This window comes from Sorghum bicolor, chromosome 9 (genome assembly GCF_000003195.3).
Source record: "Sorghum bicolor cultivar BTx623 chromosome 9, Sorghum_bicolor_NCBIv3, whole genome shotgun sequence".
Classification (NCBI taxonomy): domain Eukaryota; kingdom Viridiplantae; phylum Streptophyta; class Magnoliopsida; order Poales; family Poaceae; genus Sorghum; species Sorghum bicolor.
Genome location: NC_012878.2, coordinates 52144685 through 52213343, shown reverse-complemented (window position 1 = coordinate 52213343; position 68659 = coordinate 52144685). Strand labels below are relative to the sequence as shown.

At 43.6% G+C, this 68659-nt stretch overlaps 8 protein-coding genes across 15 annotated transcripts in view; 7 read left to right on the top strand and 1 right to left on the bottom strand.

Annotated features, from left to right (window-relative positions):
- On the top strand, positions 9096 to 11669 carry LOC8061781 (probable serine/threonine-protein kinase PBL25). Its single transcript, XM_002441185.2, has 5 exons — positions 9096 to 9738; positions 9840 to 10018; positions 10156 to 10345; positions 10443 to 10834; positions 11079 to 11669. The coding sequence occupies exons 1-5, from the start codon at positions 9552 to 9554 to the stop codon at positions 11415 to 11417; spliced, it is 1287 nt and encodes a 428-aa protein (XP_002441230.1). The 5' UTR covers positions 9096 to 9551; the 3' UTR covers positions 11418 to 11669.
- Positions 13265 to 16609, top strand: LOC110430370 (protein BUD31 homolog 2). Of its 3 annotated transcripts, XM_021448010.1 has the most exons (5): positions 13265 to 13508; positions 14017 to 14090; positions 15112 to 15217; positions 15300 to 15487; positions 16167 to 16609. In XM_021448010.1, the coding sequence occupies exons 3-5, from the start codon at positions 15124 to 15126 to the stop codon at positions 16320 to 16322; spliced, it is 438 nt and encodes a 145-aa protein (XP_021303685.1). In that variant the 5' UTR covers positions 13265 to 13508; positions 14017 to 14090; positions 15112 to 15123; the 3' UTR covers positions 16323 to 16609. The 3 variants fall into 3 exon arrangements, with proteins under 3 accessions (XP_021303685.1, XP_021303684.1, XP_021303686.1); XM_021448009.1 differs by lacking the exon at positions 14017 to 14090 and having other exon boundaries at positions 13266 to 13508; XM_021448011.1 differs by lacking the exons at positions 13265 to 13508; positions 14017 to 14090 and adding an exon at positions 14133 to 14861.
- LOC8061780 (SAC3 family protein A) lies at positions 17239 to 28185 on the top strand. 2 transcript variants are annotated; one of them, XM_002441184.2, is made up of 13 exons: positions 17239 to 18011; positions 18699 to 19526; positions 21035 to 21472; positions 21739 to 21837; positions 22757 to 22860; positions 23610 to 23778; positions 23925 to 24392; positions 24523 to 24663; positions 25095 to 25154; positions 26380 to 26510; positions 26639 to 26772; positions 26859 to 27088; positions 27454 to 28185. In XM_002441184.2, exons 1-13 carry the CDS (start codon positions 17958 to 17960, stop codon positions 27598 to 27600), a joined length of 3003 nt encoding a protein of 1000 aa, XP_002441229.1. In that variant the 5' UTR covers positions 17239 to 17957; the 3' UTR covers positions 27601 to 28185. The 2 variants fall into 2 exon arrangements, with proteins under 2 accessions (XP_002441229.1, XP_021302908.1); XM_021447233.1 differs by lacking the exon at positions 17239 to 18011 and having other exon boundaries at positions 18927 to 19068; positions 19161 to 19526.
- On the top strand, positions 28345 to 32464 carry LOC8072556 (DNA-directed RNA polymerases II, IV and V subunit 9A). Of its 3 annotated transcripts, none has more exons than XM_021447234.1 (6): positions 28345 to 28906; positions 29619 to 29697; positions 30867 to 30924; positions 31006 to 31081; positions 31541 to 31699; positions 32187 to 32451. In XM_021447234.1, exons 3-6 carry the CDS (start codon positions 30896 to 30898, stop codon positions 32265 to 32267), a joined length of 345 nt encoding a protein of 114 aa, XP_021302909.1. In that variant the 5' UTR covers positions 28345 to 28906; positions 29619 to 29697; positions 30867 to 30895; the 3' UTR covers positions 32268 to 32451. The 3 variants fall into 3 exon arrangements, with proteins under 3 accessions (XP_021302909.1, XP_021302910.1, XP_002441228.1); XM_021447235.1 differs by lacking the exon at positions 28345 to 28906 and adding an exon at positions 29201 to 29219 and having other exon boundaries at positions 32187 to 32464; XM_002441183.2 differs by lacking the exon at positions 28345 to 28906 and adding an exon at positions 29238 to 29256 and having other exon boundaries at positions 32187 to 32464.
- Positions 33462 to 35281, bottom strand: LOC8061779 (protein GPR107). Its single transcript, XM_002439883.2, has one exon. It carries the CDS (start codon positions 35113 to 35115, stop codon positions 33733 to 33735), a length of 1383 nt encoding a protein of 460 aa, XP_002439928.1. The 5' UTR covers positions 35116 to 35281; the 3' UTR covers positions 33462 to 33732.
- On the top strand, positions 41022 to 47334 carry LOC8061778 (phosphatidate phosphatase PAH1). Of its 3 annotated transcripts, none has more exons than XR_002447502.1 (12): positions 41022 to 41314; positions 41702 to 43632; positions 43719 to 44302; positions 44377 to 44450; positions 44937 to 45021; positions 45116 to 45202; positions 45373 to 45445; positions 45646 to 45689; positions 45832 to 45960; positions 46059 to 46157; positions 46508 to 46828; positions 46920 to 47334. XR_002447502.1 is itself a non-coding variant. In XM_002441182.2 (11 exons), the coding sequence occupies exons 2-11, from the start codon at positions 41775 to 41777 to the stop codon at positions 46562 to 46564; spliced, it is 3090 nt and encodes a 1029-aa protein (XP_002441227.1). In that variant the 5' UTR covers positions 41022 to 41314; positions 41702 to 41774; the 3' UTR covers positions 46565 to 47334. The 3 variants fall into 3 exon arrangements, 1 of the variants encoding a protein (XP_002441227.1); XR_002447501.1 differs by having other exon boundaries at positions 46909 to 47334; XM_002441182.2 differs by having other exon boundaries at positions 46508 to 47334.
- On the top strand, positions 54766 to 56807 carry LOC8061777 (probable membrane-associated kinase regulator 4). Its single transcript, XM_002441181.2, has 2 exons — positions 54766 to 54926; positions 55010 to 56807. Exons 1-2 carry the CDS (start codon positions 54858 to 54860, stop codon positions 56237 to 56239), a joined length of 1299 nt encoding a protein of 432 aa, XP_002441226.2. The 5' UTR covers positions 54766 to 54857; the 3' UTR covers positions 56240 to 56807.
- Positions 68254 to 68659, top strand: part of LOC8061776 — a 1359-nt gene continuing 953 nt past the window's right edge. Inside the window, exons 1-2 of the mRNA XM_002441180.2 lie at positions 68254 to 68433; positions 68522 to 68627. Coding sequence (XP_002441225.1) covers positions 68395 to 68433; positions 68522 to 68627 — 145 coding nt within the window. The 5' untranslated portion in view covers positions 68254 to 68394. The remainder of the gene's footprint in view (positions 68434 to 68521; positions 68628 to 68659) is intronic.

Genomic DNA, 68659 nt, shown 5'->3' with positions numbered 1-68659 from the left:
GGCAGAACACAGGAGCACGCGCAATCATCACCGAGCTATCAAGATGGGACGGCTCGAGGCCATGCCGTACGGAAGCCTCGAGTAGGTCAGCGCTCCATGCGGCTATCGATCCCTACTCTAACATCTATGCGTGTACCCTGTGACTCTCCTTGGAGCTATAAAAGGAGGGACTCAGGAATAGAAGAGGGGAACATCACAACACAAACACACACACACGTAGTAGAGCGGCACATTTCATTCCACGCTTGTATTCGCCCCTGTACAAGCACTTAGGTGCAAGATAATACAAACTCTCTCCCCCCGCTGGACGTAGGGCCTTCTCTTGCCCGAACCAGGATAAATCTCTGTGTTTTCTTGCATCACCATCCGGAAAGGGGAGCACGCATACAAATTTACTCGTTGGTGTGACCCCCCGGGGGAAAAACACCGACACATGGGAGTACTAGAATTGATCCACACAGACATCTGTGGACCTTTTCCAGTGACATCTGTGGATGGTTTTGATTCCTTCATCACATTCACAGATGACTACTCTCGTTTTGGATACATCTATCCAATCAAAGAACGCTCAGAAGCTTTAGACAAATTTAAGATATTCAAGGCTGAGGTTGAAAACCAACTAGACAGAAAAATCAAAGTAGTAAGATCTGACCGTGGGGGGGAGTACTACGGTCGACATACCCCTTATGGACAAGTTCCTGGACCTTTTGCAAGGTTCTTACAGGAAAATGGCATAGTAGCCCAGTATTCAATGCCAGGGGACCCACAGCAGAATGGAGTAGCAGAAAGGCGTAACCGTACTCTAATGGATATGGTGCGCAGCATGATGAGCTATTCCACTCTGCCACTGAGTTTGTGGATGGAGGCCTTAAAAACCGCCATTCATATTCTCAACAGAGTTCCAAGCAAGTCAGTACTTAAAACCCCGTATGAGTTGTGGACCGGCAGGAAACCCTCAGTCAACCATCTGCGTGTCTGGGGGAGCCCCGCTGAAGCAAAAGTGTTTAACCCAAACATAGGAAAGCTAGACCCCAAAACAGTAAGTTGTCATTTCATTGGCTATCCAGAAAAGTCGAAAGGTTATCGTTTCTACTGCCCTGGTAGACATACCAAGTTTGTGGAAACGAGACACGCTAGTTTTCTAGAAGATCAGATGATCAGGGGGAGCAAGGCAGCGCGAGAAATTAACCTTGAAGAGAAGCGGGTGTTCGTGCCCATTCCCATGGTGCAAGAACCCTACTTTACGCTGCCTGTTGTTGTTGGATCTACACCAGTAGTGACAACACCTGCTGCCTTTTCGCCTATGGCCAATTTGGAACCTGTCCCTCAGGAGCCGAATGAACCCATAGTCGAAGAACAACAGCCCCAACAAGAGCAACCTCAAGAAGAAATGCCAGTAGCAGAAACTTCTGGCAGACCTCAAAGAGCAAGAAAGTCTCCTATTCCAGATGACTATATAGTCTATGAATGCGAAGAAGTTCAGATGGAGGATGAACCCACTTCATTTGAAGAAGCCATGAGGAGCACCGAAGCATCTAAGTGGCAAGAAGCCATGGAAGATGAATTAAAGTCTATGAGTACCAATAAAGTTTGGGACCTAGAGAACATTCCTGAAGGAGCCAAAACAGTAGGCTGCAAATGGGTCTACAAGGTGAAACGTGACTCCAAAGGGAACATAGAAAGGTACAAAGCAAGACTGGTAGCCAAGGGTTTTACTCAGCGAGAAGGGATAGATTATAATGAAACATTCTCTCCCGTCTCGAGCAAGGACTCTTTTAGAATCATAATGGCCCTAGTGGCACATTTTGATCTAGAATTGCATCAAATGGATGTGAAGACAGCTTTCCTCAATGGGGATCTAGAAGAAAGAGTATACATGGCACAACCGAAAGGTTTTGTTGTGACAGGCAAAGAAAGAATGGGCTGTCGCCTGAAGAAATCCATTTATGGATTAAAGCAAGCATCCAGGCAGTGGTATTTAAAGTTTGATAAGACAATCAGAAAGTTTGGGTTTAAAGAGAACGTTGAGGACAATTGCGTATATGCAAAGTTTAAGAATGGGAAATACATTTTCCTAGTACTGTATGTAGATGATATTCTACTAGCCAGTAGTGATGTCACTCTACTGCAGGAAACCAAGAGATTTTTGTCCTCAAATTTTGATATGAAAGATTTAGGTGAAGCTTCTTTTGTCTTGGGCATAAAGATTCACCGAGATAGAAGTCGAGGGGTATTGGGATTGTCCCAAGAGGCATATATAGAGAAAATATTGAAGAAATTCAATATGCATAAGTGTAGACCTTCACCTGCTCCTATTGTAAAAGGTGACAAGTATGGGGAACATCAATGTCCCAAGAGCAAGTTCGAGCGCGATCGCATGCAAGCCGTTCCATACGCTTCAGCTGTCGGAAGCTTACAGTATGCTCAAGTGTGCACACGCCCAGACCTGGCTTTTGTGACCGGGTTACTTGGTAGATATCAAAGTAATCCAGGTATGGAACACTGGAATCTAGTAAAGAAAGTCTTAAGGTACTTGCAAGGCACGAAAGGGCTCATGTTAACCTATAGAAGATCCGATGACCTGCAAATAGTAGGGTATTCAGATTCTGATTACGCGGGAGATGATAGAAAGTCTACCTCAGGGTATATATTCACTCTCGCGCAAGGAGCCATATCATGGAAGAGCTCAAAACAAACAATAGTCACTGCATCGTCCACAATGTATGCTGAGTTTATTGCTTGTTATGAGGCATCAGGACAGGTGAATTGGCTTAAGAAATTTATACCCAGTTTAAAGGTGGTCGACAGCATCGATAAACCACTAAAGTTGTATTGTGACAACGAGCCAGCAGTGTTGTATGCTCACAACAATAAGTCAAGCAATGCAGCCAAGCACATTGACATAAAATATTATGTTGTCAAGGATAAAATCCGGGATCACGTCATAAGTCTTGAACATATAAGCACAGAAAAGATGCTAGCGGATCCGCTTACAAAAGGCTTACCGCCCAATGTGTTCAGAGAACATGTAGCCGGCATGGGTTTAAGGGAAAGCCTGTGATTCCTGGATAGTAAGGGGCCCAAGGCGAGAATTCATCTTCAAACAGAAAAGTGTTTGTGGCTGTCTAATCTAGCAGTGATAACTGTTAGGATGAAGCATGCTCAATACACTGATTTGTGATGGGGTGAGTTAACGAAGCGAGAAAGCACAGTTGAGATCAAGGGGGAGAATGTTAGGTTGATCTCAGGCCCAGCCCAACGGCTGAGGCCTTCTCCCTCTGGATCGCGCCCTGATCGGGGGCGCCCAACCGATCTATGGTTGGTGGGCCCCCGACGCGCTGCGCCACATATAAATAGGAGTAGGGGGCTACAGGCACACGTAACGAAGTTCGTCGTGCGCCGCCAAACCCTGCTTACAACCCTAGGTTGCCGATCGACAGTGCGCAGTGGCGTCGGGAAGCACCACCGCGCCGTCACCCTTCCACTCCTACCCCGCCGTCGTCGGCCAGTGCAGGTGGAGGCCCGAAGGACGACGGGATCTACTCCGTCATCGCCTGAACGCCCTCGTCATGGATCCCACTGGATCTGCATCCGCCGCCAACGACGGTCGAAACCCTACACTCTATATCTACCTGTTTCTATTTCCTATGTAATAGATATGTAATGGATCTAGTATACCTTTTTACATTACTGCCTATGTTTCTTATGTGTCCCGAATCCTTGTTCTCTATTGCTAGTAGATCCTCTAGATCTATCACATGCATGTGCCGTAAAATTCGATGTGACGGAGAATCTTGAAAAATTTTGCGAACTAAACAAGGCCTCACCGTCGGTACTGCTGTCAGGTGTCAGTTGATGCACAGCACCTTGCCGCCCTTGTGATGTTGCTGTCGGCTGTCAGGTGATGCACCACGCCTAGCCGTTGTCAGGTGTGTTGATGCTGCTGGTGGCCGGCAGTTTCTGTTTTGTTCCTGACGCGGATGCACTGATTTTGCTGCCTATTTATGAATGCGGATGCTCCTTGTTTTCTGTTTCTGAATGCAAATCAAAATTTTCATAAGACAATAAACATTGTGGACATTTATTCTACTAGAAACTGAATGAAATATAAATCTAGATAATATGCAGGTTCTTTAAGTTGGGAACAGTAGGTCGTGGGCCTATTTTTTAAAAGTTTACTAAGTTAAAATAACAAACTATTGGAGAGAGTCCGTTTTTTCACTTGCCATATATTTTAGGGAGTTGACAAATCACAATATTTGCTAAGTGAATTTTAGCAAACTGTTGGAGCCATATTAACCAATTATCCAATCTATAATCATATAATGAGCAAATTTTGAACAAGTTGTACGTATGTAACAATGCAATTCTCGATGAGGGTTGTAACTCAATATTAAACTCTGGCTACATATAGATATTATTATCAAATCTAAAATTACAGTGTGCCTTACAATGGGTGAAATGTTTCTAGCAAAATATGATTTTTGAATATAAATTTAATAGGATATTATCATATTATTGTCAATACTAATTGATATTTTTGTGCTTGTCAAAATAATTTGTAAACTTTAAATTTTATGGAAATAATAAAACATAAATAGATATATGTAATATTTATATGGTTTTTTTTCTCCCATTGTAATGCACAGGTATATTTCCTAGTATAAACTTGTATTAGTCCACAAACTTAGGGGAAGATAGCCCCCCGCGACATTTGCATGAAAAAGGAACTTCTCGTACCTAGGCTAAGAAGCACGCCAAAAACTACTTATCTTGGATGTGCCACCAAGCGTCTAGGACACATGATTACGACCATGTATATCTTACTAAAAGTGTTCAAAATGATTCCACATAAACTTATACGATCAACAATAGTATTTGTTTTAACTTTTTAAGGATTTATTGGAGAGAACTTCTAGAGCAACTTTCATGTTGAATCAAGAAATAACTCAACCATATAATTTTTGTACTAAAAAGTGATTCTATGCTGATTCTGTAAAGTGATTTTATAAAATAAATAGGGATTGAGAGCTGACAAAAGTAGATTCTCCTCATCATTTCAGATGTACTTCATAGAGACACGTTTTTAGTTAGAGAATTACTTCCCAAAGAAAAATCAGATCTCTGAGAACCTAAAACAAAAGCTCAGCTAAACAGAGCATAGTCACCTTTCGCATTTGGTCCAGAAACTGAATGAACCAAAATAAAATTACAGTATCAGAGTGGGACACTATCGGCGATCAAAAATAGAAAAAGAAAAAGGGCCCAGAAGTTGTGCATTGGGCCGGCCCTTATACTACTCATCAGAGATTAGGGCTTCTAGAACCAGCCGGCTCGCTACTATAAAAACGTGCTACGCCTCTCTTCGATTCGGTAACCCTAGCTCCACTGCTCAATCACAGCCGCCGCCGCCACGGATGACGCAGATGGATCCTTCGTCAACCTCTCTCAGTTCGTAGCTGTCGTAGTGCTTTATTAAGTTTCGAATTTCGATTTTGATTTCGATTTGTTTTTCCGTCGCCTCTTCTTTCGGCTTCAAGAGAACGATCCACTCTTGGCGGCCTTGTTCTGGGGGCGCAGAACGAACCTCGCGCCGCGGGGGCTCAGCTTACGTTCCCGGCCGCCGCGTCATCGGCGCCGGGATCCGCAGCCCTGCGGCGCACACAGAGTGCACCGAGGCACACCGAGCAATCTGCCGGCGGTCTCCCTGCCCATTTGATTCTTGTTTCCCATTGCGCCCCGCAGCCGCACACCGTGCCGATGCACGTCACTCGCATCGTTGCTGCGAAGCTGTTGATAGTCGCCGCTTTGCTTTGAAGCCCTGCAGTGCAGAGTGGATTGGCGAGCTTGTGCACTGTGCAGCCCGTGCGATGTAAAAATTAGATTTTCCGTCGCCTCGAATCTTTAGTCACATGCATGGATTATTAAATATAGATGAAAATAAAAACTAATTGCACAGTTTATTTGTAATTTGTGAGATGAATCTGTTGAGTCTAGTTATTCTGTGATTGGATAATTTGTTAAATAAAAATGAAAGTGCTATAGAAGCCAAATTTTTGCCAAGGCCAAAGAAGAGTTCGTGCTGACCGACGTCGTTGTGCTGTGCAGCACCACAAGACACTAGCGACTGCCTATGAACTAACCAAATTATTGAACAAATGATTGAACGTACAAACAGCATATTGCTGATTTGTGGTTTGATTGACCAACGATTTTTTTATATATAAAAAAGCTAGCATAAGACTTTGTTTAGTTCACCCAAAAATTAAAAAATCTTTAAGATCCCTGTCACATCGAATTTTGTGGCACATGATTGAAGCATTAAATATATATAAAAACAAAATTTAATTGTATAGTTTGTTTGTAAATTATGAGACGAATCTTTTAAAAGCTACTTTATGATTGGATAATGTTTATCAAATAAAAACGAAAGTGTTATATAGTGTTCTGAACCAAAAACTTGTGGGAACTAAACAAGCCTAAGATCATGGCAAAAAATGCAAAACATGAACTTATATGAAAATAAATAAATCATAAATAAATTGTTAAAAGGACAAGGACATGTTTGGATGTGTTAAGTATCTCTAATAGTTTTTTAAATAATTGTTAAATCAATGAGTCTTTTAAGTGATTAAAAAAAGTTGGAAGTGATTAAAAAGGTTAGCACATTTGTTGGGTTTTTGCTAAAGGTTTTATTTTGCCTCTAAATTATAGGGCAATTTTGCATCAAACTATTTTCAAATCACCCTAACTGTTTTTATACATTTTTGTTGTATATATGCATTGAGAACTCTACCTCTACTAATTTTTCTCCACATCCTTTGACTTTTGGTGTGATTGGGTCAATTTTATCAAGTACAGATAGATTAGGAGTTGAGAGTTGAGACATATATTTTAGAAGTTAGACTGAGAGTTGTTGGAAAAGTACTTCCTCCATCCCAAATTGTAAGTCATTCCAAAAATCTTGGAGAGTCAAACTTTTCTAAGTTTGAACAAATTTATATGATAAAATTATTATTATTATTATTATGATACCAACTAAGTATCATTAGATTCTTCCTTAATTATATTTTTATAATATACTTACTTTATGTTACAAATCTTAGTATTTCTCTCTATAATTTTAGTCAAACGTGAAAATGCTTTGACTCTCCAAGGTTCTTGGAATGACTTACAATTTGGAATGGAGGGAGTAGTTTAGTAGTTTTTAATCTTGTCAAAAAAATCAAGTTTGGGAGTGACTTTTGGAAACTCTTAGATCTAGTTACTAGTTTGACTTAAAAATCAGTTCAAATTAGTTAGCGTTTGCTAACTAGTTCACTAACAACTATCTAGAGGTTTAGATAACAAAATAGTCTACTTACTAGTTACTAGCCCCTATTTTGATGGATTAAGACTAATTTTAGCAAACCTTTTTTAGCTAGCAAATAATTAATCATTTATATGAAAGTGGCTCTAAAATGACAAGACGATGAGCGCATAGGGAAGAACACACCAACAAACATGCACGAAGACACTAAAGACTCCAATGACGAAGCAAGAGGAGATTGAAGAGGGTGCATGAATACACTAAAGACTCTAGTGACGAAGCAAGAGAAGATCGAAGGGGGGCACTTGCATTGTCGGCGGAAGGTAGCTACTATTCTTAACTGATTTATTCCTGTTTTATGGATGTTACCAAGGCATTATATCTTAGAAATATATTTCTAAAAGCCTAATACTTTGGAGCTTCCTTCACAACAAAAAGTTGTAAGAACTATCTCACTCACAGGATATAGGACATGCTAAGCGATAGCACATTAGTGAAATCCCCTAAGACACTTCGCAAGCTCAACATGAGATCAATGAAAACTTCTTAAGATATTGTTTTTCTTATTTTTTTTTACATTATAGATGACCCATTTTATAAAGACCAGCAACGACTTAAATGCAAGATGTTCATTCCCTTCTATCTCTGGGCCATTCTGTATACAATGTGCATCTTTAATACTTGTGTAAGTATACGATTTACTGAAAGAGCATATTAGGTCCGTAGTTCCAGTGGGCCATGAGCCCATGACCTCTTAATTGTATTCCCACCGGAATAGAATTTGACATCTATTCCATATAAAGATGATGGCAATTTCTACCCGAAACCCGAAACCCGATGGGTAAAAACCCTATTAGGGCAAGGGTATGGCTAAATTTTTTACCCAGCGGGTAAAGCGGGTAAGGGTACGAGACTGTATTGCCAATACCCTTTAACCCATGGGTAAATTAAACCCGACATAATTTTATGAATCATAGGTCAAAATTACCACCACACAGCCCAAGCCTAGTAAAAATATATATAATGCAACACTAGGTTTTCACCTCCCCATCCCACTTCCTCCCTCCCCTCCTGCGCTCCCCCCTTGCGGTGCCGCATCTCACGCAGTCACGCACTTGGGAGTCTGGTATATTGACACATGTAATACAAACATTCTTAGATCTATGGGTAAGGATAACCCATGGGTACCCGTTACCCGCATGGGTAAGGGTATGGGGAAAGAACTCTTACCCGCATTTGGATATAGGTAAATTAGTGGGTAGAATATTTGCTCGTGGGTAAGGGTAGGTAGCCATAACCCGGTGGGTAATTACCCATTGCCATCTTTTCCATAGATACAACCGAGATGGTTATGGGCACTTGGGCAAGAACTACCATAGCAGCTCATTTGCAAATCGACAAAGATCCAACAAGCAGAGGTTCGCTCCAACCATTTTCCGTGCCTGTGTGCTTCTTGTGTACCTCCCGACTTTGCAGGGGATTTCACGAGCAAGCTAGAACGAATCCATTCAGCAATCAGTACACTCTCGAGTCACTCACACGGAGTATGTTCTAGCAGCAGAGCCAGACACGGCCGGCGAAGCGTCCCGGCTGGCAAAAACAAAGCATGCAACGGCAACCGGCAGGCGCGAACGATGCGCTGTCGTGCGGACGTGCCTCCGTTCCCGGCTCGCTTCAGGTACCTACAAGCCATGCGTGGTCTGCACGTTCCCAACCCCTCGTTTTGGAGCGCTCCGGCCTCGGTCCACTCCACCCGCCAAACTTAGCCTCCCTCTCCTCCCGCCTCCCCTCCATCGGTGTCCTCCCCCGATCCCCCTCTCTCTGGGAAGGCCCTTGGATCCCTCGATCTCCAAGGCCTTCCTTCCTTCCATTGCCATCGCCATCGACCGTCTCCCCGTGGTGGCCCCGTGCCCCTCTCCGGTCGGTCGCCTGAGCAAGCCAACCACTAGTCGGCCGGTCACGGTCCCCTGCTCCGCGCCAGCCGGCCGGTCGGGTTTCATCTGGTGCGCGGCCACGGCGAGCCCGGGCATGGCGTTCCACGAAGTGGAGACGCCGCGACGGTGCTGAGACGCCGGCGCATGGTCGGCGCGCAGTGACGGCGGCCGGCGGCTCGGTCCGTGCGCGCGTGCGTGCCCTGCGTTCTTGCCCTCGTCGAGTCGTCGCTCGCTCGCGCCCCACGCCGCCGCCCGGTCGGCGCCCCCGCAAGGTCGCAGCCACGGGGAGGCGCGGAGGGAAAAGGAAGATGAGCTGCTTTCCGTGCTTCGGCGGCGGAAAGGGCGAGAATGACGACGCCGACGCGGACAGCCCCGGCGACGCGGGGGCCCCGGCATCCAACATGACGCCACCCGCGACGGTGCAGGCGCCCGCCGCGTACTCCCCGGCTCCCGCGGCCGCTCCAGCAGCCGCGGCGTCGGCCAAGCCCGGTGGCGGTGAGCAGTGACAGCGCGCCCTCTGCTTTGCTTCCATCGGTTTCTTGATCTGTCGCAGACTCTAAAAACGATCTTGATTTTCGCTCAATCAATCAACGCAGCGAACCAAGCGCCCGAAGCTTCTTCCGCCGACGACTCGTCGCTGCGGCAAGCCATCACGGGGCAGGCATTCGCGTTCCGCGAGCTCGCCGCGGCCACAGACCATTTCACGCCGTACAACCTCGTCGGAGAAGGCGGCTTCTTCCGGGTGTACAAGGGCAAGCTGGAGAAGAGCGGCCAGGTACGTACGTACGTTCGTGAACTGCCACGCGCTCACACGTGTCCATCCATCCATGCGTGCATATCTTTCTGAAAATAAAATGGGTGACGATCATGATCATGCATGGCGCGCCGCGCCTCTGCTTTGCTTCGCTCCAGACCGTGGCCATCAAGCAGCTGGACAAGCATGGGTTCCAGGACAACAACGCGTTCCTGACCGGGGTCGCCAAGCTCAGCCAGCTCCACCACGAGAACCTCGTCGATCTCATTGGCTACTGCGCCGACGGTGACCAGCGGCTGCTGGTGTACGAGTCCGTGCCCGCCGGCACCTTAGAAGACCACCTGTTCGGTACGTGCACACCACGCACGCGCGCCTCAATCACTGGCTCCGGCCGATCGATCCTGCAGAATTTGTTAGCTGAAGCTGCTAACTTAACTTGCACCAGATCTGCCGGAGGACAAGAAGCCGATGGACTGGTGCACGAGGATGAAGGTGGCGCACGGCGCGGCGCAGGGGCTGGAGTACCTGCACGACACAGCGAGCCCGCCGGTGGTGTACGGGGAATTCAAGGCCTCGCACATACTCCTCGACGAGAACTTCACGCCCAAGCTCTCCGACTTCGGGCTCGCGGAGCTCGGCAAGGCGGGAGGCAGCATGCCGGTGGCGTCGCCCATGATGGGCTCCTTCGGCTGCTGCGCGCCGGAGTACGACCGGACCGGGCAGGGCACCATGAAGTCCGACGTCTACAGCTTCGGGGTGGTGCTGGTGCAGCTCATCTCCGGGAGGAGGGCCGTCGACACCAGCAAGCCGGTGGACGAGCAGAATGTGGTCACCTGGGTAAGTATCAAGCCACGAACTTCTGATTTCTGATTTCTGAAGATGCGCTAGAAGATAGCAATCACTGAAACACTGACTCTCCAAGCGTTTCAATTTACTGACATTTTTCAGCCTTTTTTTGTATGATATGATATGATTGCATTCACCTCATAATAACGTTGGTTTCTGAACTTAATTAGTTTGGCCGCATTTACCATGACCTTATTAAACATGGCAATGGCATCTGCACGACACATTTTTTCAGGCCATGCCAATGTTCAAGGACCAGAAGAGATACCATGAGCTGGTTGATCCACTCATAAAGAAGGAATACGCTGCCAAAGCGTTGAACCAGGTGGTCGCCATGGCTGCGATGTGCTTGCAGGAAGAGGACTCCGTGCGACCACTGATGGCCGACGTCGTCATGACGCTGGGCTTCCTCACGGCGATGCCGCCGGATCCACCGGCCCCTGCTGCTCCACCTGCCGCCGCCGCCGCCGACCCAGACCCGAAGAAAGACAAAGAATCGGATCATTCAGACGACTCGTCGTCTTCTTCGGAGGACGAAGAGGACGATGAGGAGGAGGAAGCCGAGGAGCAATGATAAGGGCATGCAGGTGTGTGTTCGAATGTGGAAGGCCACACAGATGATGCAGTAGCTTCGTGCACTTTGCATGTAAGGAGCTAAAATATGTGGACGGTGGACCGTGGATTATCAATCCTTGGGGCTACTTGGTGGCTGTGGCAGTGTAAATTGGGGGTGTTTATAAGTGAGTAATGTTTTTGTTGTGATGACGAAACATCGAAAATGTGAGCTTACGAGTTATACATACTGATGGGTTACACATTTTGGCAACTTCAGTTTGTTTTTCGTATGGTTATTATATTACATGCATACAAAAATCATGGCTTACAGAGTCCATTTTGTATGGATTTAATAACCCAACCATAATTCTCGTGGTTTTACAACTTCGGTGTATGAAGGTCCAAACAAAATTGTGCATTTTTCTCAAAGAATAAGAATTATACATGGCCAAGGGGAACAGAGTTAGTCAAAATCCATAACAATTATACATGGCCAAGGGGAACAGAGTTAGTCAAAATCTCAAAGAATAAGAATCATAAATAGCAATAATATTTCTTATAAACTTAGTCAAAATCAATGGAGTTTGACTCGGTCTAAGTTAGTAGTATTATTATGGAACGCTAATTCAATCCTTGGTGCTTGTGAATATTGTAATCATTTGATACACAAACAAAAGAAACAATTAACTTTTATATTGACAAAAATCAAATAAACTTGGCCCAAACAACATGGCTAACCTACCTTGGCCTTTCGAGTTCACACAAATTACCAGCAGATACCATGGTGTCTAAAGCTGGACGAAAAATTCGAAACTCGTTGCTAATTTGACTCAGCTCAACTTGGCTTGTTATTATAACGAGCTAAGTCGAGCCAAAATTTTAGCTCGTTAACTATAATGAACCAACTCAAGTTAGCTCGCAATCCAACCGAGCTACACATTTTAGGAAAAAAGTTATCATAGTTTATATTAGTTTTGTATTACTTCATGTCTTACACTTTACAATGGTTGATATGTTAGCTCATATGAATATTTTGTTCAATTTAAGATTATCGGATATATTATTTTGTATTATTACTATTTTTATGCTTTAGATAAATATAAATATTATATTTTATGTATTTTTTATATTTGGCTCGTAAGCTTAACGAGTCATCTCAAGCTCGTAAAGAGCCAAACCGAGCTGACTTTCTAGCTTGTTAAGATAATAAGCCGAGTCGAGTTAGCTTGTTATTCTAATGAGCCTGAACCAGCCGAGCCAAGTCGAACGGCTTATTATCCAGCCTTAATTGTGTCAAGTAGCCATGGGCATATTACCCATTATCCAATATACCTAAACCTGAACTAACTGAACTCATACACAAACTACCTGAACACGATTTACTCAATTACTGGCTTGTTCGCTTGAGGTTGTCATCCAAATCTGTGAGTTAGTCTTGTTCGTTTGGCTGATAAACTATGACAGAAAGTATTGTTGATTGATTTGTTGTAAAAAAAGTACTGTTCAATATCTTACCGTTTTGGATGATAAGCTCAAGCGAACAAGCTAATCGGATTACAGTTTTAAATATTGATTCTGGATACCTGAAATTACTAGTGAAATTAAACATATTAAACGCATGTTAAACCCTGCGTTCTCCCCTGGCTACGTCACCCTGAAATCCCACATTCAGCCACGTCGTCCCAAATTACCTTGTGGACAGCAGCTAGCCACGTCGCCAGAATCACCCGATATCCAAATTACCCGATATTTCTAGAGCCCATGAGAACATCAACCTTCAAGCCCACTACGCGTACGCGGCCCAGCAACAGCCACAGGCCCACAGCCAACTCCACTCCAGTACGACGCAGTACTCCACGTCTCCCCCCACCCCCGACTCCCCGAGACCGAGACCGAAACCGAGCGTGCCCGCATGCGGCCGAGCAGAAGCGGTCCCCAAATCCCCAATCCCCCCGAACCCTAACGACCACTGAGTCACCACCGTTGCCCCGTGCCGCCGCGCGGCAGAGCCTCGACGCCCCGACGCGAACCATAGCGACTGCCGAGTCGCTGCCCCGCGCGGCCGAGCTCCGACGCCCCAACGCCGACGACGCGAGAGGCCCGACACAGGGTAAGTCGATTATGCTTTTCCCAACAGAAGGATACATCGATTATTATCATGCTTCTAGTTAGTTGGCTCTGCTTATCATTTGCAAAATTGATTTCGTCATATGAATGGATTGATGCAAAACTGATCAATTATGGCGCTGTTTAATCAACTATGCAACTATTTAAAAATCATAAATGCTTTCAAGACTTGATTGTTAATTTGGTAGCAACTAACAAGTGAATCCTACATAATTGGGAAAGATCAGCTCTCGGCCCCAATAATAAGCCCTTTAAAGTTAAAGGACACCTTAGCTATCTATGACCAAAATGGTTAGGAGTTTGCTATGAAGTAAGCTGTACCATAATTTAATATTGCATTTTACATTGTAGGCACGGTCAGTGATGGAGTAGTAGTCCTTGGGCAAACTAAGCTAACCCTAGAATTGGAAAAAAAAATCAGAATGCTTACTTTTTGTCTTATGCAAATGGGTCACATAAGGGACAAACGGGGTATTTTCCCTATGTTGCAGGCTGAGGATCAGGACTTCACAGAGTGGTAGAAGAAGCTCAGGCAAGCGGCTGTTGCTTGCTGGGCCAAGCACAGGTTGTTTTCATCAAAAAGGGCCCTTTTTAGAGAGATTTAGTTTTGCCTACTATTTTTTAGTTTTTAAAGGGGTTCTTTTTAGGCCAGTCATAGGTTACCACGGACCTAAATAACTACCAACTTGACAAAATGACAGCAAGTTTTTACCCCACAATGTCTTATCATCAGTTCTGAAACTACACAAACTTCTACCAGACTCTTAGCCAAATTATAGCACCCCAGGGCGTATCCTGAGTACGCAAAATGAAAGCATGAGACCACAATGATCCTTGTACACATAGCACATAGGCTTTTCCACCTAACCTATCAGAAAACACTTGACCAAAGCCTCAATCAAAATCTTCATCCCCCCCCTTCTCCTCCTCCTCCTCCATGTGAAACAGAACTACAGAAGGCCCGAGACATCTTCAACTGCAACGGCACTGTCCCAGTATCTTCCCTCTTGGTGCGAATGGAAGTACTGTGCCAGTCATTTCTACTCCATATTCCTGCATCACCCGGTCCTCACCCAATTTTAGACCTGCTCAGTGATGCTAAAATGAAGAAGCCGGACACACAATGTCAGTTGGTGATCTTATTGCTTGCAACGCACATTGTTTGTGGTTTCTATAAAGCCTGGCAGATTGCTGCGAGACCAACGAAATGAAACTGTTTATTATTTGGCTATAAGTTTATATCCAAGATCAAAATTGGTTGAAAGAATTGGGGTGACAAAGGGCCCCAATCACATACAATATGCAGTTATATTTGAAGCATACTTCGCCATTGGAGGTACACATTGTCTTCTACTATATTATGGAAAAGTAGTTCATGCAGTCTATGGCACTCAAAACACCCAATTGTCCACCTCTATTTGGTTGTCATGATACTCTATTCTATGTAATATGCTAAAAGAACATTTTGTGAGAGTTAGCATTGCTGCTTTGGAGGTGCTTCTGTATGAAATAGTAGGGGCATATAACATCCTACTTTAATAATAATAAGTGCTACATATGCTTCTTATCATTTTTGTATCCCTCAGATTTGAGACAACATGCCTAAGATAAAGACAAGCCGTGTGAAATATCCTGAAGGTTGGGAGCTTATTGAGCCAACTCTTCGGGATCTGGAGGCCAAAATGAGGGAAGGTATAAACTTAAGTTGCATTGTATGCAAGTTTTTAATACATATTCTCTCTGATAGGAATAATAATGTGATTTTCTCTTGCAGCTGAAAATGATCCACATGATGGGAAGAGGAAATGTGAAGCTCTTTGGCCAATCTTCCGTATTTCTCATCAAAAGAGTCGCTACATATATGATCTTTACTATCGAAGGAAGGAAATATCAAAAGAGTTATATGAGTTTTGCTTAGACCAAGGTTATGCAGATCGCAATCTGATTGCAAAGTGGAAAAAGGTTGGTGAGCATCCTGTATAGAACTAAACTACCAATGCTTTGTTTTGATGCTTTTGCAGAATTTTCTGGAATGCTACTCTCCCGCATATATATTGCCATTGAACTTTGATGGTGTAACTATTCTAGTTTTCTTAGAACTTATCTAGGCCATATCTTCATCACGTGAACAAGTAAAAACATAGCAAGTATAATCTTTTTGTCTGGATGCATCCTTTTTGCCGACTATCATTACTTAAAGAAGAGCCATGTAGAACACAATTCAATGCTTCTTCATACAATTTTCATGTTTTTGTAAGTACTGTCGCTTCATCATGAAAGAGTAAACTTGTGAGTGGTTTGCTTTGCCAAACCCTTCCTTGTAGAAATTGAAAGGTACTTTATGGCTTGACCCATGCAATTGTGGGTGTACTTTTGTGTGTGTCTGAGTTTTTCATGTGGAAATTTCGAATGGTACTATCTTTTTATTGATTCACTGATTAGGGCATGCTCAGATACCTTTCCTTCCTCTCAGTATTACTATACTTTTGCTCCATACCCTGAACCACACTATCTTTATATGTATAGCTGCTGTCAATCTACTGTGTCTCGGCTCGGGTTCTTTCACTGTGACTATATTTGGATTCTATTACTCAATTCTCCGGATCGCTACTAACGATTTTTCTCTCGAGTCCTTTTGCAGCCAGGTTATGAGCGCCTCTGCTGCCTTCGCTGCATACAGACACGAGACCACAACTTCGCAACCACTTGCGTCTGCAGAGTGCCCAAGCACCTCAGGGAGGAAAAGGTGATAGAATGTGTCCACTGCGGATGCAGGGGCTGTGCCAGCGGTGATTAAAGTTGCTATCCTGTGGTTGTGGGATAACCTCAAAACTGTTCGAAATGTGCCATTGTATTTGAGCCGGTATGCTGTGAACAAGCACCGTATAATCAGGTGGCGAGCGGTGATTACAGTTTCCCATCTCGTGGCTGCAAAATAATGTCGGACTAATTGCTCGAGGTGGCTCGTTGTATTGATGATGATATCTGTTGGGGACAGCACTGTATAATCAGTTGATTTCAACCTGTGTGTGCAATGTATTGCAAAATGCCAAAATCAAAGTTAAATTCAAGTGATTACCTCCAGTGTACTGTTTACAAGGTGACTATATAGTGACAACATTTTTGTCACATCGACTGCTAGTATGGCCATTATTTGCGATTAGTGACAAATGATATGCCTCATCATGGGTAGGGCTGAACAAAATGTTTGATTGCTTATTTCAAAGTTGCTTTGATTGTACTCGTTTGATTTTCAAAGTCAAACTAGTTAATTTTGAATGAAATTTAATCTTGACTTGGCGTCTTCAGTTTGGTTTTGAGTTGAGGTTTTAAACAATCAATCAAGGAGACTAAATAAGGCTTTGTTTAGTTACACCTAAAATCTAAAAACTTTTTAAGATTTCTATCACATCGAATCTTGCGGTAAATATTAAATATAGATAAAAATAACTAATTACATAATTTTTTGTAATTTGTGAGATGAATCTTTTGAGTCTATTTAGTTTATGGTTGGACAATAATTATTAAATACAAACGAAAGTGTCATAGTATCCAAATCTAAAAAGCTTTTAGATCTAAACAATTCCTAACTCTATCTATAAAAAAAAGGAGACTAGAATATCCAACTGATCTTATAAACAACATATATGAGGCTGGATTGATTTCGTAGAAAACTGAAAAAAGTTCAGTTATTTTCTGTCAGCACCGCCATACTTGGTTCCCCCTGGTCGGGTTCCGCAGCCTCTCTTTCTATCCCTCGTCCTCACGGTGGTTCCCAACCCAGCCGCGCCTTTCTTAACCGGCGACGTCCTTCCCAATCTCACCCAGGCCACCGTATTCGCCGGCTGGCTCCACCCATCTCGCCTGAGAATTGAGGCGGCTGCCAGTCGCAAACCTCGGCACCTCCTGATCCCTTTCCCCTAAAGCTCACACTCCGCGTCGTCGGCGTCGCCGCTCTCCTCTCCATCCCGCTGCCCCCTCTCGACGAACTACGAAGCCATCCCCGCCTCCGACACATCCCCCAGCCGTTTCCCTCCCTTCCGGCCTTCCTACTTTCTCCACGCTCCGCAACTGTCATCCTCGGCTCCGACGCGGGCGCCGCAGGCCGTTGACGACACCTCGAACCCAACCCGCAACGCGCCCGAAAGGGGCAGCAGGGACTCCTTTTCCGTTTCCTTCGCACATCTCCTCTCTTTCCGCGGAGGGAAAACTTTTTTCAGTCAATCATATATATATAATTATAAATAAAATCGACGGACGGCTTTACGCACGCGATTCGCCGTTCAGCCCCGAATTTTTCCCCTCTGCTTCTGGTTTGTCTGACGCATCTGATCCATTCCCCCTCCTCGACGCGGATCGAATCGCGAGCGTGCGGCGTCGGCAGCGGCGGCTGTGGTGGTTGACCGGTGGTTAGGGTTGGAGCTCCAGGAGGATGGCGAGCCACGGCGCCGGGGCGGCCGCTGGATCTGACGCCCCGCACGCTGAGGTATTGATGTGACTCGACACATGTTTGTGTGTTTTTTTGGTTATTGTTATTATAGTTTAGCTTATAGTTTTGGTTCCAGTTAATCTCCACAGATTATGATGGGTTGGCTTTTGCTGTGGATACCGTCTAATCAGGAGTTGCTAAGCGCTTGATATGTGCTAATTATTTGGTCACGGAGAAAATATTTTGCTTTGCTTCCAGTTAATCTCCACAGATTATGATGGGTTGGCTTTTGTTGTGGATACTGTCTAATTATGAGTTGCTAAGCGCTTGTTACGTGCTAATTATTTGGTCAGGGAGAAAATCTTTTGCCTTATTGATCATACAATTTACTGTGCCATGTTCTTTGGGAGGAGGGGGGGGGGGCTATGTTTAGGCATGCGTTATGTTTATGTTTATAAACTATACTGATTAATTAAATAATTAAAGAGTTGTATTTGTGCCATTTTTACTTCTCTGATGTGTTATTCTGTCAGTATTTGACAGTCATGTGTGCCTTGCTATGCTTCGGTTACTTGTTTGAAGTGTCATGTAGCGTGGAATCTTATGGAAGTCTAGTCATATCATTGTTTTAATGATGATTTTTCACTGGTCGTAATTTGACTACTGTTAGCCCTCTCTGAAACGGCCATTTAAATTAGAGAGTATATATACACTGTGAATGACCACTTTATTTGGTAATGGCAGGTCATCAGTATGGGACAGACAAATCCATCTCCTTATCCTCCTCTATCTTCCAGTCATCATTCATGGTCCTCTGCGGCTGGGTCAGCAACGGTTTCATGGAACAATACAGTGGAAAAACTTAGCCAAGATACGGTTTACTATGATCCACAAAGGGATGTATCGGTCTCAGGAGGGAATCAAAATGTAGGAAGTAGTGCGCCTCATGTTGCCCAGTCGAGTATGGGGATAACAGATGCAGCTCATTCTCATGTGCCCTACTCTAGTTCAGCCCAACATGTCTATAACCCTGTAGAATATGCCAACTATTATTATAGCTACCCACAAGCGACAAATGATTCTTCTGTCCAGCAAGGAGCAAACCAACATCCAGGTGCAGCTTATCAGCCTCTTACTTCATTTCAAAATTCAGGGTCTTACATTGATCCTACAAGTAACACATATTACAATGCTGGGGGTCATCAGACTGTGCCAGGATATGGAAGCAGCAGCTACTATTATCAGAACAACACATGGAATGATGGAAGCTCAGGGAATAATTTTGCTCAATCATACCAGAACTACTCATCATCTGATACAAGTGCACAGCAAAGTTCTACTTCAGTGCCTGCCAATTCTTTACCGTATCAGCAGCAGTATAACCAGTGGCCATACTATTACAATCAATCTGTGCCAAGTGCTTCTAGCAATCTAGTTGCTGGGAACAGTACTGCAGATAACTTAGCTGTTAACACCCCTTCTGGCTATTCCTATCCTAGTAGCCAGCCACCTCCACCAGGAACAACATCATGGAAAAGTAATTCAGTTGCTTCTGCTGCACCTCCTATGCAGGTATTGTACCTCCCTTTTCACTATAAACTTGCTACTTCATGATATTCTGGAGCAATGATTTCTCAGAAATTTTGGGTTGCTTGGATCTGTTTGCTGTTTCAATTCTCTTTTTCAATTCAAGACTATGCAGGAGAACTGTGCATCTAAGAAGAGTTTTTTTTTTGGGGGGGGGAGGGGGGGGGGGGTCATTGAACTCATTTTCTGCCATCCATTTTTGACACCTTTTTTTTTTGGTAATTGTAACTCTACCATTAGGTCTTTGTTTCTGTTTGCCATTTTGTTTTGTTGGATTGGACTATTAAGTTATACCAAGTTTGACTGAATGAAACCTTACCAAATATCGATCACTACAAGTGGTAAACCTCCACAAGTGACAAATGATCTATATATCATTGCTATTCATACCCATTGACTTCTATTTTGTGAGTTGGAAATATCCTTTGTGATGCTGAAAATAACAAGTGTACAAAATGAGCAAGCATATGAAAAGAGCTGTAAAAATAAAATGTGACAAAAATGGATGACAGAATCAAAATCGTGTCAGGCCATCAGCTTAAGACAAACCAAATTACCCTGAAGAAGAATCCGGAACAAAAAAAACTGATTGTGATGGCTATTTGAATTTAGTCAAGTGATATTTTGATAATACTTGATATTTTGATAATCAGATAGTGGCTGTTGGTTATTAAAAAAGCATTACTTGTTCAGTACGTCACTGATACGACTTCCACTTTGTTCGCTTACAACTTTGTTTTTTTCTGCAAACTCATTACATTCAGGTGTAAGCGCTTTAAATGGTAAACTCGGGTGCAAGGTTTTTCGTTGCTAAGTAATGAAATTCGAGTTCGCTCGTTATTGAAAAAATAACACCACTTATTGTTTAGTATAGGAAATCTTTTAATTCTTGAATGCTGCAACATACTTGCACATAAATAAAGATGAATATTAGTTGAAGTGGAAGAATGCTTAAAACATAAATAAGATGCATGTTATCTTGTGTTGAGGCAGTAGGCTTAATGTCAAGCTGGCATATGAACTTTTCTTTTTCCTAAGAACTTACGAGTCCAGTGATGGAACTTTAGATAAGATCATTGAGGGGCTAAACTAAAAAAATCTTTTTACTATTTTTGTTTGCATTCAATAGCTAGAATCAAAATTTTCTTATATTATTTGTAGTAAGGTAGGATATGATTACGCCTTGGCTTGGCCTCTAAGAAGTGCTGCCCTTGGCCATGGCCCATTCTTTTCACCAAAAGAGATCAAATGATCTTCTGAAGTCTTCGAGTAGTCAGTACATGTACCTATTGCTCAGAGTTCATGGCTTAGGTGCATTTATCAAGTTTACTTCTTTTCGTTCTGTTTTTTACATCAATATTATGCATTTTTTGAAGCATAGACTCTAGCTTCCATTTCATATGATGATATGTGACAATTCTTATGTGCTTTGTAGCATTTTATTTGCATTGATTCATTAGAAGAACAATCATCTAAATTTCACCACTCTCCAGGTTCCAGGACATCAAAATCAATATGCCAACCAGGCAGAAGGCCATTATAACCAGGGACCAGGTGTCCAATGGTCTCAAAACCATTATGCCTATCAGACACAGCCATACCCTCAGAAGACTAATTCCAATCATCCACAACTAGGCAACCCTGAAGATCAACAGAAGACTGTAGATTCTAACGGTCCAAGCACAAATCTTTCATCGAACCATGTTTCTGAAAATTTTAAACCAAACTTGCAGGGTTCCGTGACAATGGACAATTCCAGCGAAAGCAAAATACAGGTTCCTATAAATCCTCGAATTGCCCCAGGTTTCTCTATGGTGATGCCAAAGAATGAGAAGAAAAATTCTGGACTTGATTTATCAAAGAAACCTGCCTATGTTAGTGTCTCCATGCCGACGAATGATGCTAAAGCAACTCAAGATGGTCCTGATGCTGTAATATTCTGCTCTCTTCTTTACATAGGAATTGACACTACATAAAGTAATGGGATTCAAGAAATGCTGGAATTACATTTTGGCTGACTATCATTCTGATTTGCATGATTAAATTTGTAGTGTCTGTAGGAGTAAATCACTTACTTCTTTGGAAAGTAGTGATAAAAAATTGAAGCTGTGCTTATGTTTATAACTAAACATTCTAGACAAAGAAGATGTGTCGGTACTTGCATATTAACCATGCATTTTTCACGTCTCCTGTTTAGAGATCGATACCATTTTCACTCCGTAACTATGCTACGAGGAACCTCAATCGTTGCAAGAATGATGCCCAGAGGGCAGCCTGCCGAAGCATAATGGAGGAGGTAAATCTTTACTTTCATTCTTTATTTTTTGCCTTTATTAGTTCCATCTCCTTGACGAAAAGGACACCAGTGGTACCTTTGTTTTTAGTCGTGGATGCCCTAGTCCTCTGACATCTTTTGGTATAATGGGGTTAACACTTAACAGGACAGGGTTGTTTCACCTGTAATAATAGTTGAATCACTCACTCAAACTCCACTTGATCTCTTGCACACCTCCTGGAGAGTACTAGCGCATACTCTCATGAGATGGAACTACAAAAAAACTGATATTGTAGGAAAAAAAATAGAAGTAGTTTTGCAATGTACCCATGCTACTCATGTCCTTTTCTGATATGTATATCTCATACTGCTTTAGGACTTCTTAAATACAAATATAATGACCCACTATCTCCTGTTGTGCATATGCTATACACAACCACATCTCACAACAAGGAGACCACTACGAATGCATCCAAACTTATGCATCTTTCCTACACGATCTCTACTAATTCTAGCACTACATGCATGATCCGTGGATTTCTCGATTTGACACAAGACTCTAGCCAACTAACCACTACTGCATGCATGCATATGAGCCAAACTCCTGCACATGACAATGATCATGCACCGCATGCATGACGTCATGATACTTGTGCTGTTATGTCCACAAACTTTAAATGTGTACAGACTTTAAACCAAATTCGTCAATATTAGCTTCCAACATCAGTGACTATGGATGCTACCATTCCAAGGTAAAATAAGACTGATTTCAAATTTCTAGTCAGAGTGTCAGACTTGCTATAATAATGGGTACAATGCATATGCTGCTGCTTCATTGTTTCTTAGTTCAATTTTCCCTGCTACATAGTTTTTGATTTGTTTAATTGATAAAGAGACTCTGTAATCTCAGTTGCTTTCTTATTTTTTTCTTTAATTTCAGATAACAAAAAAGGCTTTTGCTGAGGGAACCCTTCTTACTAAGAACTGGGACACTGAACCTTTATTTCCTTTGCCTGAAAGTGTTGTGGGCATGACTGGAACAAGGTGCGTACACTGCTTTTCAACTTTCCTCCCCCAACACAAACTAAGTATCTTGATTGTTTAGACCTTAAACACATTGATTGATGCAACTTTGTTGCCTGTTGTTTAACACTTTAGTACACAGTGGCACAGCTAGCACTAGTGTAATTTACTCCCTCTATTCTGATATGCTTGTCCATGACCTTGGAGAAAACGTTTCACAATATTTGCCCATTGAGAATATTAACAGTGTAGTTATTGCGGTATTTCCACTCTGTAAATTATATGGCACCCAGGATGGCGTGCGGTGATCATCCAGGGTCCAGGCCATTAACCTGTAACTTCAAGATTCATTCTAACCACCAGCCTAAGATAATATAGTAATGTTCTTTGTAATAATAACTATCATCATGGACTCGTTTCTCTGTAATAACTGTCAGCCGGCATATGACCTTAATATGCATCATGGACTTCGACACTTTAAGACATTTCTAGGCCTGATACTTCTGTTAATGTGATCCAATCAATTTTCATAATTTAACCCCTTTTTGTTACTATAAGCGTGATACAACAGAGAAGCTAAAAGAGACTGTTACATACTCTGGTAAAGGGACAACAGTTCCTCAAAAAGTGGCTATCCATCAAATTTAATTCCTATTTTAAAGCACTTGCCCTGAATCCATGTTGTTCCTTGCATTTTCTTTACTTTGATTTATCAGATATGGAGCAGTCCTGATAATTTCTTGTTTTCTCTCATCATGTTTCCTATGCAGCATTGTAAACAATTTAAGTCCCTTCTCGTCAGTATCTACACCAAGGAAACGTGTTAAAAGTAGATGGGAGCCTGTTGTGGATGAAAATGTTACCAATAAGGTGGAACAAATAGCAAAAGGATTGATTAGCAGTAATGTCCACAGTACTTTGGACCCTAAAAATAGAATGGTAAGCATTAATCTGTTGCTCATACTGGTGGAATGGATTTTCATGTCATTGTTTCTAAGTTTCCACAATGAAATGCTTTTATCACTAGATTTGGTATTCCAAACTTGTTTTTTTGCTCTTCGTAATATTAGCCAAATCCTTTGCAGGGTAGCAGTTGGGATCATGGAAAGTTTCTCCAGTCTCGTGAAGCACCTTCTTCAAGTAAAGTGAATCAGAGGCCTGCCAAGAAGCAAAAAATGGGTAGTAATTTGAGTCAAATACAGAATGGAAGTGCTTCAAGTGACAGCGAGAAGGAACATGATCTAACCAAATATTATGCCAGTGCAACTGCACTAGCAAACTCGCCTGAGGAAAAGAAGCGTAGGGAACATAGATCCAAGCGTTTTGAAAAGAGTAAAGATTCGTCATTAAAATCAAGAAATGCTTCTGCAAATAGTGATGCTATGGCTAATTTGCGTTTAAGAAGGGCAATTTCATCTCTTCGTACTAGAACCTATGAAGAAGGCACTTTGGCTGTTGAGGATATGGATTGGGATGCACTGACAATCAAAGGAACATGTCAAGAAATTGAGAAACAATATCTACGACTTACAGGAGCGCCTGAGCCTGCCAAAGTAACAACACTCATCAATTGTCTTACTCTACTCTAGATTCAAAGGGTCACTGACTGTGACCCATTAAGTTGATCGCTTCTGCTTAATCATTTTACTGTTTGCTTGACTCCTCTGAGTATTTTGTTTGCAGATAAGGCCAGAAGATGTCCTGGAGAAGGCCCTTGCAATGGTTGAAACATCACAAAAGAATTATCTTTACAAGTGTGATCAGCTAAAATCTATCCGCCAAGATCTTACAGTTCAGAGAATCCAGAATGAACTGACTGTAAAGGTAGTTTTTCAACTCTACATGGCATCCTGCACTCCATACCCTACCATTTAGTAGAGCAATGAACACTGTCTATTTTACTTATTACTTTCAATAAATTAAGACATTACTCTCTGTTTCCAAACAGAGTTCACATCTCGCTTTTTGAGGAGTCAACTAATCCCAAAAATCTTATTAAAAAAAACTAGTTCCAAATTTGACCAAATATATACAAAAAATTACGATATTTATGTACCGAATAACTGTCATTAAATTGATCATATAATATATTATTTTCTATAAATCTAGTCGAACTTGAATTTGATAGACTCCTCAAAAAGCAAGATGTGCATTCTTTCTGGGGCAGGGGGAGTACACTTGATAATATTCATGCACTCGAGCATTAGTTCAGTATTCTGCTAGGATTTTATAACAATTAGATATCTTATTTTCAGGTTTATGAAACCCATGCCCGATTAGCTATGCAAGCTGGCGATTTACCTGAATTTAACCAGGTAATGATTTCTTTCTATTTGATTAGCATTTTGAAATATTTGTGCAAATGAACTAGAATGTTGATCATACTACCCATTGTACCCGCTCAATCCCAAAATAGTTTATAAGGAAAATTGTGTTATGGCCCCTATCCAGCGGTCTAATTGTGATTTTGCCCTTGTTTTTTTTAACTTTGTGATTTTGCCCTGGCTATTTTGAAATAAATCCTCCGTTTGCCCCTGGTTTGGATGTCCATCAAATGGGGCATGGAGAAAATGAATTAAAGAAGTACAAAATCTGTAAAAACATAGTGGGGAAAGACCAAATTGCCCCTTATGCTTATCTTCAGCCTCTTCATCTGAACAAGAGGAAACACACACACGGCCTCTCTCGTGGGTGACGACTGAGCGGGGGCGCATCAGGAGGCGGGGTCCAACGGCGGCGGTGGCAGAAGCTCGCGGTGCGCGGACCGTGGTGCTCGGTGTGTGGCGTGCAGCGGAATCGCGCAGCGCGCGGGGCTGTGGTGGGGCGCGGCGCCTGGCGCATGGGCTACGGTGTTCGGAGCTCGCGGGGAGGCGGCATGCGTGTCGTATGCAGCTCGTGGGGAGGCGGCAGCTGCATCTCCACGTCTCCAATCACCTGTCTCGCGTGGAGGAGGAGGCGGGTCGTAACCATTCTCTTCCCTTCCTGCTGTGTGCAAAACAGAGGACCCAAATTTCTTACCTAAGTCATTATATAGGGACCCAAACCCCTAACCTAAGCTATTGCTAAGATGCTACCAAGGTGTTGCCAAAATTTGAACATTTTTTTTGAATATTGGATCTGATTTGAAATAACTGCAAATTGCGCCAAATATATTTGACCATTTTTGTCAAAATGCAATATAAATGTCTTATTCCAAATCAAGGGTAAATCACAAATAGCCACAAAAACCAGGGGCAAAATCACATAGACATTTTTACAAGTTAACACAGTTAGGGGAGGATGACGGAATAGGGGCAAAGTGATGCTTCGTTTTGAAAACACGGGCAAAATCTTTGGCATGGCAAATTTTGGAAGCTAACTAAGCAGGTCCTGAATTTCTGATCGCTGGTACTGCTACTGAATCAGGAAAGCTGAATGCCAATAAAAATTGTTGCTCATAAAACTTGCAGTTGCAAAATACAACCCCGAAGGCTAGAAATCTACACTGGTGCTTCATGATTGTCATAGTTCTAACTATTTCTGCATCAATAACTATTGCAGTGCCAGTCACAACTGAAGAGGCTATATGCACAAGGAATCAAGGGTTGCTATTTTGAATTTTCTGCTTACAATTTGCTGTGTGTCATGCTACACTCTAATAATAAACGAGACTTGCTGTCGTCAATGGCAAGGTATTGTGTTGTAAATACTAGATTATCGAATCCCAACTTAGTCATTAACTGGATTGTAATTGATATCTTGTTTTTTATTTCAGCCTATCAAAAGAAGTGGATTGTAATTGATTTTTTTTTTATTTCAGCTTATCAAAAGAAGCCAGACAAGATGCAGCAGTTAAGCATGCCCTTGCAGTTCATTCTTCTGTTTTATCTGGCAATTATGTTCTATTTTTCAAGCTATACAAGAAGGCGCCCAATTTGAACTCATGCCTCATGGGTAAAGAGCAATATACTAGCTTAAAATGTACTGTACTTTTTCTTCTTGGAAGAGGTTTCTGATGTTGTAACCATTCTCATTAACAGATCTATATGTGGAGCGGATGCGCTTTGAAGCTATGAAATGCATGTCTAGGTCATATCGCCCAACTGTACCTGTGGGATATATTGCACAGATTTTGGGGTTCTTGAGAACAGACACTGAAGGCTGTGCAACCAATGAGGATGATGGATTAGAAGAATGCGAAAAATGGTTGAAAGCGCATGGGACAGTTCTTTCAGAAGATAACAGTGGGGAATTGCAGATAGATATGAAGGTATCAACCCTCTCTATTTTTTTTGTGCTATTTAAGTACAGTCAAATCTCATCTAGCTATCTAAAGACGATGGGAGGGTGCTAACGGTTTGGTGAATTTCCCGTTAGGCTAAATAGACCTGTGTTTCCTGAGAAAACACTACACAGCTCTAGTAAGAAGACTTTATTGATCTTGATTATGCAAAGATGCACCCTCTGATTGTTGGATTCCTGTTCTCTGACTCCTCACAAGAAATATTTAACAGTAGTGATCCGAGTGTTTTGCTGAAAGTGCTACTAGCTATAACATGTCCTCATCCATTCAATCTAGTTGCCTTCTATAGATTTAACGTGCAAGTTTATTTTTCTTTGTATATTTCTGCACAGGCTTCGTCTTCTACACTTTACATGCCAGAGCCAGAGGACGCGGTTGCACATGGTGATGCATCACTTGCTGTTGATGACTTTTTGGCACGGACTGACGGACATGCTAAAAGGTGCAGCAGCAATGGACCAGCGGTGGATACTCCATAGTAGTATTGGTGCTGCTGTGGCGGTCATGCTGAGGTGTGGACGCACTGCACTTGCTGCTGTGGCAGTCGTGCTGAGGTGTGGACGCACTGCGCATCTCCCGTAGAAATTACAACAGGGGCATGGAATGGAGCTGCCCAACGAAGCTCGCGGAGCTAGAGAGTCGGAACAACTGAACAAGGATGCGGTCATCTGGTTCTGGCATTTGCTCTAACTGACCTTCCTTGTGGCCATCGGGTTATGGCATTTACTCAAATTGATCCAGTCATCCAGAGTTGCACCGTGATGACCTTCGTTGAGAAGGCAGATAAGAAAGCAGCATTACCCGTACCGGAGCAAGTTTTTGTGCCGTGGTGGTGTTGTATCATTGGTTTACTCACCCGGTCACCCCTAACTTGGTGTTAAGTGTAGAAATATTATGAAAAGCAACGACAACTTCGAAGCATACGTGAAGATTGTAATTTTTTTGTCGCACATAAATTTGTTTTTTCTATCCTATAGAAACATGTATGCTAATACGCTTATAATCTGTCGAGCCAAACTGTATACTGATATTCTGATACTAAATATTTCATACATACTGTGATAGACTGAAATGACTTGTTATACATTCTGATTTTGCCTGCCAGAGTGCCGAATAGGTCAATGTCAGGTACTGCCTGCCAGGTGGGCCATGCCAGGCTAGGGCACCAGCTGCAGATGAGGACAAGTGAAGGGAATCAACCAAATATCAATCAACAGAATACCTTACTAGTACTAGTTGGGTTGCTAACAGTCCAAGTCTTGTGTTTTTTCTAGTAAGAAAGATAAAACTGGCCAATGTTAGCAGGCCGGAGATGGAAGCCGGACCGGGTAGCGAGCTGGAGGGACGGATGAGGGAGGCGCGGGCGGACAGAGATCGACAAGCCGCGATGATTTTTCCCGCTGCTCCTTCGGTTCCGCATCCGCTTCGGCGTTCATGTGTATGGAATAGCGGGGAGGAGAAGCAGTGCCGAGAAGCGCGCCGTTTGGGGCCGTGGGCTCGATTTTTTTTGTTTCGCCAGAATCTGTCAAGAATCCGTTCCAAAAATGTTGGCTGTTGGCACGGTGTGAACTGCACGCCGCACGTCCCCCGCCTGGCCAAATCTTGCTGCGGCCGGGACGCGCGCGGGAGGCGGGACCGGGACGGGACTACCTCCGCAAACGCACACACAGTCACGGAGGTCGTCAGCACCCAACACCACCCCCACGCAGTCCCGACTCCGGTTCCGCCGCCACCGACCACCGCTGCCGCTGGTTACGAGCGCCGCCACTGCTTGCGCCAATCCAGGTACGCTGCCTCCATCTCCTCCTCCTCCTCCCCCTTTTCCTCATCCCGTTTCCCCTGCAAAATGCAAAGTTTGTCTCGTCATTGCCTCCCCATATCCCCATCTCCCCCTGTCCTCCTGATCCATTCCCTTGTCGCTAGGATTTTGAGTCTTCTAGCTTGACTATGCGCGATTCGTTGGAGGCCTCACCAGTTGCATGAAGTTGCATCTCTCCACCCTCGTCCCCTTCCCCTCCACCGACTGCTAGCCTACTCAAATCCATTAGAGATGGTTTTGTGAGTTCTTGATATGTTCTTGTGTGCGTTGTGCTCCAAGGTGAACAAAACTCACTTCGGAATCTGATGCCTTCAAGGTGTAGAAAACTGAATTGCTAGCACTAGAATCTCTCTGTGCATCCAAGTGCTCTTTTTTGTTCATATATGTACTTGCTTGATGATCCTCTGGTATTTAGTACTTTACTGTTATTTGTTCCTTGGATATTAGTCTTAACAAACCACCCAACAATGATGATTTGCTCATTTGACAAAGGAAAATACTGTGTGGTAACAGCTACTTTCCTTTATTAGTTCTGTGAATGTGTCATTTTCCACCTGCAGTAATCCAAATGCTGTCCACTATAATGTTTTTGTGTATGTATCATTTATCTTATTTCACCTAGCTATCCGTGATCTTTATTATTTTTTTAGCTTATTTGTGTTTCTAAATTCACTTCAGATAATAGGTGTGAAGTCTTATCCAGGTTCAGCGAGATCAGATTGCATTTCCAGCAGAAACAAGTAGTTACTTTCATATTGTAAGTGTTGAGCATTGTATTTTTCTAATTAAATCTTTTGGCAAGTTGTAATTGTATGAACATGATGTGTATGCACTTATGCCGTTCAAATAAACCCCGACATATGACCTGTATGCAGTTTGATCCAGGCAGCATGTATGTGCATTTTGTCGTATAAACTATTTGAATTATTAGCGCAGGCACGCAGCTCTAAGCTATTCGTTCGTCGAAGAAAATAAGGTCTTGTTTAGTTGTGAACTTTTTTTGGATTTCGCTACTGTAGCACTTTCGTTTGTATTTGGCAAATATTGTTCGATTATGTGCTCAAAAGATTCGTCTTGCGATTTACAGGTAAACTGTGCAATTAGTTATTTTTTCATCTACATTTAGTGCTCCATGCATATGCCGCAAGATTCGATGTGACAAGGAATCTTGAAAACTTTTTGGATTTTGGTGGGAACTAAACAAGGCCTAAATACAGTAATAAAACATCGCAGCAACACTGCAGTGTTTCTTGCCATGGAACCATTCCATGTCAATCCAAGTCATCCCAAATAATTAACTTCAGCGGTGGTTTAAACCCTCACGGTGGAAGGGGACTGGATGGGAGGGAGGGATTAACACAATCCTCCTCTGGGTCATTTCTCCTCTAGAATGTAAACCCCACATGCCAAACGAAGCCTTAAGTTTTTTTCTCTCTCTAGCTGATTGTAATGTTGATGCAAGGGGGTTGGGTCGATCCTTTTTTTTTCCTATAAATAACAGCAGCTGTGGAACATTATTATCTGCTTGGTACTGATGGGTGCGGTAACCAGCAACCTGAAGTCTGCTGGATTATCGACACATGGATGTTAAGCATAAATGTACAAATCAGAACTTTAGCAGGTCATAGGACAAAACTTTGCCCCTGTTGATGCCATCAGGTTAATAAATTTCTCTGTATCTATCAGATACCACAGCTAAGAAAATTCACAAATTTACCATTTTGTTTCTCGGTTGTAGGTAGAGCTTATATTTTTCTTACTTATGCTCACATCTCCCAGTTGCACTTTGAAATTGCAATGTGATTTGTAATTCACTGTATCAAGAATAGTCAGATGGTAATTCACTACGGAGATGCATGATAAATTTAGCTGTGTTCCGTTTCGACCATTGGACAATCTGATGAAATCTCTCTGGTTTCCATTCAGGGCTTGAAGAAGACACTACTGCTGCAACCATGAGCACCATGAAGTTTTGCCGTGAGTGGTATGCACCCTTCTACATTGATCATCTTCCTCTCTCTTGCATTAGATTGATCATACAGTTACTTGATGGATGGACGTGCAGCAACAACATCCTGTACCCCAAGGAGGAGAGAGACAGGCGCACCCTATTCTTCGCATGTCGCAACTGTGAGCACCAGGTACAACTCATCAACCTCTATCCTTGTTCCACCAACAAATCCAATCCAATGTTCCTGCTATACCCCTCATGAGTGCGTCACTACAAGAATGGTGTTTGGGCACAGCACTTGGATGATGGGGCTCGGATGAGGACTAAAATGTTTATAGGATGGGGGTTGTTCCCTTTTTTTCCCCAAATTTTAAGATTTTGGTAGGGTCATGCCAATGATATGTGTGCCCTTCATTTCCATCTTTGGCTAGTTAATTTCCTCATTTATTTCATGTATGCATAGCAAAGTTAAACATAATTGTAACAGGAAAATGATTATCCTGTTCCTGTCCACACCAAAAATACTACACTTGTCCTACAGTGTTTGTTGTGTCTGTGTTTAATGAATGGTGAATTGAGTAATTTGCCATCCCTCAAACACCCTTTCTTCTGCTTACAAGTTAACAGAACTATTCCTGGTCCGATTCAGGAGGTCTCTGACAATAACTGCGTCTATCGGAACGAGGTGCACCACACTGCTGGGGAGCGAACGCAGGTCTTGCAGGATGTAGCTTCTGACCCCACTCTTCCCAGAACCAAGACTGTTCGCTGTAGTGCTTGTGGGCATGGAGAGGCTGTTTTCTTCCAGGTTTTTTTTTCTTGTTTTGCCTTGTCGCATTTTCATGGGTTGCATTTTCATGTTATATTGTTATGCAATCTAAATGACTTGTTAAACAACATAGTTCGCCAAAATTCTGCACCTTGTCAATGTTAACTTTGGATGTTGCATCCCCTTTTTTTGGCAGTATGTATCCTATCCTATATATGTTGAGGCCTGCATCTATATCCCTGACATGAACATGTCCTAATTGACAAGTCAGGAGTCAGTTCCCAAGAAAATGTGGCCTTGTATTATTGTTTTGTGCCAGAATAAGAGTCCTCTTTTGTGGAGTAATACTACTAAATGCCATTAGAGGCGTAGCGCAAATCACTTTGCATGTCTCTTTCTGTATTCTTCAAAATTACCACATCTGCAGTTAAGCAATATTTATATTTCAATAGTTGCAATTGATGGCACTGATCCTACTTATGTTTTGAGACAATCTTAATCCCAATGCTGTTTTTATCATTTGCAGGCCACAGCAAGAGGGGAGGAGGGGATGACCCTGTTCTTTGTGTGCTGCAGCCCAGATTGTGGTAATCGGTGGAGGGAATGATGCGATGAAATTTTGGCTCTAATAGTTCCATCATAACTTGAAACTGAACTTGTTTTGTGATTTTCTTGGAACTATGTATTTCAACGTCGTGTTTTATGTTAGGAATAATGAGAGAATGTTTTTCCAATATTTTCCTTGTTCTATATGTGATATGTCATATGTAGCTCCACTACATAGTCGCATATGCTTGCTGTGTATATTGTGCTTGTACTTTAGGCCACTGCATAGCTGCGATTTGACCCTGGGTCTTCAGACAAGGTTGTTGCACGCCTGTGCCAGCGAAGATTCTATTCTGACATATTTTTAACATGGTAGCAACTTGGACATGGGGAGCACGTCTCGCACGAACAAGAGCGAGGAGCCTCAGTACTTTCTCCTTTGCATTCGTTGCTTTTGATTAGCCCCGCTCATCGACGAGATCCTGCCTTGATTCTACACTTCATTTTTTTCGAGAGTTTTCTTGTTTGCAGTAGTAGTTGTTAGTGGCTTGAAACTGAATCATCCAACCTGTGTTGTCAATCAGCAACCAGCAGTGCCAAAAGAAAAGCTGGACAGTGACGCAATACCAATGCAAAGCAAAATGTGCCCCAGCCATTCCACATGCTCAGCTAGTCAGCTAGTTTTCCTGCCTCAATCATGCCAGTGTGTGTACGGAGTATATGTGACCATAGTTTACCATGAGACAATGCTAGTATCTGACCAAGACTCTACACGCATGTAGAGGTATGCAACAAAGGTCTTGTTTAGTTCACTCCGAAATCCAAAAAGTTTTCAAGATTTTCCGTCACATCGAATTTTGTGGCACATGCATGAAGCATTAAATATAGACGAAAACAAAAACTAATTACACAGTTTATCTGTAAATCGCGAGACGAATCTTTTGATCCTAGTTAGTTCATGATTGGACAATATTTGTCAAATAAAAATAAAATGCTACAGTAACGAAATCCGAAATTTTTTTGAACTAAACAAGGCCAAAGCATTGCAGGAATTCAAAAGATATAGGACAAGGTAGGCAGGAAAGTAGAACAAGTCAAATGTGCCAAAGTGACGAAGACGGCTCACCACAAAATATGTAGCGCACTTCAAACTTCTAGAGCCCCGTTCGCTTGAACTTATCAGCACTGCTTTTTAGCTATGAAAACAAGCTTTTTTTTTCCCCAGCCAGACGAACAGTTAAATGTGCTCATAAACTTTGTGCCGAAACAGGAGTAGTTGCTGCTGATTGCATTGCAAGCAAGAAAACTTCTTGAACATGGTGGTATAAGTTAAGTAATCTGTGTTTCATCAGTAAAATACTAGTAAAAATCTGAAATCTACAAGAAGAACAAAACGATCTCACATCCCATCGGTACATACAAAGCCGTGTCCGGCCGGGCATTTGAAGTATGATCAAGATCACAGGGAGTGAAGATCAAACGAACGTGGCATGGAGACTCTCGTATGAATCACTCGCTGCATCTCCTCATAGCTCGAATTCCTCTTCTCGGAGCACCATCTCTGCGGCCTCTTCTTCATCTTCATCGAGAGAGAAGTAGTGGCTCTTCTCGGCCGGCCTGAATGTGTAGAACATGAACAGGTAGAACGCCAGGGTGGCCATCTCCTCTGCCAAAACGCTCACCCACCGGTACTTGTAGCTGGCAACCGTCTTGAGCGCATACACGACGATCCTAGTGAAGTAGAGGTACCCAATCACCACGACGTAGAACTGCCGGAACAGTGTGAGCTTGGAGAGGTTCCGCGCCGCCTTGCCGTCGGTCTTGGACGTCTCCCTGAGCGACCGGATGGACCAGACGACCGGGAAGAGCACCGCGCAACAGCACGCCACATCCACGAAGAGCAAGATCTGATTCCATGTCACCCAGCTCTCCATGAAGGGCCCTGTCTCCCCAATGACAGCGGCGGCGATGTTGGCGGTGACCTGGAGCGGGATCACGGCCATGAGCACCTTCTTCTCCCGGTCCTGCAGGACCGGCTTCAAGAAGGACCACCCCGTGCCGACCAGCGCGATCACCGCGAAGAGGATGACACCCTTCACGAGCTGGAAGAGGTAGAAGGCCACATCCCATCCGTGCGGCGTCCCCGTGACGCGGATGTAGTGCTGGTCCTCGGCGGCGGAGAGGCAGAAGAGCAGGCGCGCGACGAGGAGGCCCGACATGAGGTGGTGGATCTGGTGCGCGGACACGCGGTCGCGGGAGAGGGTGAGGTACCCCCAGGCGGCCAGGAACGCGGCGTAGCAGAAGGCGAAGAAGCCGTAGATGGCCGGCAGGGGCGCCTGGCCGACGGGGAGGTAGTCCTTGGAGCCGTCGGCGTTGACGTTGTACATCTCGGTGCGGACGGTCATGGAGACGAGCGCCTCCGGGGCGCAGTTGGCGAAGAAGAGGGTGTACTCGTCGGGGCGGGTGACCGGGAAGGACTTGTTGTAGTGGCCGCCCTTCATGTTTTTGAAGGTGAAGAGCTTCTTCACGTAGGGGCTGTCGAGCACGCACCCGGCGCCGGCGCCGGAGCTCCCATCGGGGTCCTCGCCGCCGCCGTTGGTCGCCGCGGCGCGCTTCTCCCGCGTGGGCCCCTCCTGCGCCTCGTCGATGGCGTGGAGGAGGGACTCGTCGGAGAGGAGGAAGAACCCGAGCTCCGCGTTGTCCGGCCGCGCGACGGGGGAGGAGACGGCGGCGCCAGAGACGATGATCCGGACCCGGCCAGACTTGGAGAAGCCGAATTTCTCGAACATGATGGACGAGCGCGGGTCCTCCCTGAAGGACTCCTTCCTGATCTCGGCCGCCACGGGGGGCGCCAGGGCTCCCGCGACGGCGAAGACGAGCAGAAGAAGGCGGCCCGCCGGCGCGGCCATGGAGGAAGCGGTGGCCGCGGCGAGATCTGTGGGGGCGGCGGCGCGGGGCGGAGGATGAGGACGAAATGAGTGGGAGTGTGTCGGTTACGGATGAATCGTCATCGTCGGGGACGGGGAGGGTCTTGTTGTGGTAGGTGTGGACGTGAGGTGGTTCGGATGCGCTTTGAGATTGGCGCCAGTGTGGTGGTATTTGACACTTTTGACTTCGTTCGTCGGTCGGGCAGTGTGGTTGGTGTTTGGCCGCTGACCGGAAACTGGAAAGGAGAGTGACCTGCGTCGGCGTCGTCCAGCTGAGGTATTTCAAAATGGGACGTCTAACATTCGAAATGGGACGTCTAACATTCGATTAGATCCAATTGAGGTTCTTCTGTTCTAGATAAATTTCAGTTAGCTGAAAACCAAAAAATAAAAAAAAAAACGATTGGGCCCTAAGAAATCATGTGGTCCTAAGAAAACACAAGGCACATAATAACAAAAACTACACCACGAAATATCTCATAAATCCACCATGTACAAGTAGTAGAAAATAAAGGAAAATGGCGGTTACCTATCCAAGACAAGCTTCAAACTGGGTGAATTTAAAGAAAAAAAGAAGTGGAAGATAAACAAAATTATTGTCTGTGTGTGGGGTTCCTGAAGATATTTTTTTTGTAGCAGTATATTAGCAAAAACAGTTTGGTCTTGTTTCAAACAGGTGCTAGGTTGGGACAAAATTCCAAGAACGGTACAAGACAAATCTTAGAACCGGATTCCTTTAATTAGGAGCTCGCTTGAGCTTATCAGCTAAATTTGTCAGTCATTTAACAGTTTTTTTTTACAACAAATCAGCGAACAATATTTTCAGCCATGACTTATCAGCCAAATGAACAAGAATGACATGTTTTAAGGAAAACTGAGGATATGGAAGGTGAAGGTGTGATTTGAGATTTTGAGAGTTGGTTTCTTTTTTATTTTTGTAGTTTGTCGCTAATCTAGGTTTAGGGTTTTGCAAGTTGGTTGTTTTAGTTTTTGCGGGTTTTTTTTTGTAAGCTGGTTTCCTAGCATGTCTCTGTACTCTTACAATGCTTTATAAAAGCAGGGGGTTTTATCTGTAAAAAAAAGATAAATGAAAATGAAGCAAAACACAATAAATAAAAAAGGAAAATGGTAAATAAAAACCAGCCTAACAAAGGGAAACTAGAAAAAGAAAAGGAGAAAATAGAGAAAAGAGAATAAAAAGTAAAGAAATTCTGAGCAACTCCATATTGTTCGTATGATAAAGATGGATTTTGTTGAAAAATAACCGTCAACAAATTTTTAATTAGATCTTGAAAAATATTGTCATCCTCTATTATGAATTTATTGCTAGTTTCTTTTGAAGTTGAATTTCTTGCTAGTTAAGATGAAGAGTAACATTGACTCTATAAAGTGCGCACGAGATTTAGAAAACGAGTTTAAGAAAACTACTGGAAATTCTGCTAAAGAACTATTGGAAATGCTCTATATGTCTAAAACATGCAGTGGGCCTTCGTGACCGTGCCTTAGTTGGAGGCCTGGTTTTATAGACAAAATGGGCTAGATCAAATAGCTGGATCGAATCAACATATAGGAAAATAGAAGAGGATAAGAGAGTTGACTCCTGTCTCGTCTAGTTGGCCAAAAAGAAGAAGAAGATTTTTTTAAAAAAATAGATCAATAGGTTACGAACCTTTTGGAGTACAGGAATAATGCAAAATTTATACAGTTATTTTATTTATCACGAAAAAAAGTAGACAAAAAAAACTTTCCTATCTTCCAAATGGCTTTAAAAGGTTCGCGTGCTCTATAGATGACCATGGGGCCGGGCCGGGTACGAACTGTAGCGTGTCGTGCCGATTTGGCCCGCTTGCCTACTGTGCCGTGTCTTAGCGGCCCGCGTGTCTGGCCTTTGGCCTAAGCACGGGCTCACGGAGCTGACTTCGTGCCGTGCCAGCCCGCGTAGCCCGGCGGGCCGGGCCAGCACAACCCGATTTTGTAAAAAAAAATAAAATAACGACACAATGACAATGATCACTTCACCAACATAATGCCACAATCAATTTTTTACAACTCTCAACTTCTCAGATTCACAATCTCAGTCTTAAGTCATAGAAATAACATCAAAAAACATATAACATAAAAATGAGTTGTTTGTGCAATGCCCATAGAGGTGGTACCGAGCCGTTACCGGGCCAACCCCTAAAACTCGGTCCGGGCCGTGCCAGCCCACGGGCTCAGAGGTTGACCCAAGCACAGCCCGCACCACCGGGCCGAGCCGGCCTAGGTCCACGAGTTACCAGGCCGGGCTGTGCTCAGGCCGGACCAAAATGTCGTGTCGTGGGCCGGGCCATCGTGCCTCGAGCTACATGGCTATCTATAGCGTGCTCAGCCAATCCGCTGTCGTCAACCTGTGTGGGCTAGGCTAGAAATGACCACATGGGCCTTAAGCGCGTAGACGGATGGGCCCTTCGGTATGTTGGACTGCTCCTGGTAGGCGCTGAAGATGAGTACTCCAGTACAAAGTCCTCCCATGCCAGGAAATCGACAGACACCACACCGCCACCAGGGTCTTGTTTAGTTGTAAAAAATTTTACAAATAGACACTATAGTAGTTTGTTTGTATTTAATAAATATTATTTATCATAGATTAATTAAACTTAAAAAATTTGCCTCACAAAATATAGATAAACTATATAATTAGTTATTTTTAACCTATATTTAATACTTTATTCATGTGCCGAAAGATTTGATGTGATGGAGAATCTAAAGTTTTTTTACACAATTTATAACAAACTAAACAAAGCCCAAGGATTCGACGAAGGTGGCAGTGGCAACGTGCATGTAGGAGTATGAATCATTCTGTACCGGATAGAATGTGTCTGTGCGAATTGGATGAGGGTTTGTTTAAATCCGAATTTTCTTTTTTTTTTGGATTCGCTACCGTAGCATTCTTGTTTCTATTTAGTAAATAGTATCTAATTATATACTAACTAGATTTAAAAAAATCATCTCGTGATTTACTACCAAATTATGTAATTAGTTATTTTTATATATATTTAATGCTCCATTTATGTGTCGCAAGATTCGATGTGACTGAGAATTTTGAAAAATTTTTGGTTTTGAGGTGAACTAAACAAGGCCTGACCCTCACTAAAAACTTGCTTATTTCCAAAAATTTTACAAAGTTTTTCAAGATTTTCCGTCACGTATTCACATCAAATCTTGTGACACAAGTATAGAACATTAAATATAGACAAAAAATAATTAATTATATAGTTTACCTATATTTTACGAGATGAATTTTTTAAACCTAATTAATCTATGATTAGACAATATTTATCAAACACAAACAAAAAATATTACTATGTTCATTTTAAAAAAATGCAACTAAACACCATCAAGATGTCATTGTTGATCTCGGGGCCTCGGGCGGCTTCGCGCATCGCTTCCCGCTTATAGCCAATCCAGTCCCCATCAACCATCTATCCTGCCTGCCATCCGTCTCCTGATCCAGCTAATTTTCGGATGACACACAGCATAGCCACATGGTACGGCTGCGACCACCACCGCCATTATCACTGGACGTCGAGGTTGATTTGTTACGAAAAAAGAAACACTATTCTATAGCTTATAGCTTAAAGATAGTGTTTATGAGTTCAAGTGAGGGCCGTGAGGCTTTGTTCAGTTCTCATTTTTTTATTTTAGGTATTATAACATTTTTAATTTATTTGACAATTATTATCTAATTATGGACTAACTAAGTTTAAAAGATTCATCATATGATTTATAGATAAAATGTATAATTAATTTTTTTATTTCATTTATATTTAATATTTTATTTATTTGCTGTAAAATTTGATGTGATGGAAAAATTTTAAAAAAATTTAGTTTTTGAGATGAACTAAACAAGGCCTGAACATGGAGCTTCTGCCTTTCTGGAAGCACTACGAGGTCGCGCGTAGGGTAAAGACACGGTTGCTTCAAGGCACCACACGCCCACACCCGAGGTACCGCAGGACGCCAAGCAACTTCGAGAGGGCGCGGCTGCCGCGTAGTCGTACGTGCCGGAAACGGGAGGGAAATGACGGGTGCACCGTGCACGTACGAAATCCCATGCCGGAAAGCAACCGCCTGCCTCTCTCAGCTCCTTTTTTTTTTCCTGAGTGGAGGTCAGGCATATTCGCACAGGCTATACCGGACATGCTCTTTCTTGACAACAGGATAAAGGCCTTGTTTAGTTCTTAAAAAATTTTGTAAAATTTTTCAGATTCTCCGTCACATCGAATCTTTAGACACATGCATTAAGTATTAAATATAGATAAAAATAAAAACTAATTACACAGTTTGGTCGAAATTGACGAGACGAATCTTTTGAATCTAGTTAGTCTATAATTGGATAATATTTGTCAAATACAAACGAAAAATCTACAGTGTCGATTTTGCAAAATATTTTAGAACTAAACAAGACCAAAACCTCCTCGTCATCACACGTGCATGTGCATGCACGGGGACGACTTGTAGACTGTAGTAGTAGACTTGACCAGGGCCTCTGGCCTCTGGGGCCTTGTTTAGTTCTGAAAAGATTTTAGATTTTGGTACCGTAGCACTTTCGTTTGTTTGTGATAAATATTATCTAATTATGGACTAACTAGGATCAAAAGATTCGTCTCGCGATTTCCAGCTAAACTGTGTAATTAGTTTTTATTTTCGTCTATATTTAATGCTTCATGCATGTGCCGCAAGATTCGATGTGACGGGAAATCTTGAAAACTTTTTGTTTTTTGGGTGAACTAAACAAGGTGGGAGCCCAGTGCTCTATCGTCTACCGAGACTGCCCTTGTGTTTGTGTGCACATTTAGATTTGTTCGCTTGAGTTTATTTATCAAATCTGTCAGTAAATAGTACTTTTAGTCATAATTTTTTAGATAAGTGACCAAACTGCTAAACTAACCTACATTGCTCGAATAACTAATAAATAAAAAAAGGCGTCAAATTAATTCATCCTTGTACACTAATACAGGCGAAAGCCATGAAACTAAAACTACTGTATCAAATTGGATTATTGGAAGGTGACATTATTGTCATTTCCGCCAAACAATAACTTTGAGTACTGTAGGTAGATGCGGCTCGACAGCAGCAAGCCAGCACTGCAGATTGGCAGTGGGAACGCAGCCTTCATTATGGCTCTGCTTAGTTCTTATTTTTTTAGTCTAGTTAAGTTTTTAGATACATGCATAAATCATTAAATATAAATAAAAAATAATTAATTTTACAGTTTATTATAATTTGGGAGACAAATTTTTATCCTATTAATTCATGTTTGACACAAATTATTAAATAAAATGAAAATATTATGACAGCTAAATTTAAAAAATTTCGCGAACCCAAAACCTACTTGCAACAATTTTTAATTAAAGCAGGGAACATCGTGTTTTCATGTCCTTAACTACCAACGTCACGAGCGTCTGACGCGTCAGTGGGGTTCACGTCGCGTAAATCTTACCGGGCCCACCGCGGCAGCGTCACATGATCGTTTTTTCCACGTCTTTTCAGTGGGCTCCACATCGTGTAAATCTTACGGGGCCCACCGCGGCAGCGTCACATGATCGGAATTTCCACGGTCTTTTCAGCGCTCCTTTAACCCGTGAAAGAGAAAAAAAGAAAATTCGTCACGCACGCAGCAGGCTGTGAGACGCCAGGACGCCACCTGCATGTAGCGGCATTTTATTTCCGCCCCCACGAGCTATCAACTACCCGCATTCAAGATAGCCGATGGCACGTGGGCCCGGTCACTCATGTGCCCCACATGTAAGCGTGCCAACCGTCCAGCCGGTTCGCGAGAATTTCCCATGTGCGCTGCTCGCCAAGGCTCACCTGCGCCGCTGCGCGTGCGAATGGAGGGGGATCACCTATATAAATCCCTCCCCCAACGGCCGGCCGGCTGCCCCCAAATCCAATTCCGACCTCGCCATTGACGGAGGCGGCGTCGCGGCGGGGCGGGCGGCGCCTCTAAAGTTGCAGAAGCGTCTCGGGCGGCAGAGCCCAAAAGAAACCGGCCGGATTGGGTTGGGCCGAGTCCAATCGAGCGGTTTGGCTGCGAGTCCCAGCTACCTCTCCGGCTCTCCGTCGTTGGGATCCAATTCGATTCGTCGACAATCCCCATTTCTCCGCTGAGAATTCGGGTTCCTTTTTATTATTTGTGGTGAGATTGCGCTGATGTTCCCTCCCAAATTAGTCTCCTGTATTATTCTTTTAATTAGGAGCTTCCTAGAATTTGCTCCGCTTGGGAGTAGCCGCTGCCGCTGCTTGCGCGGTGTTACCCCAATCGACAGAATAATTTAGCTAATCCATCAGTTAGGGTCTGGGAATGTTCCACTACTGTTCAAAATTCGTACCAAACTTCGTTCTAATATTCTGGAACTTGCCTACGAGCTGTATTTTTATAGATTTTATTGCCTACATGCTGGGAAGTCGCTGAGAAAGCAATTTCACGCATCGAGCAACTAGGGTTTGGAAATCCCTTTTGTTTGTTGAGCTCCTGATTTTTTTTTCGCACTGAAATTCCTTTGTTCCTATCCATCAATTACAGAATCGATGAAGAAATTGCTCGATCTGGATTGACGAGTGTTGATACTTGGTGATCGAGGAGTGCTACTGCAGATATGAACGTGGTGGGAAGGGTTGGGTCCGTGATTTCCCAGGGAGTGTACTCCGTTGCAACGCCCTTCCACCCGTTTGGTGGTGCGGTTGACATCATCGCAGTTGAGCAGCCTGATGGTTCGTACCGCAGCACACCATGGTATGTCCGGTTTGGGAAGTTCCAGGGCGTGCTCAAGGGCGCTGAGAAGGTCGTCACCATCACGGTCAATGGAGTAGAAGCCAACTTTCACATGCAGCTTGACAACTCTGGCCAAGCCTATTTCATGCGTGAGCTTGTGCCCGGTGGTCAAGATTCTGGAACAAGTTCAGAAGAAGAAGCTGTCAATGAGCCTGAACCTCCAGCTCGTAGTAAGAGTGATGGGGACCTTTACATTGGTCCAAGTGATAGACTGGGTAGCCAAGAGCTCAATGTGGAGCATCAAGAGAAGCAAACTAGAGATGAGTTTGAGTCGTATGATGGTTATGGTAGGTTAGAGGAATCAGAAGATTTGCCAACCCAAGCTGATGGGGGAAATTCAGAGGTGGTTCTAGTTAGTGTGGATGGACATGTGCTCACTGCGCCTATTTCTTCAACAGAGGAGGGTATGGAGGATGTGCAGTTAAGTGACCCTCAGTTCCATTTGGGACCTGGGCAGAGCTCTAGTGGGGATTTCACCCGCAGTGGTGAGGTCTGGGATGCTGGCATTTTAGATGATTTATACATATCACAGGAAAAGGTAAAGTTTAATTCTGGATATCAGCCAGAGGTTTTAATAGAGAATGGAGAGGCAGTTGAGAAGGATGAGTCACATCACATCTCGGTTGACAAAGATGAAGCACATGTGTCAGTCAATGAAGATGGAGCCCATGCTGTGTCTACAAATGATGATGAAGCTCATGCTGTTTCTACAAATGATGATGAAGCTCATGCTGTGTCTACAAATGATGATGAAGCTCATGCTGTGTCTATAAATGATGACGAAGCTCATGCTGTATCTACAAATGAAGATGAGGTTCAGGATGTGTCAAGATCAGGGAACAGTGATATGGTTTATCAAACCATGACCAGTGAAGGTGAGTCTCGTGGTATTTTAGGGGACATGGATGTGGGCTATCAAACCTTGACCAGGGAGGATGACTCTCCTGGTGTTTCAGGGGACAGTGTTGTGGGTTATCAACTCTTGACCAATGAACATAAAGCTCATGATATACTAGATAACAATGATGAGGATCAACCACCCTTGACCAATGAAGATGAATCTTGTGATGTGCCAGTGCTTGAAAAAGCCAAGGATTGCAACTCCTCAAATGAAGATGAATCTTGTGATGTGCCAGTACTTGAAAAAGCCAAGGATTGCAACTCCCCAACTAACAAGGTTGATGTTTGTGATCTAAACAATGAGGATACTGAGTTGGAGGATACTGGTGCTAGTTTTGGTAAAAATGACACTTTCCAGAGCTGCTTGGATCTGACGTCACAAATAGATGACGGGGATTCAGGAAACGAACTATTTTCTCCTGGATCTGATTATCAGAGGGATTCTGAGCTTAGTCTGGGTAACTGTTCTGTTGCTGAAACAGATCTGCAGGAAGGTGAAACTAAAGCTGCTGACTGTGGTCGGTATGGTCCCTTACAGGAGGGAGTGGATGTTTCAACATTTACCTCAGAAGTTGATAAGACACAAATTAAAGAGAGTTCTTCGCCTGAAGGAGGTTCTCATGGTAGGGCCAAGGAAATCGAAATTGAGGCTGCTGGATCTGATGGTTTACAGTCAACCATGGCTACCAGTGGTAAAGACAAACTGGGGAGCATTCCGGAGCACTCAGAAGTTGAAGAAGAACAGAATAAAGCAGAGCATTCTCAATCACAGAAGGGCTTGGGTAAGCACGTGTCAGGTTTCATATTATTCCTATTTCCTAAAGCTAAAGGTAACTTCTAATTGTTCTGCTTTGATGTGCATTTGCAGGGCTTGAGATTTCTCTTTGTGGGAACTTGTTACGACCAGGAATGGGTCGTGAATCTGCCGAGGAAACATTTCAACAGCATATTGTTCATGAGGAGGATTTCAAAACATCTGGGTCAACAATGATAAAAAATGCAAACCTTATTGTCAAAGTTGACAATAATTATTTCCCCTGGAGTAAAGTTTCTCATGTTATTCTTGGGAAGGCTGTATTTGGTTCAAAGTTCTCCATAGAACCCACTGATGCTATTCCGGTTGAACATCAGGAAACACCCAATTCAAGAGAAGACTCTCTTAGAATGTCTCCCTCAAGCCGGAGATGGAGGCTTTGGCTCAATCCCTTTCGGATAACAAGATCCCTTCAACGTAGTAACAGTGATTCTTCTGAAGACATTTTCCTTGACTCAGAGTCTGTTTTGAGTCCAATTGATGAGCAAACTCTGGAGAACAACAAAAACCAGTCACCTAGAAAGCAATTTGTACGGACTTTGATTCCCACAAGTGAACAGGTAGCATCTTTAAATCTGAAGGAGGGCCAAAACTTGGTGACCTTTAGTTTTTCCACCAGAGTTCTTGGGAAGCAGCAGGTTTATACCTCTATTTCTTATCTATTTCATACTTCTATTTTAGGATTGTTTAATAAATTTTAATCTTTTATTAGGTTGATGCACATATTTACTTGTGGAAGTGGAACGCTAAAATTGTGATATCTGATGTGGATGGCACCATAACAAGGTAATGTTCATAGTTTATACTCCTATATGCTTTACCGCCCTTTGCTTAGTAGCTTACAAACACCAGTTGGAATAATGCACTTTCTGGTTAAGTACACACTGTTTCAGATCGATGTTTTGATGACAATATCAGTAAATTAAACGGTTACATTTACCGTCATCTGATGGATGTAATGTAAGGCGCCATGCCTTGTTTGATTACTAGCGATTTTTGTCTTTTTATTCTCTCATTTAAGTTGGGACTGTCCCATGCCCTGTAGTTTGTTGGTTCATGAATTTCCAACAATCGCTTTACATCTGGAAGACTGAAACTATCACCCAGCGAATCAAGGTGGCCTGCGACTATAGCACAACTGACTAAATCCAACATCTTGTTGTAGGAACCTTGTTTACCACGTCTTCCTCTGCAGTGGGTCGTTTATACACATGCTTTTCTGCTGTAAATGGCCAAAAGTTTAATGTGGTTGCGTAATGTTACATTTTTCAGGTCTGATGTGTTGGGTCAGGTCATGCCTTTGGTTGGACGAGATTGGAGTCACTCTGGTGTTGCTCGACTTTTTTCTGCAATAAAGGTTTGACGATTTTTTTGAAGACTTCCATTTTTCTGTTTTTTATTGCCTTTGTGGGGTTGTGCTTATGTCTAGGGTACTTTTATTTCTCAACCAGGAAAATGGTTATCAACTACTATTCCTTAGTGCTAGAGCAATTGTTCAGGCATATCTCACAAAGAACTTCCTCTTCAATCTTAAACAGGTAAAATGATAATTGTCATTTGATGTTGCACATGGTTTTCTAATATTTACTGATTTAAGCATTTGTGTGGGTATGGCAGTGGCCTTGCTTTAATTTTACATGGTATTTTCAATATGCCTGCAGGCTAACTTTATCCAGTTTACAAGTGATGTTTTCCCCCAATTTTGCAGGATGGGAAAGCACTACCCAATGGGCCTGTTGTAATTTCACCTGATGGCTTGTTTCCTTCACTCTACCGAGAAGGTAACATTTTGTTGGCAGTTGTATCCTGACAGTTACTATGACTTGGGCCAATTTGATTTGCCATAGCAATTGACTGGCCTTTTCCTAGCATGATCAGTAATGCGGCCTCTGGCTTCAAAGGAAATCAGCTGTTAATGGCTTATAATAATGCTGTTATTACTGATTTTAAGCATGACCTAATATTCCTATGCTTTTCTTAGTTATACGGAGAGCCCCACATGAATTCAAGATTGCATGTCTGGAGGTAATTTTCTTTTAGGCAATTCCAATTTTTAGTTTGATGCTCTGGCGTGATTGTGCATGCAAGTTAGCCCTGAGATCTAAAACTCTGCAGCAGTACTATGATTGCTGTGTTAAATTCATGGAAGTGTTTTGTTGTTTGGCAGGACATTAAGGCGCTCTTTCCTTCTGATTGCAATCCATTTTATGCTGGGTTTGGCAACAGAGACACTGACGAGCTCAGTTACAAGAAGATGGGAATACCTAAAGGCAAGATTTTTATCATCAACCCAAAGGTATTGTGTTTAACTGTGTATTATACAACGTCGTAAACATTAGTATTGTGTTTAACTGTTTATATAAGCCTCTTAAATCACGTCCCATGGGGTTGCAGGGTGAAGTGGCTGTGAACAGTTCTGTTGACGTCAAGTCTTATACCTCCTTACATACCCTTGTCCATGACATGTTTCCACCAACAACTCTGGTTGAGCAGGTCAGTTGTAATTCATGTCTACTAAGAACATATGTAAATCGTTGAACACCTAATAGAACAATCACATAGGTTGGATCTGGAAGAATTAATGGTTTCCAACTTTACATCAATTTCCTTTTTAGCTACATTTTGTCTCCTCCAAATATCATATACCACATGATATGTTACTAGCTACATATATCTTTTTAAATTTCCTAATCATTAGATAACAACTCCATAGCACATGAATACTGCAATCAGTCCCCAATCATTGTGGCATATATGTCAAACAGTCAACTACTCAAAAGATACATGGGACAAATGCATGCTCATATAGTTTTCTTGTGCTGAGTATCGGTAATGTTGTGCAGGAAGACTACAATAACTGGAATTACTGGAAGGTGCCGTTGCCAGATGTTGATTTGTAGTGTAGTTTTGACAGAAACAGCCTTAGATACCAGTAGATCTTGCAAAAGCCTAGTAGTCGAGCTTCCTGTACACTAATTGCAGTCACCACTACGGGGTTAGGTCCAATCTGTAAAGCATCTCAAGAGTTCCCAGATGTATGGTTTTTGATAGCCAATGGCCCAGCGAAAGGTTGCCACTTTCTTTCCTTCGACGGAGCTTTCACATGATCATACGTCTTTTAGGTAGTGATCTGATTGTCTTCGTCGAACTTGTTGTACCCAGAGGTTTGAGTTCTAGACCCTTAGTTCATTAGAGAACTTCTCCTGAGCTGGTCATTCTCCAAGCTACTTTGTTCTGATAACAGGAAATCCTCAGGTGACAAAAGCAGCTGTGCATTGTATATCAGCACATGGAAGAGAATTGCTAAACATATCTGCTTCATCTTCAACCCCTTCTTTTTTGTGCTCCAGTTGTTGCCTTTGCAAGATGAAATGGTTTGCCTTTCAAAGGAAAAGGATGAGATGGTTAATCTCGCGCAGACTTGACACACTGGCTATTTGTTAAATGCTGAACAGGTGAAGAAAAGTTTACATTGTCGGCTCTACTGCTCCCTAGTAGATGTAGGTTGTCAATGAAAGTGCAGGAGCCAGGGATGCATGAGGGCAATGTTGAACGCAAGGTGGTACTGGTAGTTGAATGGGAGAGTATCAGGTTCCTGTGTTTGCTCTCTGCGGCTTCTTCAGAGTTTAGAGGCCTGGACATATGAAGATATCACCGAGTTTTCTTGCGATCTCCGTTTTCAGATGTGGGTTTGTGGTTGTGCATCATGCCGAGCAATTTTTTGTCAAAAAAAAAAAAAAATTTGAAGCGAATCCAGCCAATGCTAAGGATAGTATGTCTGAACCCCAAATTAATAGTTAGTTGCTAAAAATTAGTTAATGACCTGTTTGGATCCCTAGCTAATAAATCAGCTAATGTTTTATCTATATATCACCTAGCAACAATTAGCTACTAGTTGATTTTTCACAGCTAACATAATAGTACCTAAATTAGCAGAAAGCAAAACGAAAAATCACTTTGCGTCCATCACTTGGCATCAAATTTCTCAGCGAACCATACCAACCTGTTCCTGCCCAGTGCCCACTCGCCACTCGGCGTCCATGGCTATGCAAAACGCAGGGCAGGGCCAGGGTCCCATATGGCCCCCAGGGCTGCTGGTGAGCGGGGAGGAAATGGAGAGAGAGCCCTTGCCCGCTTGCCGCTTCCGTCGTCGCACAGAGGCGGCAAAGCAACGCCTCGAGCGTTGAGACCGCCCCCGCCCCCTTCTTTAGGGAGCCAGCGTTTATGGACGCGCCCGAAGGAGACGCCCGGCTGTCTGCCCAGCCACGGTAGCATGGACGAGACCGACGCGCGCGCGTGTGCGCGCGCGGTGCCATGCGCGAACATCATTTGGCTGCTTGCGGTCGTGTGCGCGCGTACCACTCGTCGTTGCTTTGCAGCGCTTCTTGGGTCGGGTGTGTGCTGTGTGCTCCTGCTTCCATCGATCAGACGTTCAGATCAAGTGTGACCCGGCAGGCATCTTTCGTGGCTTTTGTTTCTGGTACTTGCAGGCAGCTTTGGTTGACACCGGCTCAGACGTAGGCTGTCGGATGTTCTTGTTCTCTTGCGCGTCAGAATGTGAAGCTTCTGGCCTCTAGTGCACTGGGATCTGTAATTTGACGCGTCAGGTTCTCAAACAGATTCTTGGAACCCGAAAATGATTTTTTTGGATTCAATTATTATAGTATTTTCGTTTTATTTTAACAATTAATGTTCAATCATAGATTAATTAGACTCAAAAAATTTGTCTCACAAATTATACACAAACTGTGTAATTAGCTATTTTTATCTATATTTAATGGTCCATAGACAGGGCTAATTACTACACAAAATTCGTCTAAAGATTTGATATAATAAGATAAAAATAAAATATTTGGAAACTAGACAGGGCTAATTACTAACCAACAAACGATATGTAAAAAAGATTGTATGTACTCCCATAAGCGCGCAGGCGTCCGTGCAAGAATGAGATGAAGAGTTTGATTCTTTTACATATCACCTCCATAATAAAAATAATATAACTCTAGATACTGTTCATCTAAGCGGTCGTTTTGCCTGTTCACATATCAAAGCCCTACACTATGGTATAGTGTTTCCGTTTAGGCCTTCTTTAGATACACCCAAAAACCCAAAACTTTACAAGATTCCCCATCACATCGAATCTTACGGCACATGCATGGAACATTAAATATAGATTAAAAAAGATAACTAATTACACAGTTTACTTGTAAATCACGAGATGAATCTTTTAAGCCTAGTTGCTCCATAATTGGATAATGTTTGTCAAATAAAGACGAAAATACTACAGTGTCAAAATCTAAAAAAATTTTGATATAAACAAGGCCTTAGTCGGCCACTTATCCCATTTAAAGAGCCGTTTTGTCTGTTTAAGTGGCTATTTTGCCTAAATAATGGCTAAACCATTTAGCATTTAAGATAACATTGATTTGAGGTATGACTCTTTAAATATGTATAATATAAGAAATATATTTCATGACAAATCTAGTGAAATTTATTTAGCATAATAAACATTTGTACTCTCTCAGCCCTAGGAAGACTGTTATTTTGCTATTCGAGTCAATGAATGTTAAATTTGACAAAATATATATAAAAGATTACTAATTTTATGATGAGTGATAGATGAATCATAGATATATTTTTTATAATTAAAAATATTTAGATATACTAATATTGATAATATTTGCTATAAATCTAGTCAAAGTTTAAAAAAAGTTTAATTTAGTTGAAATCTAGAATAATAGTCTATTCGGAATGGAGATATTATTTTTTCCATATATAAATTTGGTTAAATTTTAAATCATTGACTTAACACTATTCTATAATAAATATAGTGCATGTTTGGTTGGACGTAAATGAAAGGAGAGAATGTGAGATTGGATATAGGAGTTTAGAAATATTTTCTTCGTTTTGTGGGAGTGGATGTTTTGGTGGGAAGGAGAATGTGAGTTTAGAGAACAAACTCCCACTAATTACTTCACTGGAGGAGCGATAATTATGCTCTATTGAAAAACAAATGTCCTTATCTATAACTCTTATAAAGCAAAACCCCACTAGCCTAATTCTCTAACATCTCCTTAAGCCACGTCATCATCATGCCCCACAAAGGCCACAGCCGCACAAAAACTGCAATCTCCCACTAAGCCTCATTTCATTCATTGCTAATTCAAGTTCCATCCATTCATCTGTGCGTCAGCCTCCACTTGTGATCCTTGCATAGTGGATAACAGTTTTCAGAAATATGAATGCACCTCTTTCACTTCCATGGCACATGTCAGCCTCCCTCTACCATGATCTCATTGCTTCCCCTTCTACCATTAATCATCATTATTCATACTTCTCTTGCATCCCCTATGTCTGTAGTATTTAGAGGGCTCTATAGGATTGAGGCAATATCGACGAAATAGTAGCCTCCATGCCACAGATTGGAAGCACTCGTGGCAAACTATCAGATCGCATCCACCCCTGCTGGCCGCATGAAGCTCTGTCTTCTGCAACAACAGCGAGCCACCACCCTTGCCGGATCAACACAAATCCATCTCCTCCGGTAGCGGCGAGCGGTGTGAGCTATCAGCTATCCACCCCGACCGGCCCACACACAGCTCCATCTCTTGCTGGCAGTCAGGCAGTGTGCTGCGATAGGGTATGAAGCAAACCCTGCAGCCTCACACGGTGCACAGCCGTTGTCTGCTACATGTCCACCTCAGCTGCATCAACACATCAAGCGGTGGCCGGGACCAATATCTTTCATGTGTACAGAAGCAGAAGGAGAGGATGCACTGAGGAGAGAGAGCCGCTAGACAATGGATATAAGCTCACGGAGTCACGGTTGCCTACTGCCTCATACTACTCTTCTATATATTGTTTTTTATTTTTAAATGATTTGATGTTTAGGGGTAAGATCATAATTATTTCTCCAATCAAATTTACACGTGCTGTTGTTTCCTATTTTTTTTATATGATCACTCACACCCCATCCATATGAAATTCATGTGTGTTTCCAACTTTGTGTTTTCTATATGCATCCCTATCATATTTCTTTGTATTTTTTCTCCATTTCTACTCACCTAGTTATCCTCTACAATCAAGACCCTTACACAAAACGATAGTGGTCTTTTCAACTTTCTCCTTTTATTTCCCTTCACGATCTAAACAAGAGACCAAAACTAAAGGTCAAATTTTCCCTTCAGCTCTCACCAACTGCCACAAACACATAGATAATTTCCGTATGTGTTTTCACAAAAACAATTTCATTCTTTACTGGACGGATGGAGTAACATCTAACTCGATGCCTTCCCCACTTCCTCTACCTATAGGAAAAGGTCTTGGTTGAAATTTCATGAAATGACATATTGCACTTTTCGTGTTGCTTTTCCTGTCTGCCTTGCCTTTATGAAAAAAAAAATCCGAAGATTACGGCATATAAGAGTGAGCCTACATGTTCATGTAGCTATCCACCTTTATTAGATCCTTTGCTTAACCTTCTACTTCTACTAGTATATATTATTACGATTCTTATTTTAGAGATTATACTTAGGGCTTGTTTGGCACAGCTCAACTTCACTAGTAAAACTGTTTTTTTAGAAAATAGCTTCATGAGTGACTTTCTAGATGAAGCTGAGCTGTTTTGTAGAAAGTGTTTGGCAAAATAGCTTCACCAACTACTTCATGCATAGTTGAGAGAGAGAAATGAGGGAGAAGCTGCAATAAGCTACTTTTTTCCAGCTTCATCCAACTTATATCTTTGTGAGAGGAGGAGAAAAACAGCTTCACCCATGAAGCTGTTTTGGAAATAAATGTTTGGCACAAAAAAAAGCTCATAACAGCTCATAAAGCCGTTGTTAGCTCAAACAGACCCTAACATCGCGAAGCAAGAATCTTGCAGGTTCCAACCACCGCCGACCGCGCAGGAGCAGCCGCTGCGGGCTCGCAAGTGGGTACGCCATTCCGCCCTGCAATTCACCGCAAATCCGGAGTTGAGCGGAGGAGCTGACCTCGACCTAACCTGCATCTCCCATTTTTCAACTGCCTGATCGACTCAGCAGCAATTAGAGAGCCTTGGCAGACGAATAATTTCATAGATCACAGAGCACAGCACGACGACCTGATTGGAAGGACGACGCTAATCAGCCACATTAGCAGCTGATGGACTGGAGGACACTACACTCGAATGGAGCAGTACTACTAGCAGGGAATATAATAGGAGTACAGCAATAGAAGTGCATCAGCAACATTCAGCATTATCACAAAAGTCAAAGGCACAACACGTATCGAAATGACAACTCAGCAATCCATCTACCAAATGGAAACGTCTTGTACTTTGGTCTGCCGGGTAGTTGTAGGCCGTAGGCGTGTAGGATTGGGGCTAGCTAGTATATATACTATTGTCCGCCGAAATCCGGCTTGTGGATTTTGCTACTCCTACGGTGTAGTAGTATGTGACATGTCGTCTAACGTTGCCGAAGAAACAAGGGTTACCACAGTACTATCATAAAAAAACACTATAACTCTATGTCTAGTCAAAACTTTTAAAGTTTGATCAGATTTACTATAAAAATATATCTCATAACAAATTGATCGGGTATAGTAAGACGGGGTATTCAAATTGAGATAAGAAAATAGGCCCAAAATGCCTTAAGATGGGCCGGGACAACTCTCTTTCGGCTGAAGGCATGACCAGTGAACAGAATCTCTCTGTGGCTTGCTCGAGCCCCGATCACAGAGAATTCACGATTCGTCTGAGCCCAGAGCTCGGGCGAATTCTCTGACTCTTCCGAGCCCTCGCCTCGGATAATTTTTTTGACTTGTTCAAGCCTTGGCCTCGGACGAATTCTCCGTCTCGCCCGAGCCCCGGTCTCGGCTCGAACCGACTGTTCCTCGGCTTTCTGCGCACGACACCCGCACCACAGATGGGACGCAGGGCATGTCTGCACCCATACTGAATCAGGGCATGACGCCTAGTGTGCTACCTACTCCCTCCCCTGTTACACCTAACCACTATTACTGTGTGTACAACTGATCAGAGGGGATGGGAGACGTCATGTCTCGAGTACTAATGCTACAATAAAATATTGCCGTATTCGAGCGCAGTTCAAGGGAAGAGGCCTCGGAGAGGATGGCTACGCCCCTGAACAGAACTTGGTAAGGAAAGAATAGGGTTAGGCGTCAAATCCACAGCATGAGGGATGACCCGAACGACATCAACAGCGACAATCACACTGTGATCACAGTTCCGAGCAGAAAACACCTTGCTGCTACAGCCCCGACACCATCTTCCACTTGTACGCCGGAATAGATAGCAATATCAGCGCGTATGTAAACCCTGCCTCCTCTTGAGACTATAAAAGGGAAGGCAAAGCTCCGTTCAGGAACACGAAGACTACAACACAACAACTTGAGAACTCACACGAGCACTCTACCACCACTCAAGCCGAGACCGAGGACACTTTTCCTGTCTCACACACATTGGTAACCCCTACTACGAGCACTTCACGTGCAAGATAATACAAGGCTTGATCCTCACACTAAACGTAGGGCATCATTGGACCGAACCAGTATAAATCTCTTGTGTCCTTCTTGCATCACCATCTGGGTATAGGGGCACGCAAACTCACAATCACTAGTTAGTGTCTGGATCGCGAGTCCAGACGCCGACAAAATTTAATGATACCTATCTGTTATTATAAATATTGTTATTTTTTTTAAAAAAACATAGTTATACTTAAAATGGTCTCTTATGTTCTTACCATTATTTTGAAGTCTAATTATGATTTTACCCAAATTTATTTAATTTTGTATGTCCCCTTTGCCTTTTCAAAATGAAAGCAGAGTTTATCTCTCTTCTGTTTAGAAAAGTGAACGGTACTGGTTGGACAAAAAAAGAAGAAGACTAATTCTCATATGTAAGTTTGCCCCTAGGCATTTTAGTACTATATGATTTTAACCTCTATTTTGATATTAAATATTTCGTTTACATTTTGAAAGAACTTTTACATAAAATTTTGGAAATATTTGAAAACTAGTGAAGTTTAATAAGTTACACTTCAATGGAAGTTAAGAGGTTAGGATAAGGTCAAAAGTCAATTTCTAATTATGGATTCAAAAAATAAAGATAAAGTAATAAAATTTTAAAGATAAGGATAATATCATGATTAACCTTGAAAACATGAGTAAAATGCCAATTTCTAATTTTTCTTTTAGCAATCTCTACTGATATGTGGCCCTGAATGTTACTACTCTCTCCGTCCTAAATAGAACGCAAATATAGAATTCGTGTCGGTCAAATTTGCTAAAATTTAATCAAGTTTACAGTGATTAGTATTAATATTTATGTCCGAAACAAAATTTATATTACGAAAATATATTTCATTATTAATCTATTGATACTTATTTTATATTATAAATATTAATATTATTTTTGTAATTTTAATCAAAGTTACCCCGAGCACAGGCCTGAATCCCGAGCGGTTGGTCATTGATGACTGATGAGTGAAGAGTGATGGGCCGTTCACACGCTTCAACGCCTGACGCACAAACGTGGCAGTGATACCGATGCCGTAAAAACAAACGCGCACGCCTACTACAGTAGGTTGGTGCAGTGTAGCGCGTCACTGGTCGCAGCCAGCCTGCTCGCAGTGCTCCGTGCTCGCAGTGTGCGCCCTCGTTCCGTTCCGGGGCACGAGCTGCTTACCCATTTCGATTTTTTTTTTTTTTGAACGCAACCCATTTCGAATTCAAAACTTGACCGTAGCAAGCAACGGCAATGTGTCATCCAAAGATTTTAGTGAAGCACGCACGGGTCCAGGTCCAGCAACCCAAGGAATCCCAGTCCCAGCACAGTCACAGATCCTGCGTATCGTCCGTACCGCTCGTAACTCTCCCAGACACTAGTTGGGAACTCCAAACGATCATTGCCGCATCCTACAGTGATCATCCAATAACAATTCCTTACCAACACTGCACTGGAGTACTCCTCCTACTGTCTGATATGAAATGGCACGAGGTGACTCTAGCCATGGAAAGACGAGAAGCATGCTACTCCTACTCCTATGCACCGCCGCAGAGGGAAGGCGTTCAAAAAAGCAAAAGAGCTGCGCCCTATAATCAGTACTCGCAGAGGGCAGACGGCAGAGGCGCCACCAAAGCCGGGTTTTCATCAGAAAAAGATGGCGCCAAAGCCAGGGATGGAGCAATGATATGGAGGGAGGGACGACACGACACGGAGATGGCCGAGACGCGAACAAGAAGCCGATCATGCGGAATATGGTTGGTAGGCCAGGCCCCCTGTAAAGCACGAGCGTTCCAGTTTGTTTATAACCCCCACTCCATCGATTCCTCTGCCGTTTCAGCACCGAAAAATCATCCTACACAGACAGACAGACGCAGCGCGCCGGCACGCCACAACCAAAGAACACGCGGCAATGGCGGGAAGGCGAGAGGAGGGGGATGGAGGAGAGGTGCAGCGGCAGGTGGAAGAAGAGGAGGAGGAGGATTACATCGACATGGACCTGAGCAGCTCTGCCGGGGCGCGGGAGTTCGAGTTCATGTCGGCGCCGCTGGACCGGTGGGGGGAGCCACTGGCGTCGCCGGCGGACGAGCTCTTCTACAAGGGGAAGCTGCTGCCGCTGCACCTGCCGCCGCGCATCCAGATGGTGGAGGAGCTCCTGGACGGCCGCGGGGGATGTAGCAGAGGCGGCAGCAGGGAGCTTCTCCACCACCTCCACGGCATCAGCATCAGCACCGCCCCGGCGACTCCGTACGAGTCGTGCAACGCGTCGCCGGCCAACTCGTGCTACGTCAGCGGGGAGCTCAACGTCGAGGAGTACTTCCAGGAGTACGCGGCCGGCCTGGCGCTGGCAGACGACGACGCCGCGGCGGCGACCGGCGGGGAGAGGAAGCCGTGGTCCAGGAAGCTCAGGTTCATGAGGCAGCTCAACCTCGGGCTCAGGCTCAAGGCGTCCAAGGCGTACCTCAAGACCATCTTCGCAGCCAATAAGCCGGGGAACCCGGACGATCTTGGCGCGGCGAGGGGAGCAAGGGAGGAGCTCGCCCATGGGCAACCCAGGGCGTGGAGGAAGAAGAACCCGTTCGCCCAGATCAGAAGCAACAGGTGCATCGCCTCCCACACCGGCGGCGTCGGCGTCGTCGGCGGCAGCAGCCGTGCCGCCGCACCCGCAGGAGGCCGGTACAAGGAGCGCGAGCACGGGCACAGGCGGTCCTTCTCCAGCGTCATCGTCCGGTACTCCTCGTCGAACAAGACGTCCTCCGTCCCTGCGCTGCCGTCGTCCTCGTCGTCCTCGTGCTCGTCGTCGTCGTCGAGCTCGTCAGCCTCCTCGTCGGTCCGGACCTCGAGCGAGTCCGACGGCGCGGGCCCGGCGCTGAGGAGGAGCAGCAGCGCGAGCTCCGAGGTGGAGAACCCCATCCAGGGGCTCATCGCCTACTGCAAGAAGTCCCAGCAGCTGGCCTCTGTCAGGAAGAGCGCCAGCGACGCCGGCTTCCGCTTCCTGTCGTCGGCGGCGTCCAAGATCGCCGCCGAGTCGGACAGCCTTGATGAGCTCACCGAGATTTGCAGGGGATGATGATATGGTAGTGCCATGAATCCCTGATGATTGTACAATGATGCAAATGCGTTCTGGGGATTTTGTGAAAAAAAAAACTAAAACTTGTGGTGTTGACCACCCTGTGTCATGATGATATTGTTCAAATGAATGACATCTGAACTTTGAACATTGACTGTTTCCAGTACATTACTCTATGCAATAGCTGTAAAATTTTCCATGGATGAGTAAAATCAATAGCAAAGTCTTGCTTCCATTACATCACTTTAGAATTGTCTCTGATAAGCACTGATAGACAAGTACTCCTACTCTACTCCGTTTTCTCGAGAAAGAAAAGTATTCATGGGCACATGTTCAGATAGTATGCTGCAGCAAGAAAACATGCTTGAAGTCATTTGGCTCTAAGCCATGGCAGAAAGTATGCTGAATTGCTGAATGACTGGTAGATTCGGCTGATAAGCTCAAGCAAACAGACTGATTAAGTCAGAGTCATGATTTGCTGAAGGGAGCAAGAGCAAATCTGCTTGTCTGCATATGTTTCAACTTTCAAGCAAGCCTAGAACCCTAGATTCATCCAGAAAAAATGTACTACAAGAAACGACGTTTTCCAGTCCGGCCGGCCTGCATTGCTTGGCTCCGATTTCTGAACACTGGCAACTCAAAGTAGCGCCAACGCAGGACGATGGACGATCAAAGGTGTGTGGTAACATCTAACATACGTCTTTAAAAAACATAGTAGATCATCTCAAATGTTGCCCTTACTAATCCCATTCCCATCAGAAACACATGTTCACTTTTAGAACAGGAGTAGCATTGTTTTTCAGGGAATACTCAGTGGCCGACACACAAAACTTGCAATCTAAAAAGGGTACAGTCTCTACTGCACCACACATTGCTACATGTATTGCTTCACACTACCGGCATCATGTTCGCCTTTGAAGCTACGGATGATCAGAAAACAAGCAAGTATTGGTTTGTTGAGGGATAAATTTATCCCCAAAAATAAAGGAAAAAAAAAACAGAGAGAGGGAAACAAGGCAATGTGGGGAAAACAATGGAGGCAGCAACTTTTTGCTCCCATCAATGGCTGTCTAGGTCACAATTCTCCTCCTGGTACACATCGGCAGGCGCATGGCAATATGGCGCATAAATTAGCATATCTGAATATCAGAATGATACGGCTCCACAATTTGGATTAACAACTTTTTTACATGCTGAGTAGATTTAAGAGGGCAACTTTTATCTCACTGATCATCTTTTTGCTTTTTTGCATCTGATGATGCCAGACTTTAAACATTAATGACCAATGAAAACATATTTTGTTTTATTTTGGGTATATAAACAGGACATTTGAGTAATGGTCAGCTTAAGATGCCGCAAACATGTCAATGAGGTAGGTTCCACTGACTCCTGACTTGAACATAAGTCATCTGGCTTAGTGGCAGATTTGGCAATTCTGGTGTACCTAACAGCTAACCAAGAGTTTGGTAAATTTGATATAAAACAAAGAAATCTAGTACTTCCTACTAGTAGTTTAAGAGCACAAAGTCCAAAGCTGAAAATAGGGAAGAGATTCCATATTCTACTATAATTTAGTGGCCATGAAAGCTGCAATGCAACAGCCAGCAGACAAGATCAGCTTAGCCTTCATCACAGTTGCCTGACAACAAAACCAAGTCTGCAAGACTGCACCCAGTTTCTCTCCTTCACTAAGCCTCATCCTCACATGATGCTGAAATCACACCAACACCAAAGATAATTTTATAGTACAAAGCATCAGCACATCAAGCCAGTGGTTTTCCCATAAACAACTCTGCCTGTCAGCATCTAACCCTGTCCTAAATCGGATCAGAAGGATCCCACTCAAGCCCAAAAAAAAAGCCCATTCCGTCGCTTTTACGCGGAAATCTCGTAAAGAAATTCGCAGTGGCGAATAATCTTTTAGAAATTAGAAGCGAAGATGAGCACGCGCGTGCCCTTGCCGATCAGACGTGGAGCAGGGTTAAAGCCAAAGGCAAAGGCATGCGGATTTAGCCATCGAATTGGTGTTGTGGGCGCGTTGCGATGGTGGGTCTGACCGTCGATCGTGGAATGAGGGTTTCTTTTATGCCGTCCCCGGCATCTCTGGCACTCGCAATTCGCCAAAGATTTTGTAGGGTTGTTTATATGCATGTACTTTGCGTCTAGCATCCGGTTTTTGCATGGCGTAAGGTGTGGCTTTTGTGATTATTCTTGCTGGCCTACAACTTGTATTCATTGTTCTCGTGGTAACTGACGAGATTACCTACCTGGGTAGTGACATCCAACTGCAGCTAAATCTCTCGGTTGTTCTATTCTTCCCAAAGGAAGGACGAGAAGCTAATGAATGGCAAGTTCCCTAAAAGTCAACTCTGGAGAGAGTTGGTAGACTTCAAATACAAGACAGCTAATTAGTGGTGCCTCTAGTTTCTTTAAAGGTTTTATGTTTGGCTGCTCAATTAGCTAGAATGGGTTTTCACTGGAAGATAGGAAGAGGTGATAGAACTAGAATCTGGGAGGATAATTTGTTGGGGTCTTCAAGTCTCGCGATCCAGTTTTGGAAACTTTATAGATAGTTAATGAGAAGAATGCAACAATTTTAGAGGTTTGGGATGGTTCAACTCTCAAATGCCCTTTTAGGAGAAACATAGATGATAGTTTAGAAGATCAGTGGCTAGAAGTTTGTCAGCTGGCCTCCACAATTACCTTGTCCAATGAGGAGGATTATCTGATATGGCAATTTGCCTCTAATGGCACCTACTCAGTCTCTATACAAAGTAATTAATTTTAGAGGTGTCCAACCAGCGTTGGTTCCAGCCCTTTGGTCAATAAAAGTCCCTCCTAGAGTGCATTTTTTTCCTTTGCCTGGTTTCCAAGAATAAGGTGTTAACTAGAGATAATCTGAGAAAAAGAAGAAAATTAGATGATGCAACTTGCTTATTTTGCTGTGAAACTGAATCCATTCAGCACCTTTTCTTTGACTGTGTGATAGCAGTTCAGCTTTGGAAGACTTTGTCCTCCATCTGAAAATCAATATAGGTGGTTCTTTAGATGAGATTGGAAAATTTTGGCTTTCTAATAGGAAACACCGTGTTACATATATTATTACTGCAGCAGCCCTGTGGAGTCTTTGGAAACTAAGAAATGTGGCTGGAAGAGTATGGAGATACTCTACCAAAGGATCATGTGTATGGCACAGAATTGGATAATTCTATGTCCAAGGGAAAAGGAGGATCAACTGAGGGGAATGATAGCCGAGCTCAATTTCAAGCCAAGATGATGTGGTGGCTTCCTGTTGGGTGACCACCAAGAATCAGTATGCTGGTTTCAGTGAAGATTTGCCCAAGACAGTGCCTCACGGCTGGAGGGTGTCGTTGAAGATCTAGTTGGAGTGGCGGTTGTGTTTAATCTGCTTTTGTTGGTGCTTGAGAGAAATAGTTTATTACTGTTGCGTTTTAAACGGGTTACTAAGAGCATCTCCAAGGGTTATGCATTTTCAGTTTTGTATTTGAGAGAATTTGCAAAGTCCTAAATAAATTTGCAAAGTCGTAAAAGACGTGATTTCCAACCGTTTTGCATTTTGCCAAGTCCTATATTTTTTTTCTGTAAAAAATTCTGTTTTGGCGCGCCATTCAGTTGTTTGCCGTCAGTTCTGGCTTCTCTTCGCGCCCACGTCGTCGTGAGGAACAGAGCCGCCGCCAGTTCCTATGCGGCTGCCTGCCACTCGCTGAAATAATCGCTGGAAGCCAGATCGCTTGGAAATCGTACTAATCGCTGGAAGCCACTCACGTGGTCAAAATTCCCTGCCAGTTCCTTGCGTCTTCGTTACAAGATCATCCAGGGACGACACAGATGGCATCCAGGTTGCCAGACAACAGATCTAAGCCTCGGTGCACGGCACATCGCAAAGGTTTTATCTTCGTATACGAATATCTTGATCCAAATCATGTTTATTTTGTTCTATATTATGAGCTGTGCAATTTTTCTTAGTTGAGGGCTTCTAGATCACGTCTCCGGAAGCAATTGGATGACGATTCTTCGGACGACGAGGACTACGACATCTTCGTTGCTGCTTCGATTGTGCGCATGTTTTTGCATAAAAGTAAACGAATACATGGTGGTTCGGTCCCTGGCCATGCTGTTATTTTTTGTGATAGAGAAGGCGGCCACCGGAGGATGTATCAAGATTATTTGGCGGATAATCCGACGTATGGAGATGATTTATTCCGTCGGAGGTTGTTATATTCTTTGACATTACATTAATTCATAGTATTTGTCTATTTTTCGAGGTGTTGAACTTTTGTTTGTTTTGTTCAGATTCAGAATGAGCAAGCCTCTTTTCCGACGCATCATGAATGCGGTTGAAGCACATGATCATTACTTTGTGCAGAAAAGGGATGCGGCAGGTGTGCTCGGTCTGAGTTGCTTCCAGAAAGTCACTGTCGCTCTTTGTATGCTCACATATGGGGTTTCTGCTGATGCTACAGATGAGTACATTCGCATTGGCGAAAGCACTGCACTTGAGAGCCTACGTAAGTTCGTTACTGCAGTTGTACAAATATTTGAAGCCGAATATCTGAGATACCCAACTGAGGCTGACGTAGCACGCTTGCTAGCGGTCAATGAGAAAAGAGGTTTTCCAGGCATTTGATCCAATCTACAAAAAATTACAGCAAACTTTTACAACTTTATATGAAATAAACATGGCCAGAACATGTATCCGATAATTCATGCGTTCATCATACTGAGCGTGCCCATCCTCATACCCTACGAACAATGGCCGCCTGCTATCGGAACCGAGTTGGAGAGAGATTGGGATGCATGGAGTATACCTTGGAGGACGGGAGATCGCACGCGAGAAGACGTATTCAGCCGGCGGAGGGAGAGCCTCTTCGTGCGCCAGGACGATGGAGGACCGATCCCCGCGCCAAGACGACGGAGTTCGCGCGCGAAGTCCAGATCGCGACGGTCTGCTTTGGCTCCTGGCGATCGCCGATAGGCCGGATGGACTTCGCGAACGGGCTCCTGGCGCGCGAAGGGGAGATCGCCGATAGCCGGATGGACGTCGCGAACGGGCCGGCTCCTGCCGCGCGAAGGGGATCGGAGATCGCCGATACGATCGACTTCGCGAACGCCAGGCAGAAGAAAGATCGCGCGCGCCAGGAGGAAGGGAAGCTCGCGCGCGCCAGGAGTGTGACGTGGACCGACGTGATTCCTGGATGCAAAGTGGGGAAGAGGTAGGCATATATGCAAAGGCTCAACCTCTATTTGCAAAGTTTACCAAATTGGAAACCTCAATTGCAAAACCATTGGAGGGATATTTTCTAGTCTTTTTTGCAAATATGTCAATGCAAAGTCTATTTGCAAAGCCCTTGGAGATGCTCTAAGGCTTCTAAGATGGAGTGTCCGTCTCTCTCTCTGCTCTCTCCCCTCGTCTCTCTGTTCTAATATTTTGTGATTTCTTCCTAGAGAAGGGCGTTATGCCGCCTAAAAAAATACTCATTAACAGTGACTGCGACTGAGAGGCAGGCAGCATATCCGTCTCTAGAAATTGATTATGACCACCTCCGAAAATATGTTTGGTAGTAGTGCAATGAATACATACACATTCTGCTTCTATAAGCACCTCCGAAAAAATAAACAATATGATCCCGATGTTAATGAAGTCACCACATATGTCAATGTTGTTGAGCACGTCACTCACCATTCAAAAAATAACTCTATTAAATTCTAAAACAAATTCAAAAACATAAGAGCACTCGCGTCAAGTAGAGAATTTAACTCACTAAACTTGTTCATGAGAAAACCTAACCAGCTGAGTTTTCCTTGCCAACGGGCTTGCGACACATTGGATGTGCTACATTATTGGCCAATAATGTTTTCTTATTCTCTTCCTTTACCTTTTATCTCTTTTATCTTTCCTTTCATTTTCCCCTGATTCTCCTATAGTAGCTAGTTTTTTTCTCCACTTGGTAAGCATTCATATTTCTTTTACAGTATCGTAGGAGTTATCCTTATCTTGGGATTAACACTATTACAGAAATTATTCGGAAGAAAATGTTGATACAACTACTGAAACAATTTACTAAATCATTCCAAGGAATAAAACATGCCGCTTCCATCGCAAAATGAAAGAAACTCTAGTTTTATCATAATTCAAATGATATTAAATTTGACCAAATTTATGTAAATAATATTATTAATTATAACACTTAATAGTTTTTTTTAGAAAGGTGGCAAAAGCTTTACCATTTTTTATTAGATGGATAAAAAGGAAAAAAAAAGACATTATCATATTTCATAGTATACATGTTTTGGTGCCATAATTGTTTACACTGTCAAAATTTAAGATAGTTAGCTTACGAGAAAAATAATTTACGTGGTTCTTAGCGGTTCGAACTGGGCTCAGCCCATAGAAGGATTTCCGACTCTAGGCTGCACGGCCCCATACAGTTACAAATTGAAGTCCCTCGTCATTTCTTCGTACCATTTTTTTTATAAAACAGGAGGGGTTTTAAAGGTCTAAGATACCAAGCAAAGAGCAGGGAGCCTAAGAAACAAAAAGGTGACAAAGTAATGCCCCGCTTTCTCCCCGTGCCACGCGCAATTCTTCCTCCCACGCCTTCCCCGTCCTCCACCGCTAGTGGCCCCTCTGCCCTCTTCCTCCGCGTGCAACCATTCTCCTTGCACAATTGCTTTCAGATTTGATATCTGTCTTCCTCCTCACCCACCATCCACTGCCCCGCCGCCAATCCCTCGCAACGACCTCATCCTTGCCCCCGCCACTGCCATATGGCCATGGGCAGGCCCATACCGACTTGGCCCTCACTCCTTCACTCCTTCCCAACAACTTCATCTTGCCAACCACGGTGTGCATGACCCGCTCATCCTCCAACCCAATAAATAAAGATCTATGTGACCCCTAGGAAGCTAAGAGCATCTCTAAGGGTCTTTCTGAATTTTACTCTCTAGATCATCATTTGAAGAGTCCTTTGCATAAAAATCACTTTCTATATATTTTCACTCTCCAACAGTTTTTTTATCTCGTGCGCACTCTAAAAACCATTTTTATCTTGTATTTTGGTTAGCGAAAAATCCAAAATAGAAGGTGGTCATATCTGCATAACTACTTATAAAGAACATGTTGAAATGTAGTTTTTCACCAAAATCTCTATACTTAGCATTTAGGAGGGACATATGAAGTTTTTGGAGCCGCTCTAAGGGCACTCACAATGCAAGACTCTATCACAGAGTCCAAGACACTTAATTACATATTATTTATGGTATTTTACTGATGTGGCAGCATATTTATTGAAGAAAGAGGTAGAAAAAATAAGACTCCAAGTCCACATTGTTCGAGGTAATAAATAACTTTAGACTCTATTATAGAGTCTGCATTGTGAGTGTCCTAATAAGTCAACACTCAACAATTGTTTAGGAAACCGCATTTGTATTTGTTTACAAGCAAAACTTAATTATACGGCATTGCATGTGTGTGTGTGTGTGTTTTGCTATCAATGTGCTGTGCATGTGCAATTTTGTGAATCAGTATTTTTAACCTGGTATAAGAAACTCTAAAGGTTTACGTACGGTGCATGATTAGTTTTTAGGGTAGAACTTTGTGCGCTTATTCACTTTAAAACAAGGTTCTGTCTATTGAACGTTCAGGTGTTTCAGGGACATGACACGGAGAGCAAAAAGACAGCCGTCGTCACGCTGCGGCGGAAGCGATAGAAGAGGATAAAGGATAGTGTCCCTCGTCAGATCGATCCCTGTGTTACGGTACCTGAGAAATGACGCCGAGTGACACCTTGGCCGCGTTCAGCTCGATCGGTGTCGCCGTCGACGAGACGAGCACCCGGACCTTGGCATACCCCTCACTCGATCGGTGGCGCCGGCGTCACAACCCTCATCCCGACAACGTACTCGTGCACGACAGAGCTAGCCGTTGCCCCACAGGGAGCTCCCGTAAGTGCGCGCCCGTGGAGACGATCAAGCCGCCGACCGTGAGCCGGCCGCAGCCAGCTAGCAGTAGGGCGCGCGAGTGCGGCAACGCCAGCCCGGCACGAGCTGCGGCGTCGATGAGCTGCTGCAGCGTGACGCCGCTCGCTCTCCACGGTGATCTCCTCCTTGCCGACGACGCGGTTCAGGGCGTTGGTGCTGATGATGAGGCCGCCGCTGTCGCCCCCGGTCGAGGGCACTCACAATGCAAGACTCTATCACAGAGTCCAAGACACTTAATTACATATTATTTATGGTATTTTGCTGATGTGACAACATATTTATTGAAGAAAGAGGTAGAAAAAATAAGACTCCAAGTCTTATTTAGACTCCAAGTCCACATTGTTCGAGGTAATAAATAACTTTAGACTCTATGATAGAGTCTGCATTGTGAGTGCTCTTAATACGTACGAAATTAGTGTCATATTCTTGTTTTATTACCTCATCGGTTGCTTCGCTCAGCATGCATGGCAACTTGGCAAAGCCGCCGAGCCCGTGCCAGCATTTTTAAGATTCAAATTCTTTGTGTCCAAGGATTTTGAGGGGCCGGTATTTTCATGATTCGATCGGATTTCCTGTCAGCATCTCGAAGAAAACATACCAGCCAAACCTGGCGTGTGTTCCTAGCCGGAAGAGAGGTGTTGCAGAAGGAGCTCTTGAAAATAATCGGTGATGATAGAAGTTCGACAAACATCTGACATGACCGGTGGATCCTGAACCACTTCGAAGGGAAACCGCTAGGTCGTGCTAGAGGATCCGCAGGTGCCCTTGGTTCCTGAACTTATCACACTGAGTGGTGGATGGAATGAAGAGGTGATCAACCATTCTTTTTTTTTTTGTGGATATTGATGTTCATGCCATTTTGAGTACGCTAATTGGGGGAGCTCGTGAGAATGTTTGGGACTGGAAGCCGGAGAAACACGGCAACTATATAACGTGAGATCGACTTACCGTTACCGTCGTCTCTAAAACAAGTAGTGGTACCAAGCAGAGCAAGGAATGGCATCAGCGCCTCGGGCGATCTGACTTGGAAGCGCATTTGGCGGTTATGTGTTTGCCTAAAGGTCCATGTTTTCTAGTGGCACGTGGTGAATGGAATCCTGCCGACAAAAGCAGTTATTCATAAGAGACACATCGAGCCTGTGCCAAACTGCGATGTCTATGGCATTGAGGAGGAATCCATCAAGCGCATGTCCTCATGGACTGTACGGTGGCCTGCTGTTTTTGGAGAGCATTAACAGGCGCTAATAAACTGCTACGGCTGCATCCCCGGACATGGGCGCAGGACTTGGTTGATCCTAGCTACTGCTCAGAGAACACCGCCGTGATTTTTCTCTACGGTATGTGGTCTTTGTGGAATTGTGGATGGCGAGGAACAAAAGAAGACATGATGAGCCAGGTATTCTGACGAATAAGGCTATGAATCGACCAAGGATACAGCGTATGACTTGTGGTAGCTCTCACACCTGACCAAAGACAAGGGCGTGCCGAGAGCGCTGCAACATAATGGCGACCTGCCAGGGTGGACCAAATGCATTGTCGATGCCTCTTTTTATGCAGAATGAAGGACACTGGAGGACTGGAGTGGTACCCAGAGATCATGAAGGCGATCTTGTGGGGGCCCAACAAGATGGTATGATCACTGCCTCATTGCTTTGGCTACGGAGGTGATGGCAGTATGCCATAGACTATGGGGGTGCAGCGTCCTGAGCTCGAGACAGATTGCCAAGTAATTATAGGGTGATTGGTTGCCCTTCTCGGACCATCCTAAGCCCCGTCCCAGCACCACTAGGTGTAGGGTGTTTGGATGCATGCCTTGCACTATTTTCCTACTCGGACCATCCTAAGCCCCGTCCCAGCACCACTAGGTGTAGGGTGTTTGGATGCATGCCTTGCACTATTTTCCTACTCTATCTCATTCATCTCCACCCCTCTGTCCCGCCCATCCCCATGTTTTCCCCTTTTATGCTTCCCTCACGAGCCGGGATGGCGTGGTGCTTGGCGGGAAGGGTCTCATGGAGCGTGGGAGATGGCCACATCTGGGCATGCGCGGGTTCATGGCTAGCTAGGGTCGTTATTGCCCCCATATCCGCACCTCTCTTCGTCCCCATCGACCTCGGTTGACCGATCGAGTCGACCTCCTCTGCTGGTTCTATGCTGGTCCTCCGGTGGTCCGATGGTGTCTGTATCCCTTGGTCTTCTGTGCGGCGATTTTGTTGTTTCATTTGTGGATTTTGTTTGTCGTACCATGAACGTTAGGGTTCATGGCATGAACTCTACATATGTTTACTTCAGATCTAGATTTTGTTTGTGGATTCATCTTCTTCCGCCCTCGGATCTGTGCGATACACTCCTCTTTTTAGCTATATTCCTATGCACCTTGTCTGTGTATTATTTCTATGGTTTAGAGTTTTCTGTTGGTGGTACATTCTTAATAGTGGGAACAAGTGCCTGTGATGATTTGTACTTATCTAAAGATAGTGACCTTGTGAGATACCGACACTCTTTGTCAAGAATTGTGGTATTGTTTTCAATTTGTTTGATGCTCCAAGGTCATTGTTAATGATGATGCATAATGATATGAGGCAATGGTCAGTTCTATTGCAAAGAATCATTGAATTGTTTTGTGTTGTGGTGCTTCTTTTGTTGATCACAGTGGTAACTTCACCAAATCTATACCTGGGTGCTAACACCATAGTCCATTCTTGCAACCAAACATAAGTGGGACACCAATTTCATTCTAGCAATTGGTCCAACGATACAACCAAACAAACTCGCTCTCATCTTGTACAAGTCATTTTTGGGCAACCAACTAAACACACCTGAGTGCGTGGTTCGGGCATGCATGAAACCAACCAGGTTTAGGATTCCATCCCGGCTCACCGGCGAAGGAGCAACCAATCACCCCCTATAATTCTGTGGGAGAATCATTGGCGCCAAAATTTTTGATTTGGCCCTTTTCTATGGCAGACACAAGATCTAAGTTGGAGCTTCGCCGATCGATTTAATTTTGTTTTCTCCAGTAGAACTTGTAAGTTAGCTTATAAATGTGCTAAACTGGTATCTCGTACTAATTCGGTGGAGTGGCTAGGCTTGTACCACCACCAGACTTACAGGGTATTATAGCTGCTGATTGTAATCATGTTCATGATCAATGAAAAGATCTCAAAAAAAAGAGGAAGACAAGTGCATCTATGCATGCATGCACAGCAACTTGGCAAGCCACCGAGTCTGCCCCAGCATGCACTACGTACTGTACGTCTGTACTGCACGTGTGCTGAGCGCTGCCAGCCGGCAGGCAACAAGACGCCTCTAATCGTATTATAAAGTAATTATTACTTTTAAATTACACAATAAAACGTAGACGTCCATAAAATACACGCACACTCCCTCTTATAAATAAACTATATAAACCCTATTTCTATAAACATCTCTAAAAAACTGAGCTTACAGGTTTCAAGATTTTACGAAGTCACCACAGATGTATTGCTGTGGATAAGAACATTGTCTACCACTAAAAATATAGCGTCGTTTTTGAAAAAGAATCCTAGAATAATTTTAAAATGTACAAAAATAAATTAAAAAATATATAAATATTTGTATCAAGTTGAGGACTTAAAAACAAGTATACTGGTTACACCACAAGAAACTATTCATTTTGAAATGCATGTTTAGTACGTCTTTCAGCAGATTACTAGAAAGAAAAGATGAGCACGTACGCTCAACGTCGTGTAAAAGTAAAAGACATGTCCAACGAGCAATACGCCAAAACATGAAGGCCCAAACAACAGTAAATTATGGCCGTTGATGCAATGCAAGCTTGTCACTTCGGCCGCCCAGAGACTGCAGCCACAAAAACAAAGCAGGCTAGAGCTGAGAGCCCGAGAGCGAGATGTGGGCCCGGAAAAATCTCCCCGGCCACCTCCCGGCCAATGAGGAGGCGGTGCCCACGTGGCATGCTCCACGTCCCCCTCCCCCCATTCCCCTATTTCTATCTCCTCGCCGGTGGTCGTTGCAGCTTATTGGTGGCGCACACACACGGGTCATCTTCTAGCTACTACCCCTAGACTGGCCGGGTGTTAGCTAGCTCAGCAACAGCTAGAGCTTTTCCTCAAAGCCCTAGCTGGTGTGCTTTGCTACTGGTCAATTAGGTCACCATGGGCGACTCCTCATCATCAGCATCTTACATCAGAATGGTGTGTGCGCTATACTCTACCTGCCTGTTCCATTTCTACAAACATATGGTTTTGGTGTTGCTTAATTAATTTGTGTTGCTGGGTTCAGGTTCACCATATGATAGAGAAGTGCATCTGCTTCAACCTGAACAAGGAAGAGTGCATGGATGCACTGGAGAAGCATGCCAACGTCAACCCTGTCGTCACTGCCACTGGTAATAATACACCGCGCGTGCATATATACTGG

What these genes read in the sequence shown, in the direction of transcription:
- LOC8061781 (XM_002441185.2), top strand. Translation starts at nt 9,552, where the DNA reads ATGAGCTGCTTTCCGTGCTTCGGCGGCGGAAAGGGCGAGAATGACGAC. An exon ending in AGCTGGAGAAGAGCGGCCAG is followed by an intron (nt 10,019 to 10,155) that starts GTACGTACGTAC and finishes GCTTCGCTCCAG; the next exon opens with ACCGTGGCCATCAAGCAGCT. An exon ending in AGCAGAATGTGGTCACCTGG is followed by an intron (nt 10,835 to 11,078) that starts GTAAGTATCAAG and finishes ACATTTTTTCAG; the next exon opens with GCCATGCCAATGTTCAAGGA.
- LOC110430370 (XM_021448010.1), top strand. Translation starts at nt 15,124, where the DNA reads ATGCCTAAGATAAAGACAAGCCGTGTGAAATATCCTGAAGGTTGGGAG. An exon ending in GGAGGCCAAAATGAGGGAAG is followed by an intron (nt 15,218 to 15,299) that starts GTATAAACTTAA and finishes TTTCTCTTGCAG; the next exon opens with CTGAAAATGATCCACATGAT. An exon ending in TGATTGCAAAGTGGAAAAAG is followed by an intron (nt 15,488 to 16,166) that starts GTTGGTGAGCAT and finishes GTCCTTTTGCAG; the next exon opens with CCAGGTTATGAGCGCCTCTG.
- LOC8061780 (XM_002441184.2), top strand. Translation starts at nt 17,958, where the DNA reads ATGGCGAGCCACGGCGCCGGGGCGGCCGCTGGATCTGACGCCCCGCAC. An exon ending in TTTGAACTCATGCCTCATGG is followed by an intron (nt 26,773 to 26,858) that starts GTAAAGAGCAAT and finishes TCTCATTAACAG; the next exon opens with ATCTATATGTGGAGCGGATG. An exon ending in AATTGCAGATAGATATGAAG is followed by an intron (nt 27,089 to 27,453) that starts GTATCAACCCTC and finishes ATTTCTGCACAG; the next exon opens with GCTTCGTCTTCTACACTTTA.
- LOC8072556 (XM_021447235.1), top strand. Translation starts at nt 30,896, where the DNA reads ATGAGCACCATGAAGTTTTGCCGTGAGTG. An exon ending in ATGAAGTTTTGCCGTGAGTG is followed by an intron (nt 30,925 to 31,005) that starts GTATGCACCCTT and finishes ATGGACGTGCAG; the next exon opens with CAACAACATCCTGTACCCCA. An exon ending in GAGAGGCTGTTTTCTTCCAG is followed by an intron (nt 31,700 to 32,186) that starts GTTTTTTTTTCT and finishes TATCATTTGCAG; the next exon opens with GCCACAGCAAGAGGGGAGGA.
- LOC8061779 (XM_002439883.2), bottom strand. Translation starts at nt 35,115, where the DNA reads ATGGCCGCGCCGGCGGGCCGCCTTCTTCTGCTCGTCTTCGCCGTCGCG.
- LOC8061778 (XM_002441182.2), top strand. Translation starts at nt 41,775, where the DNA reads ATGAACGTGGTGGGAAGGGTTGGGTCCGTGATTTCCCAGGGAGTGTAC. An exon ending in GAGTTCTTGGGAAGCAGCAG is followed by an intron (nt 44,303 to 44,376) that starts GTTTATACCTCT and finishes ATCTTTTATTAG; the next exon opens with GTTGATGCACATATTTACTT. An exon ending in TCCTTCACTCTACCGAGAAG is followed by an intron (nt 45,446 to 45,645) that starts GTAACATTTTGT and finishes TGCTTTTCTTAG; the next exon opens with TTATACGGAGAGCCCCACAT.
- LOC8061777 (XM_002441181.2), top strand. Translation starts at nt 54,858, where the DNA reads ATGGAGGGAGGGACGACACGACACGGAGATGGCCGAGACGCGAACAAG. An exon ending in AGCCGATCATGCGGAATATG is followed by an intron (nt 54,927 to 55,009) that starts GTTGGTAGGCCA and finishes CTGCCGTTTCAG; the next exon opens with CACCGAAAAATCATCCTACA.